The 63,582-nt window shown below is 41.7% G+C and overlaps 1 protein-coding gene across 2 annotated transcripts; it reads right to left on the reverse strand.

The window, feature by feature from the left end:
- Window positions 1–30,286: 30,286 nt before the first annotated feature.
- On the reverse strand, window positions 30,287–38,856 carry Vma21 (vacuolar ATPase assembly factor VMA21). Of its 2 annotated transcripts, none has more exons than XM_050123614.1 (3): window positions 38,611–38,856; window positions 34,692–34,801; window positions 30,287–32,256 (listed from the first exon to the last, which is right to left on the reverse strand). In XM_050123614.1, exons 1-3 carry the CDS (start codon window positions 38,718–38,720, stop codon window positions 32,114–32,116), a joined length of 363 nt encoding a protein of 120 aa, XP_049979571.1. In that variant the 5' UTR covers window positions 38,721–38,856; the 3' UTR covers window positions 30,287–32,113. The 2 variants fall into 2 exon arrangements, with proteins under 2 accessions (XP_049979571.1, XP_049979570.1); XM_050123613.1 differs by lacking the exon at window positions 38,611–38,856 and adding an exon at window positions 38,366–38,540.
- Between the last annotated feature and the right edge of the window lie 24,726 nt (window positions 38,857–63,582).

Raw genomic sequence — 63,582 nt, forward strand, 5'->3', positions numbered from 1 at the left:
GTAGGGTGTACAATTCTTCTTATTTCGGGATCCCTTGATTCTGGTGAAGTCATGTTGCCTTTCAGGTTGTTGGAGGAAGTCTTGCATTGGCGCCTTCCCATCTCCTCCTTCAAATGGAGCCAGGAGAGGCCTGGTGTCTTGGTCCAGTCTTTGCTGTGACTGAGTCTCCGGGTGTATCTCTTCAGTGTAGAAGCAGGGACTGTCCCGTCGAGCTGGAACTCCTCAGCACCCAAACATGGACGACCGTCCAGATGGAACTCCTCAGCACCCCTCTGGGTGGGAAGTGGATGCAAGCCCGATGTGTCTCCTGGTGCCCAGATGGGATCTCCTTGCTGCTTGGGTGGCTCGTAAACAAAGGACCTACCTTGCGTGCTGCAGTCAGGCTATTGGGACAAAGGAGTTACCACCCTCCCATTTGCCCTCCCGAATCGGATTCTGTCCCAGAGCTGAACAGGCTGAGCTGGGAGATGTTATGTGGTCAAAGAGGGGAGGGAGTCAGACGGGGGGGGGGGTGTGGATGTAAGCTGGGTGGGATAGGAAGAGAGAGGAGGTATCCAGCAGAATAGCCCCTGAGGATGACCAGGAAGTGTAGGAGGGATGAGGAACATCTGAGTTCCCTGTCCCGGGCTGCTGCCACGGTCAGAAACTCACTCACCCCAATAATGTCTCTCCTGGTGCCCAGACCGGATCTCCTTGCTGCTTGGGTGGCTCATAAAAAAGGGGACCAATAAGAATTTCTATATAGCACTGCTTGCGACTCTACACTGATCTCATCAAAGCAATAAAATCCAAGGAAGTAATTTTTAATTTGATTTTAGGTTTGTGGATGTTTTGCCTGCACATATGTCTGCGTACAACATACTGAATGGCTGAGGAGTCCAGAAGAGGGCATCAGAAACCCTGAGCTGGCATTTCTGATGCTTGTGAGCTGCTATGTGGTGCTGGAAATGAAACTTGGGTCCTCTGCAAAAGCAATAAATTGATCTCAACCACTGATCTGTCTCTCTGGCCACAAATCCAAGGTAGTAGTAAAGACTCAACCACAGTTATGAAAATGAACATTCTGAATCTTTTAGATGAAAATAGAAAATATCTTTATGTAACCACAGAGAGGGGAGATCTTGCAAAAAATCATTAATAACGCAAATCGTAAAGTTAAATATTAAGATATTTGTGTCGGAGACCAGGTACAAGTAGTCTCTTCTTACATATTTGACTACATTCAAGAAAAATCCTGTGTAAGAAGTGTCATTTCAAAACTTGAAAGGAGCCACTAAATGCTAGAAGACATGCGATGCTCAGGATCATATAGGATTGCCTTACAGAATAGACACCCATGTGCTCCACGATAACTCACTTGTAACTGGGCATAGGACATGGAGACGCAAATCTCAGAGTGTAAATCTGATTGGTATCGATTCTAAGATACCCTAAGAAATGCCCACTAAGTAACATGACCCTGAAGAACACCCACCGAGTCAGCAAAATGGAAATGGTGGAGCTAGATGGAGGCAACAAAGCAGGCCCAGAGCTGGCAGTTTGCATCCAAGTGCAGATACTTCAGTAAGTGATTGACAGCACCACATAAAAGAAGACGTCCATGCATTTTGTGACCTAGGGGTTTGAGTCCTAGTTCCATATCAGATTTTGGCTTATAGTCTTTTCTTGTTTTTGAGTCATTGTATGAAATCCATTTAACATTATATTGCTATATGTATTTTCAAATTGTATGCAGAGCCCTACGATAGTTCCTACTCTCTTTTATTTTACTTTTAAAAGTGTCATTATTATTACGAGTGTGTGTGTGTGTGTGTGTGTGTTTGATACGTGTGTATGTTAGGGTGGGACATCTGGGACACAGTATGTGTGTGAGGTCAGAAGACCATTGTCAGGAGTCAGTTCTTTCCTGTTACTGTAGGATACAGGAATTGAATTCAGGCCCTCAAGCTTGAGTAGTAAGTGCCTTTTACTCACTGAGCCATCTCTCTAGCCCCTTATTGTTTTTAAATATTTGTACACGATCAGGTAAATTGATTTCACAATCTATTAATGCAGCATTTCTCCACTTTGGCTGCATATTACAATCACCCAGAGTGCTTTCAAATTTCCATTACCCATACCACAAGCCAAATTAAATAAGAATATCTAGGGGGTGATACCTTAAGCATCAGTAGTTTTTAAAGTTCCCCAGGTGACTGCAATGTGTAGGCAAAATTGAGAATAACTGCACTAATGTGTCACAGCAAGAAGTTGGGAAACACTGCTCTGTTTAAATTGTTATAGGGTATATAGACTAGTGATATCACTGCATCAATGCTATTTTTTGTTCTGATTATTGTACAATAGTTATGTGATAGGTATCCAGGTATGGTAGTGTACACCTTTAATCCCAACACTCAGGAGGCAGAGGCAAGTCTCTGTGGCTTCAAGGCCATCCTAGTCTACATAGTAAGTTCCAGGAAAACTAGAGCTATATAAAAAAATGCAGTCTCAAAAAACACCAAAACTATTGTTATTATTGTTAAATTTAAACCAAAAGATTCTGAGTCATCAGGCAGAATATAAAGGAGGAAGTCTAGAGAGTTAAATAGCTTCAAGGTGGGACATATCATCCCTGCTCTCTGCTCATTTAGGACGTCTGCAAATGGGCTTAACTGCCAGTGAGGATAGGAAAGGACTATGGCATGCAATGCCAAGCCCTTGGGGATCGTGTTTCATCAGTGACTTCAACAAGAATAAGCTCAAATGACAGCTTATTTTCTGTCATCTTCGTTTCTGACATTCTCCTCTGTGTTGGTATTCTTTCAGCATAGGGTTCAAAAGGGAAAATGAAGCTTAGGAAATGAAGTCTGCTTGCATGGTTGGCATCATCATTAGCCACTATTTCTCCAGTATAACCCAAACTCTGCAAACTAAATCTAGAATAGGAGAAGGGGAAGAACTATATAGAATCTAGACTGGGCAGATGCATTATGGATCCAATGCCATCATGTTCCCCTGTTTGGGTTCTAGAATGTGAGGTTGCAAGTTGTGAGTACACTGGCTCTGTCCATCCTGACCTGCCACGTAACAGAGCCTCCTCCTTTTTCCCTTGTCCTAGACATCTCCTTGGGGAAAAAAATAAAGCCCCATTCCTCATGCCTGTTGCTGAGGAGGCACTATGCAGAGAGAAACATGGAGTGCACACACATACTGGAGCAACTACATGAATCCTCCCAGACGAAGTGATTCCTAAATGGGCATCTCTTTTTCAGGCTATAACTCTGGGTTACAGCAGAGAGAGTGCAGCTGGAGAGGGGTGGAAAACTGAAAATGTATTTCAAGTGTTTCATTTCCAGGGTTTGGCTAATGATGTTTGAATGAAGGAAATGTTGTGGGGGATGGGAGCTGAAGAGAGGCAGATTAGAATCAGAGGAGAAGGATGCTGGTGTTTTTAATGGCCTGTTACAGAAGTCTGCAAATTGAAGTGTCTATGAGGCACGTGGATCTGTGAGGTCTGGCACCCAGTTCTGTGTTTGAGTTATTTTCTCATCTCGCTCTACACTGTATCTAGGTCATATTGGCCATTCCCTAGGTACTATGTTTGCTCTGGTAAAGCCCAAACGCATACCTCTAGCTCAAACCATTCCACCAGATGCCAGACCTGCAGATCTGTGTGCTTTGTGTACACTCCCAGTCAGTCAGTGTTTCCTGAAGCATTTCCCTTTGTTAGGATTATGGTAGTATGTAGGTAATATGAGCACACATCTTCAAAAGCACATGGACAGAGACGGATGTCAATTCAGGTGTCTTCATCTATTCCACTTCATCTTTTTTAAGATTTATTTTCATTTTAAATTGTGTGTGTGTGTGTGTGTGTGTGTGTGTGTGTGTGTGTGTGTGTGTAGGCCAGAAAAGGTAATCAAGTCCCCTGAAGCTGGACTTCCAGACAGTTGTTCATCGTCTGGCACAGTGTGGGAACTGCATAAGTATGTCCTGCAGGAACACGTGTGCTCTTAGCCACAGAGGCATCTCTCTAGCCCCTTCACCTTTGTTGTTGTTGTTTGAGACAGGGTGTCTTACTGAACCTAGAGATCACTGATATGGCAAGACAAGTTGGCCTGTGAACTCCAGGGATCATCCTGTCCTTACCTCCCCAGCACTGGGACCAGAAGCCTGGCTTTTATGTAGGTACTAGGGCTCCATCCAAGTCAAGCTCCCTGCTTGACTGGTAGGACCTTTACCCAAGGAGTCATGTCTCCAACCCCTGTGCTTATCTCTAGTCACCTAAAAAACCAAGAGTCACAAAAAGAAACTGTTGCAGTAGACATACAAGTTTGATTTAGTTAGCAACAATGTGTCATTGTCACCATAACTGCTGTTGACTACAACTGTGCAGGCTTTTGCAGGAATTCGGGAGGTGGAACTTACTGAAGAGAAATTCATCCAAGAATTCATGAGAACGACATGACACTTCGATGGGATAAAATAAAGTTTGTTCCCCAAATCGCTTTTGAACAACTCTTCACTTCATTTGTCGGGATTGATCTTCTTGGGCAAAAGCCGGTTTTGGTGCAGTATGTACATTTTTGATGGAAAAAGGCGCCCTAACTGGTGGGCCTGAAGAGAACAATCAGACAGCAATTTCCTTAGTCCTAGTTGAGAAATCATGATGAGCTAAGGAGAGGTCCTTTGACCAACTCTAAGCACAGAGCCTAATTAAATGTCTAGGCTGCTGATGGCAGTCCGTGTCTCCCATAATTTAATGTCTAGGCTGCTGATGGCAGTCCATGTCTCCCATAAGAGGCCCTCTAGCTGCGCATAATGAGCAGACAGGAGGTGAGAGGCTGTTGATGGACTTACAACTTAGCACTCGTAAGTGAGACTGATTAGGGAGCATGGAGAGTCCCTATGACTCAGCCCTTTAGCATTCGAAGTTCCTCTGTACAGCCCCTCCAGCCCAGCAGTTCATGCTCATTCCCTCTGTGATGGGAATGCATTCCAAAGCCTGTGTGAAGTGGAAGAGTCATCCTCCTCCAGGGAGTCACTGGTGCTGCAGCAATAACTCACTGAGCTGAGGGAGCTCCATGGATCCCTGAACTAAGGAAGCTGCCCAGCATCCTTTGGGAAAGAAACTCTTTGTTTCTTTTAGATCTTAAGAAGGGCAAAAGCATACCACTCCTGGGAATATACCCAAGAGATACCCTATCATACTACAAAAGCATTTGCTTAACTATGTTCATAGCAGCATAATTTGTAATAGCCAGAACCTGGAAACAACCTAGATGCCCTTCCATGGAATAATGGATAAAGAAAGTGTGGAATATATACACATTAGAGTACTACTCAGTGGTAAAAAACAATGACATCTTGAATTTTGCATGCAAATGGATGGAAATAGAAAACACTATCCTGAGTGAGGTAACCCAGACCCAAAAAGATGAATATGGTATGTACTCACTCATTAGTGGATTCTAGCCATAAATAAAGGACATTGAGCCTATAATTCGTGATCCTAGAGAAGCTAAATAGGAAGGTGAACCGTCCCCCCCAAAAATATACATGTAGTTATCCTCCTGGATATTGGAAGTAGACAAGATTTCCAGGAAAAAAATGAGAGCTTGGGGGTGAGGTGGGGGTAAAGGGAGATGTGGAGAGAGAAGGGAGAAGGGTAGGATGGGGAGAGCTTTGGGGGAATGGGATGGTTGGGATGGAGGAGGAGTGGATATGGGAGCAGGGAAGTAGATATCTTAATTAAGGGAGCCATTTGAGGGTTGGCAAGAGACTGGACTTTAGACGGGTTCCCAGGTGTCCATGGAGATGTCCCCAGCTATTCCTTGAGCAGCTGAAGAGAGGGAGCCTGAACTGGCCCTATACTATAGCCATACTGATAAATAGCTTGCATATCACCATAGAACCTTTATCTGGCGATGGATGGAGATAGAGACAGAGACCCACACTGTAGCAATGGTCTGAGATCCCAAGGTCCAAATGAGGAACAGAAGGAGAGAGAACATGAGCAAGGAAGTCAGGGCTGTGAGGGGTACACCCATCCACTGTGACGGTGGGGCTGATCTAATGGGAGCTCACCAAGGCCAGCTGGACTGGGACTGATGGAGCATGTGATCAAACTGGACTCTCTGAATGTGGCTGACATGGAGGGCTGACTGAGAAGCCAAGGACAATGTAACAGGGTTTTTTTCCTACTGCATGTACTGGCTTTGTGGGACCCTAGTCTCAACTTCCTAGCCTGGATGGAGGGGGGAAGACCTTGGACTTCCCACAGGGCAGGGAACCTTGACTGCTCTTTGGACTGGAGAGGGAGGAGGAAGGGGAATAGGGAGGGGGGAATGGGAGGAGGGGAGAAGGTGAAAATTTGTAGTAATAATAATAATAAAGTTTAATACAAAAAAAAAAGAAGTGCAAAAGCCTTAGCCAAAGCTACAAAAAGGACAGGAAGAGGCATCTATTTTTCCAAGGAACAAGGCACATATGAGAAGCCTCCCAAGTCGTTGTTCTGGTAGCCTAGCGGGAAGTATTATTAACTAGAATCCTCAATGGCACTTTTGAATCTTTCCATATACTTTCTTTCCTCACCCCCTTTCTTTTGTGCCCATGAAGCTTGAAAGCAATCTATGGTGGCTTGGATAAGAATGGCCCCAAACACCTAGTCAGCAGCGAGGTCCAAGAAGGCAACCATGTAGTAGGGAGCTGCAGGCCGGATCCCGCCGCCCAGCTCCCAGCCACTGGCTAGCTTAGCCCCAGGATGCCACTCTGTATTAGGAGCAACTCAGCTCCTGCACAGCTAGTTTTATACCGGGAAATAACAACACTCAAATTGTATTCTTTTAAACACTGCTTGGCCCATTAGTTCTAGCCTCTTATTGGCTAATTCTCACATCTTGATTAACCCATTACTAATAATCTGTGTAGCACCACGAGGTGGTGGCTTGCCAGGAAGAATCTTAACCTATGTCCATCTTGGAGAAGAGAGCTATAGCATCTGCCTGAATCTGCTTCTTTCTCCCAGCATTCTGTTCTGTCTGCTCCACCTACCTAATTTTCTGTCCTATCAGGCCAAGCAGTTTCTTTATTAATTAACCAATGAAAGCAACAGATAGACAGATGACCCTCCTCCATCACAACTAAAACTCCTGGTGCCAAGAAGGCAACTGAAATCCATTCAAAATGTAAGTAAAAGTGACATGCTGAGGCAAAAGGATTACCGTGCACTTGAGGCTAGCCTGAGTTACATGGTGAATTCTAGGCTACATAGTGATACCTTGTCTTAGAAAAAGGTAGATGACAGAGGTACAAGATGGAGGTGACTCTGGGGGTTGGGGATTTAGCTAGGTGGTAGAATGCTTGCCTAGCACGTGAAAGCAAGGCCCTGGGTTGGGTCCTCAGCTCCAGAAAGAGAACAAAAAAAAAAAAAGACAGAGGTTACTCAGTTATAAAGTGAGACCCTAACGTGCATTAATTTCCATATATACTAAGCTTTCTTTTATATGATCAAGTGTAGAACCAAATTTGTTGCTTATGCTCCATGCAATGTTCTTTCCTAAGGGTCTTTCAACCAGTCTGACACCCCCTTTTCCTTTTTACCATTTGTGCTAAAATATGGATACCATACAAATCAACCATGCTAACCATGGTTGCTTTTTTTCTGTGCTGGTTAAGAAGTTAATAGCACTGGCTGCTCTTTTGATTTCCAATACCCACATGGTGGCTAACAAGCATCGTTAACTCTAGTTCTATAGTATCTGCTGCCCCCTTCTGGCCACCTCAGGTACTTCACACATGTAGCGCACAGAGGTGCATGTCTAAACACCCTCATCCTAAAATAAAAATGAATAAATCTGGTTAGCGTGGTGGCACACACCTTTAATCCCAGTACTCAGGAGGTGTAGTTAGGAAAATCTCTGTGAGTTCAAGGCCATCTTTTTCTATGCAGCAAGTTTCAGGACTGCTGAGGCTAAGTAGAGAAGTTATCTCAAAAAACAAACAAGCAAATAAATCTAAAAACAAACAAATAAAAACCTAGGCAGGCTGAGGAGGAGTTCTTAGCTTAGGGAACCTCCTGATAGTGCACATTTGCATCCGTGCAGGGTACAGGCCCAAGCATTCAGGGAAAGGTCTTCTGCCAGAAGCCTTATCTAGCCAGTCTAACTCAACACATTTTCCAAGTGCTGCTCTAGAAAACAGTTTCAGTCTTGTTGTGCTCAGTGCTGTAAGGCAGTCAATATGGTGTGTGCACTTGACAGAAGGTGAGGGAAAGAGAGCAGCTGTTATGGGGTAGATGCCTACAGTCTCATGCCAACCCCATCATGGTGGCCACTGTTATTAAGCCCAACTGAGCAGATGAGAAAACAAGGTCTAGATACTCTAAAATGCCTTCTGTGGCTTTAGGACTATGACGGTGCAGAAGTAAGATTTGGAGGCAGTTGTGTTTAACTCCAAAGACTTTGTCTTCTCTACCTCACACTTGACTGTAGACCTGGTAATGTCTTAGTCACTTCCAGCTTGACAGATGATAATTTACAGTTCACTGACCCTCCCACTGTCTGACATAATGCTAGTGCACATAGTAGGTATTTTCTAAGATGCTTCATTAAAAAATAATCCATTTATTTCATGGAGGACATGCAACGGTGTGCTCATGTAGGCCAGAGGACAACTCTCAGCAGTCTATTTTCTCCTCCCATCGTGTGGGTCCTGGGGATTGAATACAGATCTTGAGGCACTGATATCCATCTGCTGAGCCAGCTTTCTGGGCCCTCAAGTGCTGTTTGACTGACCTTGCTATGTCTAGCTACTTCCTTGGATCTGATGTAACAGTATTGTCGCCTGGTGGCACATGGCACTCTTGAAAATTCCAAGCAGACCAGCGGGCTTCTGGCTAATGTGCAGCAACTGACGCAGCTTAGCTCAGGCAACGCTGTCATTTACTCCCTCTTTTTCATATCTCCCCAATGCAAAAGTTTAAAACTAACAGGTGAAAGTTCCATTTGAAAGGTTCAAAGTCAGTACACATAATTACATGTGTCCAGGCAATTTTAGCCCATTTAGACTTATGGATCTATAATTGCTTTTTCAGTTACTATTATCTCCTATTTTCTGGTCCATTTTGTATAAAGTTTTAAATGATTTCTGTTTAACTTACAATCTGTTGTTGTATTAAGGGCTTTTATCCTTCCTTTAACAGTAGAGCATACAGCTACAGCCCTGTGTTCTGCTAGTCCTGGAAATAATTTATTGATTTAAAAATACCACAGTGGCAGAAATGAACTGACAAGCCTTAAATCAAAACCTCTCTAGAATCACACCGTGGATGATTAGAGCACTTAACCTCAAAAGAAAGACTTCAGCTCCATGTGAAATGAGAAACAGAATGTTGGCTTGTTATCAAGATTATTACTATTAAGAAGATCTTAGCTCATAATTATTTCAGCATTCTTCACTGACTCCCAGACAAACTGATGTTGAGAGCTTGTATCACACAGCCTAAAAAGCAAGGCTCAACAGGATACAGAATGAAGTCATAGGACAGGCCTCCTGGAGGGACACAGCATAGTATCACCTCCACTAGTCAGCCCCTCAAGCTACAAAACGTGAATCTCAAACCTGGAAAGGTTCTAACATTGCTACTAGGTTTCTGTTGTGGGGTTTAAGAGTATTAGGAAGAAGTCAAGTTGTCCTCAAAGTTTATGTTCATAGCCTTTTTATTATTATAGTTTTCACTTTTGTGTAACCATACGGAACTATAAGATTCAAAACAATACCAAACAAGCTAGCAAATGTTACAGCACATCAAACTCTGATAGGACCATGGCTCCTTCTAGCTATGGAAGAATTCTTATTCATCTGTAGACATTGGGTTGTCCGTCATCTTTGAGTGACTATGAAGAGAACAGCTGACTGCCCCTTATCAAAGCACATGTAATTTAGAGGCAAACGTTGCACTTGCACGTGAACGACTGTCTTTCTCTGGTTTATACTGGACATTATACTGCACATGCTTTCCTTCTTTTTCAAGGCCAAGTGCTTCCTTCCTTAATGTTTTTCATTCAAGAGAAAGGAAGAAGCTGAAAGAACAATCAGGAGCTGCTGGAGTGATTTGAACGACAGGTGATGATAACTGCACCTGGGATGGCAGCGTGAGCTCGATCTATTTAGAAGAAAATTCGACGAGTTGGCTAATGAATCAGACCTAGATTTAGGGTGTGTGAAAGGTCTGCCTAGCTAAATGCCAAGGTTTGGGCCTAAGGACCACTATTTTCTGAGATGTGCCTTCAGGCGGCACGGGTTCAGTGGAGAAACTCGAGCAATGACTTCATTTGACATGCCTGTTACATGGCCAACTAGCTACACCAGTTTCCTTGTTGGTGCTACAAGCCCAAGGCCCATAAAAAGAAGGCTTAGATAGACATGTGCTTCTAGGAGTAGTGCACGGACGGTTGTAACTCTTGGATATGTTTTGATTATGAGAATGGGGGTAGGTATGTACATGTGAGTACAGGTGCCTGTGGAGGCCAGAAGAGGGTGTCACATTTGCTGGAGCTGGAGTTACAGGTGTTACTGGAGCCACTTCCTGTGGGTACAGAGAACTAAAATCAGGTTCTCTGCAAGAGCAGTGTAAGCTCTTAAACGTTGAGGCATCTTCTTGTCCCTTGTTTGTGTTCTGAGACAATCTTACATAGCCGTCTTGAACTTGTATCTGACTCCTGAGTGCTGGTATTACAGGTGTGTGGTACCACACTCAGCTTAGAGATAGTTTTTGAATCCAGGAGTTTGATATCCAAGTCAATCTATGCAGGGAGAAGAGCAGGGCTGGCTGAGGAATGAGCCTCTTTCCTCTACCCAAAAGATTAGATAAGGAAGAACAGTACAGGCCTCCCACAAACTTTCAGCATCTCCAGGTTTACCATCCTTGCCCTGTAGCCTGGTAGCTACTTTTAGCTTTTTCCCCTCAACGCAGCATGCCTTTCCCTTCGTTTATACACTTTTAGAGCAAGATCAGCTTACTCATTGCTGCCTCTGCCCTGTCAGTCTTCCCTGGAACTACGCAAAGCCTTATCTTATCCATCTCCAGACGCTGTCATAACTTAGAGACCTGGTGAACAAACACACATGCAGGTAGGATTTGCTGAACTCAAAGGAATGACACTGTGTGTCTACAGTGAGCTCGTGGGTGTGTATGTATTGGGTTCCATTACAACTCTGTGGGCATTCTGCTGACACTACAGCATCTTTACTTCGTGTGTGACTGGGTCAGATGTGCTCCTGATGCTGACCCTCGCACTCTTCTTTGGAATGACTCCAAAACTGATGGGATACTATTGCATAATACTTGTTCAGTGGTCCTTTTGGTGAGAAGATTGAATCGATGGTATGATTTCATCTGTGGTTTGGTTTCAAGGCAGTGTATGGTCCCACATGTAACCTGGGGCTTACATGATGTCTCAGAATTCATTAATTAAAGTAAATTATGGCAGGCCAATCATTTGAGTTAAAGCAGAGATTAACTGAATTCAATTAATAATGTCTCAGAAATATACTAAAACTAGTACACTATCCATTATAAAGTTGGCTCTTTTATGATCTTCCATACAAAAAGATCAGATAATGCTTACTATACAGGCTATGAAATATGATTGCTGGCTCTGCCAATGTTTTCAAATTCCAAACTGTAGTGAGCAATTTAATCAAGATGACAAAAGTTTGGGTACAAAAACATGTGGCAAAGTTACATTATAAATGTATTTCCTTGTAGGAAAAATTTTGGACATTTTAGTTGGGTCTTAAATTACATTTATCTCACAAAAATGGAAAACATTATTAATGGGGAAAGAATTTCAAGCTTCCTTTCTGGAATAAAATCACTAAATTAATCAAGACAAAAAGCCACAGATTGTTCGTTCATAAACTAGACACAACTCTGAGTAGATCCACATTCAGGTCAGATAAGGGGACTTTGCAAAACTGGAACTACTCCCCATGTTATATTTTGTTAGGGAAAGAGGTTATGTTGAGAAGGAGGGGAGGTGGGGAGAGAAAGAGAATTCTAGGCTTATCAACTTTAAATTTTTATGTTCTTTATTGGTTTCAGACTGAAAGTAAAAGCCAGTGAAAATACAGCCATCTTAATAAGACTTTGAAAGACAATTGTTTTTGTTTGATTTTAAAATTTGGTCTAATTTGTTTTTACAATTGCCAATTGCCTCCAGGACTCCCTTATATAAAACCAAAACAAATTGTTCTGGTAAATGACAGTTTGACACTTTCATATTTCTGATTTAGTTGGCATTCATCATATTTCCCCATTGCAAAGATCCATGTTTTCATGACAAGTGCTTCATATTAATTTAAAACGTGGGTTCAGGGTGTCATAATTTCTCATTTTATTCAGTTGTGAAGTGAACAGTCATTCCTTATAGGGAAAAAAGATACTTTTCACCAGATAACTACTGTTGTTTATTATGGATGCAAGAAGAACATTATCTTCTCTTTAGCATATGTCTAGTTCATAAAGGAGATGAATAAAAGATTAAGGAATAATGAAGGAATTGTTTATTATACTGAGTCACTCTTTTATTTACTGCTATAGGTATGTGGTAGAAAATAATGTTCAAGTTGGATAGACAGGGTCTTCCTGGGATATGTATAGCTAATCTCTACTATTCAACAACCATTATGAACCCCATCTCAGCCTCCAGTGTCAGGGAGCTTCATTAGGTGAAGAACCATTTCAGAGGCACTGAAATTCTGAATCTATGGAAAATAAATACAGGAAGAATATCACAGATACAAAAAGTCACCAGGCACACTTAGGAAGAAAGTTTACATAGATAAATGGAGTCTGTGACTACAAAGAATGTTGTATCTTTTTTAGTTTGCTTCAGAAGAGGCCACTCGAAATGAGAGCAGAGAGGTTGCTACTTTACTGTGCAAGTGCTGGTCTCGCAAAGTCTCCTTTCTTGGATATATGTTTATTCCTAGCCCTCCAGTTCATTTTTTTCTGATAACCCCAAGTTTTGGATAGGATGTGAGGAACAAGGAGTCTTTATACACTGCTTGTGGGAACGTACCCCACTTCATCGTGTACACCTTGATCCTCGAAACCTGACTGAGACAAGAAAATGAAGAGACAGCAGAAACAAGTACAGAAATGCTGAGGTTTTGTGGATAGAGACATAACACAACAGCAACCTGGAAACTTAGCAAGTTTATTTTATACAGCTCAATAAAGGAAGTGGGTTTATCGCAGTTTATCCTACAGCTGAACAAGGAGGCAAGTTTAGTTAACATGAGTTTCTTCACACACTGCTCACTCATTTGCAAACACTCGTACTTGTATCAGAGGAAGGCTTTGCTTTGGCAATTCCCTGAGCTTGACCCAGGGGAAGTTTTACCAATTCCTGTGAGTCTGAGGCACTGGGTTCTTGACATAACTGTGCTCAACATGTAAACAACATGCATTCATTCAGAACTTTATCAGGTTCTTACACATTTGTTCAGGGCTTCCTCTGCTCCCCACAGTACCCTGGTCAGCAACTATGGAAATCAGTGTGGATGATCTTCAAAATTTAGAAATAGATATACCATATTATTCAGCTCTCCCAGTCCTGGACATACCCAAAGGACTCTAACAAATCACAGAGATACCCGAAAATTCATCTTTATTGCTGCACTATTCGCAGGAGCCAGGATATAGAACCAGCCTAGGTTTCCACCAACAGATGAATGGATAAGTAAAATGGGTACACAGTTGAGTGTTGCTCATCCATAAAGGAGAATAATCCTGACTTTGCAGGAAAATTGGTTAAATTTAGAACTTTAGGTCATGGTTAACTAAAATAAGCCATGCTCAGAAAAATATCATATTTATCTCATATATATATATGCACATATATATGAAGGTGGTATATCTTATCTATCATATGTATGTACATATATGTTGGGAATATGGGTATAAGTCAAGAAATTAAACAGGAGACAGTGCGAGGGGGGCAAGATGTCTTTCTTTTTAATTATTTATTTTTATTATTGTGTTGGTATTTTGACTGCATGTATGCCCATGTAACATATGCATGCCTGGTGCCATGGAGGCTATAAGAGGGTGTCAAGTCCCCTAGAACTGGAGTTGCAGATGGTTGTGAATTGCTATGCGAGTGATGGGAATCAAGCCTGGGAAGAGCCTCTGGAAGAGCAGCCACAGTGAACCGTCTCTCCCAGGCCCCAAGGGAGTATCTTTTAAAAGATTTGTTTTATTTTCAATTATGTATATGTGTGAGGGTCTATGCACCTGTATGCCGGTGTCCTCATAGCCCAGAAGAGGTTTCAGACCCTGGAGATGGCATTACAGACAGTTGTAAGCTGCCAGGTGTGGGAGCTGGGAATGGAACTCAAGTCCTCTGCAAGAACAATATGTGCTCTTAACTACTGAACCATTTCTTCAGCCCCAGGGAAGAAGTCTTAAGGGAGAAAGGAGAACCAGGCAGAGGCAAACATGCAACAAGGCCACTGTGAGGAGGAGGGGGATTGAGGAAGTAGAATATATATAAATAAAACATATCAAGATGGCGTGATGAGTAACTTTATGTTATGTACTAAGTTACAAATATATTTAAATTAAGCATAAATAAATGTTTGTTAACAGCTATTTATCAATTTGGATGTGGATGGACTGGCCATGTAATAATTGGGGATCTACAGGTGATTCTGGTAGAGGCTCACTTAAAAAAGAAAGAAAGAAGTACACTGGCTTCATTCTTGCTGCATATCTGAGGACCACCTTAAATTTCTGACTTCCTGATCTCTGCCCCCAGAGTGATGAAGGCCTACCCATTTATACGGTGCAGGGCTTTGTGCATGGCCAGCATGCATTCCGCTGACCAAGCCACAACCCCAACCCAAGGCATACATTTTTAAATTGCAGTTGCTTTCCATGGAACATAGCCTTTGAGTTAAGTCTATAATTTCACAAAATAGACTGTGTTAGTAATGAGAATAGAACTAAATTTTTTTTCTGGGTAGTTTTCCAGAATCAATTTCCCACAATATACATTAATCAATAAGTAGAAGTTTAAGCTAAAGATGAGAGGCTGAAATTCACCCTTGTATGGTGCAAAGCTGTTCACAGATGCCAACTGAAAAGCAAGAAAGGGAACATATGTAGAAGGAAATTAAGATCATGTTATAAAAGCAACTGAGAAAATTGTGGTTATCCCTATGTGGTGGTTAATCACGAATTACCGTGGATATATACTTCTGGCTTTGTGGAAGAGTGTTTCCAGTGATGTTTATCTGAAGAGGGAAAACGCACCATCTCATGTGCTGGTCCCACACCCAATAAGGAGAAAGCAAGCTGAGAGCACGCATTATCTGCCTTTGCTTCCTGACTGGGGATGCAATGTAAGCTCACAATCCTGCTGCCCTGACTTCCTTCCATGATGCACTGTACCCTTAAATGATAAGACAAAATAAATCTTTTTTTAACTTGCTTTTGTCCTAGCAACAAGCAAAGTAAATCTTACAAGTTGTAAGTTCTCTTTCCTTTTCCATCAGTGCAACTGGTAGGTCCTTTCCAAAGCTGCTAGAGCAGAGCCTGACGCTATAAAAGAGCAATGAACTGGTTGCCCTTTAGTTGTTGGTATCAAAGTTCCATGTTGGTGCAATGGGTGAGGGTCCTTGAGGGTCATATGGCAATTAAGTGAGGAACAGCTACATATTTCAGCAGATTCACTATAATGGCTTTCGGGATAAAAAAAGCAAAAAGGCTATTTAGACACTCTTCTTGACTCTTAGAGCTAGCAAGAGTGCCCAGTGAAATGTTCACCTACAACATATCCAAGTCCAAGTAAACAGTTTTGTAGTAAAGCCACAGTGAACAGGACTTCTACAGGACTACAGACTTGAAGGTTCCAGTATTTCAATGCCAGTTGTTCACGTTCTTTCTACTTCTTCTTCCACTCTACTCTGCCAAACATGTGTCCCTTCCTCAGTCATTCTTCCTCTGCTTGGTCCCAACAGCTGTGCAGCCAACAAATACTCATTCCATGTTTGTTGTGCTTCCAGCTTCACAAAAGTTTCTAATTATAAAGCAAAAGTGAGTGTTAAAAAGACAGTAACTGAGATGGTGTTGTTATGCAGGTGCTCCATCCTCCTGTCACACCTCACTACTTCCTTTGACCTTGACCTAGTCTCTTCTGCTGGCCTCTTTCCTCTTCCTTCATTGCGCTAAGGTCCTAATTGCACTGCCAATTAACTGCCAGATTTGCATCCAGATGCTCAATACCACCTAAACCTTCAGATACCAAACAGAAGGGGCTTGGCAGATCAAGAAGTGTTTATTGAGACTGGAGAGATGACTCAGTGGTTAAGAGCACTGCCTGCTCTTCCAGAGGACCTGAGCTCAATCCCCAGCCCCCACATGGAGTCTGTCTGTAACTCCAGTTCCAGGGGATCCGAGGCCCTCTTCTGGTTTCCACAGGCAATGCACACATGTAGTACAAAGACATACCTGCAGGCAAAATGCCCATACACATAAAAATAATTTCTGAAAATTTTTACAGAAAGTGTTTCTTTAGATTGGCACGAAATCTGCTTCACGTGCACATGGAACACAGGCCATTTACCAATATGACTGTCAAGAACATTTGGAACACAAAGAAACGTGGCAGCTTTCTCTCGTTTAACTGATGTTCAGGATACGTTGTAAGAGGAAAATAAAGGAGAAAGTTTGCCCTTTTTTCTTTTTGTTTCTTTCTTCCTGTTTCTGTATGAATTACATTTAAATTGCTTGCTGGGGAGGAATATAAATGAGACCCAGGATGCCCTCGTAAGTCATTGTTTCGGTGGGAAATAAAGCATCCTTGCTTCAAAAAACATTTGAATTGATTTTGTTAGGTGCTGTGGAAATACGCATCTAAAGATGAATCAGAACAGTTGCGTGCCATTGTCTAAAAATAAGTGAACAACATAAATTATTTTATGGTTTGGAATTATGTAAATAGTAAGATAACATAGAAAGATACTTTTAAATGTACAATAGAAAATTTTGTGTATATTAAAGAGGGAGGAAAACAAAGTAGAATCTTAGCTGGTTACATGTTCAAGATAAAATCTAAGTTGTTAGTTCAGGACAATGTTGCTATATAGGGATCCCTGTTCTGACCTAGCAGGACAGGACACATACATACATACATATTGCATTATAGTCTTTGAACTTCTCCGTTCTCTGAGTTTTCACTTTCTGTATTTAAAAAGACAGTAGGTGAATCCTACTGTAGCTATTTCCCAGAAATGGGGGTCAAATTGAATAAGAGAAACATGTATGGGGACTTACACCTACAATTTCAGCACTTGAGAGGTCGAAGCAGGAAATTTGCTGAATTGTCAGTACCATCTTAGACTAAGTAGTAAGTTCTAGAGCAGTTTGAGATAAAGGTAAGACCCTGTTCCAAAAAAAAAACCTGTTATGAACATGTCACTCAAGAAACATAAGCATAAATGGCTTATTATTGAATAATGAGGTTTAGTCACTTTAATAACAGCAACTTGCCATAAAATTCACGTACCTTGGCATCTGGAAGAGGCGAATGTAGGTTCTCTTATTTCAATTGTTATTGACTTTCATATCACAAAGCACACAGTAAATATATTCATATCTCTGCATGTGTATATATGGGTTACAGAATGATTACAAGTTAAAGAGGTTGCAGCAGAATACAATGGAGTTTGGGAACTGAGATATGAGAGTTGTGCTGAGGAAGCAAAACTAGTGCCTGGAGGGAGTTTCTGTGAAAGCTGTTGGAGTCAAAGATGGCGAAGGACTCTTCCAAGTGCAGTGCAAAAGGCCGAACTGTTCAGAGCAGGAAGTGGGTGAGGAACAGAAAAGAGCAGGTCAGATCCAGGTGCAGACAGGTGAACAGGTGTAAAGGCAGGCATCTAAGTAGCTGTGTCAATAGCGGGTGACCAGCCCAGTCAGGGAGTCCTCAGTCCCTGATGCACGCATCAGGCATCAGAGGATAGGTAAGTGTAGGGTCAAGCCACCACATTATGAGGCGTACATCCCATTATGGGTCTCAGGTGAGGGATTTACACCATTTCCTTGGTCTGGTGTGTCCCATAACTTCTTGGGTCTGCTTTCCCTGATGTTATTTTAATACTCTCTATGTCCCCACAGGCTCAGTTCTCCCTACACTTACAGGGTGGCTCCCTTTCTGCTCCCAGGAAAAAGCCTTTCATTGTGTTGTGCTAGATGGAGCTACCAACAGATGGTGCCATTTCTGTGTCCACCCAGGGGCTCCAGTCATCCTTCTCCCCAAAAATGGTATCAAAAGCTACTTCTCAAATGGAGTCTCCTAAAGCAAGACATAGCCTGAAAAAAATTTTATTTTATTATTAATTTTATTTATTTATTTTTAAAACGTTTTCTCATTTTACATACCAATCCCAGTTCCCACTCCCTTCCCTCCTCCTGCTCCCCCCATCATCCCCTCACCCCACTCCCCATCCACTCCTCAGAGAGCTTAGTGCTTCCCAGGGAGAGTCAACAAAGTCTGGCACATCTCTTGAGGCAGGACTAAGGTTCTCCCCTCTATATGTAGGATAAGAAAGATACCTCTCCAAAGAGAATGTACTCCAAAAAACAAGTTCAAGCACTAGGTATAGATCCTGGCCCCACTACCAGTGGTCACACAACTGTCACCCACATTCAGAGGGCCTAGTTTGGTCCTATATAGGTTCCCCTGCCGTCAGTTCAGAGTCAGTGAGCTCCCACTAGCTTTATACAATATAGTGTAACTTAGAGTATGCCTGAGCTCAAGAGCCACCAAACCCTTTGTAAACTGCCATAAGCCTGTGTCCATGTACGACACTGGCTCACTTAATCAAGAATAACACTAGTTTTCTAGAACAGAAAAGTAACACTCTTAATAATAGGTCCTTTATTCAAAAAATCATCTGCTTTATTTTCTTATGTATTACTTGGAACCATGGTTACATAGTGTAACATGGAGGGCCTGCTTGTTGGGGTTTTTCTGTTCTGCCTGGTATCCCACAACCGGCAAGCCCCAAAGAAAAAAATCACACAGAGAGTCTGCATTAGGTTATAAACTGATTGGCCCATTAGCTCAGGCTTCTTATTAGCTCTTGTAATTTATATTAACCCATTGTTCTTATCTATGTTAGCCACATGGCTCAGTACCTTTCTCAGCGGGGCAGGGAAGTCACATCCTACATCTTTGGTGGTTTGGGAAGGACTGGAGAGTAATGGGCTTCCTGTCTGGTTTACCCACCTACACTTCCTGCCTGGCCAATCAGCATTTATTTAAAACATGATTGACAGAATACAGACAATTCTCCCGCACCAACATAGGAAGGACTTACATCTGTGCTGAAACTGCAACTGCCCTAATTTTCAAAAGCAAAATCCTTGGAGTCCCGTTTGGTTCAGATCCATACCCCAGTGTGCCAAATGTGCAAAACACAGAATCCAACATCTTCCTCTCCACACATTGGCCCTGGTAAAAGCAGACATCATTTTCCTGCTTCTCTTCCAGATGATGGGCTAGGTGGTCCCCTAAGCAGTCTCCCACCTCTCTTCTGGCCTCTTCACTCCCATCAGTTTGTTCCCCTGATCTTTTCCTCCCTACTTAAGCCTTCCTTATACTTAGGAAATCAAACCATCCTTCTGCCAACCCCAGAACCATGTGGCCACTTTGTGGTCAATAAGATTTAAGAAGGATTCTCCTAAAGGCTTGTACATTTGTCTTGGAACTACCACTTCTCTCTGGGCTCTTCTGTTCACTGAAAGAAAGCAGTCAGAAAACTACCCTTCGGGTCCAGAAAATAGATAGTTCAGGTGTTATAGTCCATTTAAAAATGTAAGAAAGAATGAATGAATGATCAACCCTTTCCTTGGCCATGCATGGATCATGTTCTTTTACATACACTAATGGAAATTAAAGACTTTCTCTTTTATCCTTCTACTGAAAAATTGTTGGAAATACTTTAAACACACAAAAAATATAAACAATAAATCAGTTGGCACCTGAGTCCTCAATACTAGCTGCCAAAGGCACACTATTGTACTAAACTTGACCTGTATAGCCCTGGACCCATCGACATCCAGTCATGGAGATAGAGGTGGGGGGGATAGCCTCACAAAGCCCAGCCTTCCCTGCGATTCTATGAACAGTTAACAAACAGTTGCTGAAGGGGGGGGGAGAGATTTTCCTCAATGGTGCAGCCACTGATAAGGTGCCCACATTTCTGTAAATAAGCCCTTATTCAAACTCTAAACAGCCCTAATGAAACTCAATGTGTCACCAGAAAAGAAAGTTGGGAGGGGGACTAGCTGGGAAAAGGAATGGGTTGGCAGGAATGAGAGTTGGAATGGGGACTTAAAGGCAGTGAGCATCATCAAAATACATTGTAGGCACATATAAAAATCCTCATTATATACAGTCAATATATACGAATGAAACTAACTCTTTTTTAGGTTTTTTTCAAAACTTGCATTTGATAGCTAGTCTCCTTCACACTCTGAATTCTTCCAGGCATTCATGTAACTCTAAACAATATAGTCTATTATTTTATGTGTTTTGGATTTACATGAAAGGCACCCACCTACATTACCCATTACTATATGAAGCCCTTCACCCTAAAGAAATTGACTTTAGTGTGCCATACACAGAACTGATACCAGAGTATCCCATCCCACTTACCATCTTCAGTATGGGAGCCTCTGTGTTCCTGTACCTTGCCTTTTATGCTTCTCTGCTTCCCAAGCATAAGGGACCTAAACTTTACTCACTACATATTTGATATATTAATATCCATATAGAAATATAAAGTTTTATCTCCACAGCATCAGCTGTCATGATAATGAGCTCAAGAATTATGCAGTCTGAGGTGACTCTGACAGAATCCAATTGCATAGACTTCACCCCATGGAGATTTGAAACCAGTAAGTGTTGCTATTTATAGTCTCTGAAGCTTTGCTTTCATTAGATGAGTCAATGGATTATTGCATTGCCCTAAGTGCTCATTCAAACTATTCTGAAACATGGTTATTTACCTTTAGTTAAGGCAGCCTTCATCTAAAACTAATGAAACTTTTAGAGGGGAGAAAGTTAATAGTGCTATAAATCAGTGGTTCTCAACCTGTGGGTCATGACCCCTTTAGCAAACCTCTATCTCCAAAACATATTTACATTACAATTCATAATAGGAGCAATATTACAGTTATAAAATAGCAAAAAAAATAATTTTATGGTTTGGGGTCACCACAACATGAGAAACTGCATTAAAAGTTCACAGCACTAGGAAGGTTGAGAATCACTACTACAAATTTCTAAAAGGGGAAGCAGAAGCAGCCTCAAGGTTGTGGTGGGATCCAGGAATCAACTTAACCTGAGTAATTAATTGACTCATTAGTTACCAGAAGTAGCTATTTCAGTAGTCACCCAAAAATGTTTCTAGTCTTTTTCAAAATTAGTTACATAATTACATAATGTGGTATTATAGTCCATAAAATGGATTAAATAAGTTTTAAATCATAATGTCCACATAGATGTTCATAAAGTTAAGCCATGAAATTTCTCCTGTCTATTTTGAAAAAATTCCTACAGGCTCCACATAAATGTTAAAAACCTCTTGTTTACTGAGGATTAGGGGACAGACAATAAAGGGTTGTTTTCAAAGTATCTTCAAATGTCCCCTTTTACGCCAAGGGCTTATCTGTCAGGATCCTTTGTACATTTTTTTTAACAGATGAGGTTAACATTCTCCTGAATTCATCCCATCATCTCTAGACATTCTGGTGTAAAAGGCTAACCTAGCAAGAGAACTGATTTGGGAATTGGAGTGAGTTATTGTCTTGGCATTTTCATGAGCTGGTATGAGACCACCAACAAGCTGTTCCTCCCTTCTCCCCTCTAGCCTTAATACCTGTACAATGAAGATTGATACCAGATGATCTTGAGTTTGTCACTTCCAGATCTGTGTTTTCGTCATGTTTTCAAGAACACATAATATTATGGTTTAAAGCTTATTGAACATAAATTTCCACAAAGTTGTATTGATACACCGATTTATGTCATAGAGGGAGCATAAGCATTGTGGTTTGGTACCTTCTAGAATGTGACAGGATGAATAAATACAGCTTAAATTAAACACAAGTGATGATTATTTTTCTTATTAAATGTTGCCTTGATATATAATTTAATAGGAGCAGGCCAGGTTGAAATAATAACTGCATAATTGATAAGCCTTATTTTTAAGACCGAAACTCCAAGGTTTCTCTTCTTAGTGATGTGCTTATTTAGTAATTGAAAAAACAATAATTTCAACATCCCCATCACTTTAAGTACCCACTTACAGAAATGGAGACCTAATTTTAATATATGCATATATGAGACTCCAGATTCATAAAGAAAATGGAGAACTATTTTACATTGTAAAAAAGCCCCCTAAGCCTCTTTGAATTACAGAGGCAATGATGACTAGCAACTGATTCAGTGGAAAATTACCTTGTGCATTCAATGCCTCAAATACTGCTCAAAATGAGAGCAAATCAACAAAATAACAGGCTAGACTGAATCCACAGCACATATTATAGAAGAGGCACTTAATGAGCTGGGCAAAGGATGCTGCTTGCTCACCAGGTAGGGTGAATAAAAAGACCCTTTTGCCGACGTTCTTTGTGACAGTGCTTTGCTAATTTTCTGAAAAAGAATCTGTTTTTGTGGTGAGTCAGTGCCCTTTTACTGGCATTATTTTAATGATAGAAGATAGAAGAAAAGGTCACAATTTAAATCAATGCCATCTTTGCATGACAGACTGGGTGAGTCATCAAATGAAATTAACAGGGAAGCGTGGGTCCATTTTTGCTGTCTATACTCTTTCCCCTGATACTCTCTGCAAACACAATTCAATGAGGTATTTGAAGAGATCTGGTTGCTAGGTACCGGCCTCTCTTGGAGCTCTTCATTTCAACCTGGACACGAAATATGGAAAATTTTCAAGATAAATGTATCACGAGGCATCCAAAGGTTCAGATGCCTGAATGTTGGCATGACCACTCTAACTCCACTAGCTGATGCAGAATACAAAAGCAAAAGCAACCAAAGTCACAAAAACTTCTCAAATCTTCTTTGCCATTCCTTTTACATTACAGAATACACTTAGATTCTGAAAGGAAAGTGAACTCTTTTGACAACCACTTACTTAAAGGGAAAGTGGGACCAAAACCAAGTTCACCTTCTTGATTCAAACATTTCATTTTACTTTGAGAGTTCACAAAACATTTTATTTGCTTTTAAAAATGAGAAGTGATAAGCAAAGCAAACAAGGTGAAATTTCACATTTTTGAAAATGTGACAACTTTGTCAGGATTATGAAATGATTATGGGTAGGAAAACAGCTCAGTCTGTAAAGTTGCTGTCAAGCATGAGAGGCTGAGCCCTCCCTCCAGCACAGTCGTAAGAAGATGTGTAATGACACCTGTCTATCAGCTAGCACCGGGGACATCAGGCAAGGACAGGAAGATCCCTAGGGCTTGCTGGACAGCCAGACTAGTGTGACCAGCATGCCCCAGGATCAGTGAGAGACCATTGTTGGGACTAATGAGTCCTGGCCTTCAGCTGCTCTTCCCTCCTAGAACCTTCTAATTGAAGTTACTAGAAGCTGTGCCTAGCTTAGAGGATTAGAGGATGGGATTTTCACCTGTTGGCCATTGACTGCAGTGTATTTAAGCCTCCGTGGTGCTATTGAAGAGGGCTTTTGGTATCAGTGTTTAAAGGTCTGCGTGTCGGTCTGTCTCTTCGTGAGTATTTTCAACCTCCAGCCCCTTTCCCTAAGCTCACGAACTGGGGTCTAGCGCATAGAGCACAGACCTGGGCTGCAGTGTGTGGCAGACCATCTCTCAAAAATGGTTCCCAAAGAATACTACCCAAGGCCCATCCCTGGTTTCCACACACACGCACATGTATGCATGCCCACATACATATGTGTACCCACACACAGATACAAATTGCATTAAAGTAATAACAGCAGATACTCATGTGCATTAAAATAAGATGTACAGGTAGAAATAAGTATATGGAAATATGTTCCACTCCATGGTTTATCACGGAATTGTAAATGAAAACAACCATGATATACTAGTACATACCTTTTAGTATAATTCCCATTTTGATCCCTAGAACTCACATGGTTCTTTAAGTTGTATTCTGACCTTCACATGAGCACTGTTGTGTGATGGGGAATATTATTTAAGGTGTGTTACTTTTGTTTATGTTGCATGTGTTAACTCTGTGTTACTGTGCCTGTTTAGAACACCTGATGGTTTAATAAAGAGCTGAATGACCAATACCAAGGCAGGAGAGAGAAATAGGTGGGGCTGACGATAAATATAAGGAGAAATCTGGGAGGAAGGGATCTGGGAACAAGAGAGGAAGGAAGAGGACTTCAGGAAACAGCCACCCAGCCACCCAGCCACCCAGCCACCCAGCCACCCAGCCACCCAGCCACATAGCCACACAGCCACACAGTTACACAGCCAGTCACAGAGTAAGAAGGAAAGAAATGGTATACAGGAATAGAGGAAGATAAAGCCCCAAGGTCAAAGATAGACAGGATAATTTAAGTTAAGGAAAGCTGGCAAGAAACAAGCTAAGCTAAAGGTGGGCATTTATAACTAAAAATAAGCATTGGTGTGCATGCACTGTTGTTTGATGTTTTACTCTTTTGGCTCTTTGGGGGGACCACCACTTGATGGTTTATCTTCATTGTCAACTTGACTAGATCTTCTGACCTCCTGAGATACAACTTTGACTATGTCTGTGAGGGCCTCTTCCACAAGGCGTCTGTGAGGAGGACCTACCAGATGTGGGCTGGGTACACAGCCAACAGGTGAACATGAGCAAAAGGGGGTGTTGAGCACCAGCACTTGTGCCTCTCTACTTTCGGCCTGTGGGCATAATGTAACCAGCTGTAACGCTCCTGCTGCCATGCTTTTCCTCCCCTCCCAAGTCAGAGCTATGAAGAACAGTGCGTTCAGAAGACATCGACTACAAAGAATGAGCACTTTCTAGGAACTCTTGTGTTGTGGGTCAGGATAGAAATCACTACACCATTCATTTCATACAGGTCAGGGATCAGCTCCTTCCGTAGCTCAAGAATCCAGAAAGCACATATTAATGAGAGAGAAAGAATCCACTAAAGGGGCATAGGAAGAATGACATTTGCTTACGTGGTGCATGCACTTGGCATCTGTTCTGTGCCAGTCCCAGAGCTGGGCACTAAGCACACAGAGCGAGGCAAATTTCGACTGACATATTTTCTGCATGTATGGTTGGTTTCTGGACCTCAGAAAGACACCCAAAAAAGTCTGTTGAGAATTTGAAGCTACCTCTCAGCTTGTCTGAAGATACCCATTTGAGAAACTTGTGACCTATGCAGAAAAATGAACCCACAGGTGGTGCGGAAGGCCCTTCTGTTTCTGTGTTAATTTTATTGGTTAGTGAATAAAAAACTGCTTTGAGCCTATGACAAGGGCAGAACAGAACTAGGTGGGAAAAGCTAGAGTGAATGCTGGGAAAAAGAAGGGCGGAGTCAGAGAGAAGCTATGGATGGAGCCACCGCCAGAGTCAGATATGCTGAAACTTTAGCCAGTAAGCCACAGCCATGTGACCATACACAGATTAATAGAAATGGCTTAAACTAATATGTAAGTTAGCCAATAAGAAGCTAGAGCCAATGAACCAAGCGGTGATTTAATTAATCGTTTCTGTGTGATTATTTCCAGTCTAGGCTAGCCAGGTGGCCAGGAACCAACAAGGGGCTCCTACAACAGATGGGATCCCACCTTTTACAGTCTACCCATATTTACAGTCTACCTGTATTTCCTGGCTTGGAGCTTTCTTTATCTGTTGGTTATAAATCAATGCCAAGTGCTTCTCATATTCATCTCAGTGTAGTGTGACAGGCATCCTCACAGGATGAGATGACAGAAATGTCCATGGAGGAGTGACCATTTGAGGACAGGACAAACCACAAACATCCACAAGGCAAGGAGAGGGGCTCCGGGGAGAATCAACCCATCCCACACTTTGATCTCATAGTTCTGACCTCTAGCATTGTAAGGAAATATGGTTGTATGCACCTCCCCTCCCCTGTCTCACATATCTCAGGCTGTCTTTAAACTTGCCATGTAACTCAGGATGAACTTGAACTTCTGGTCCTCCTGACTCTACTTCCTGAGCACCAGGATCATAGAGTGTGCCACGAAACCCCCGCTTTGCAGTTGTTGACCACACTGAGTGGTGCTTTGTGGCAGCAGCCCCAGAAGCCCAAATACATATGGAATGGAGTTACTGTCCCATCCCATTTATAGCTTCTACCAGTGATCAAACAGAGTGGAAAAGAGAGTGGGAATATTGGGCCATATTAGAACCCTGTCATCTACAGGTGGCAGTTCCATCAAACCCCTTGGCCAACTCATTTAAAACTACTGGTTTACCTTTTTTTGGCTTATTTCATTTGTTGAGCTTTCTAATTCCTCCCTATTTACTAATTTACTCAATTTTTAATTTTAATTGGTCCAAAGGGACTAGGAGAAGGGTGGAGGAAGCTAACTAGAAGCTACAGAAACTGCCTTGGCCTGTTGATAGGGCAGAGTAGAATTAGGCAGGGAAAACTACATGAATGCTGGGAGAAAGAAGGCGGAGGAGAAACCATGGAGTTGCCAGAGGGGAAAGATGTGAGCTGCCAGCTGGAACCTTGCCAATAGGCCACAAGTCTTGTGGTAAAATATAAAATACTGGAAATTAGTTAATACTAGAGGTAAGAGCTAGCTAACAATACACTTAAGTGATTGGCCAAGCAGTGATTTAATTCATACAGTTCTGTGTGGTTACTTCAGGTCTGAGCTGCCGGATGGTCGGAAAACAAACTAGCAGCCTCCTACAACACATTAGGCAATAAACAATCTATACTTGACAAAGTGTACAAAAGGATGTATGCACATTGTATGCAAATACTCCGCCATTTTACATAAGGGAGTTGAGATGTGCAAAGATACACAGGTGCAGTGGTGATAGAAATAGGAAGGGATATGAAAATGGGGATGCTGTAGGGCTTCAGAGCTAAGTATACAACAATCCCAGGAACACAGACCCACAGGTATGGAGAGAAGGAACTTGGTGACCCTGCTCCATTTGGTCCTCTTCCTGAACCACAACTGGCAAAATTTGGTACAGAGAGATCGTACTGAGAGATCTTCCTGTTTCCTAGGACAGAGAGTCAGCACACAGATCAACACAAATTCTGTAAAGCAGCCACATTTTAAACAAATGTCTTCAAGTCCAGTCCATTTAGAGACAAAACTGTAAATCTCTCCTAGCAAGTCCCCATCAGGAGGCACAGAGGGCCCACTAACTTGTCCTTGATTTCCAGGCTGCACTCTCAGAGGGATGGAGCTAAAGGTCCGGGTTACATTTGCACAAATGGTAGTTTTTAATTACATTCCACAGTCTGGTTCCAGTCACCATAGAAGCAACACTTTTTGGTTTCTAGTGTTATTACCTGTGTCCTAAGCTTCCTGGACATCTCATTATCTGTATTTTTGGAACTAAGACTTTTCAAATGATAGTTGGAATGGGGTGGTATTTATTACTAAGGATTAGTTGGAGTCCCCAGAAGCACCAAAAGGAGCTGGAACCAATGCAATAAACAAGATACAGGAAATTAGCCATGGGTGTGTATTGTAAAGCTAAAGGTCTCCAGGAATTCTCTTAATTAGTCTCAAATACTTTTCAACCTTATTCCTTTAGTGGAATCGGAAATCCATTTATTCCCCAAAATTTACAATTTGTGTTTTGGAACAGGATCTCATGTAGCAAAGGATGGCTTCACACTTCCTATGTATCTCAGGATGAGCTTGAACATCTGGTCCTCCTTCACCTCCCAAGTGTGTAATTCCACATCTGGCTGAGGCAAGCTTTCTTTAACCTATCTCCACATCAATTCTAACTGATTCCCCCTAGTTAGAATATATCCAATCCATCCACTTCAGAACCCCACCCAACCCAAATATCTCCATTCTTTTTTTTTTTTGCCTACAGGATATTTTCTTGAAATATCTCCATTCTTTCATGTGAAATAATAAACCTTATCCTTGACAGTTCTATTCTTATACGGTATGGTACACACAGAAGCAAACACACATTTAAAAACTGAACTCTGCACATATTCTACATTATGAACAGAAACAAGCAAACACATTTTAAAACCAGAGGTTAATAAAAACAATATCCACTGAATGAGGACACAGCACAGTAATATTACAGATACTATTTTTAATGACAACAGGTGGCAAATAAATACAAATTACAGGCTACAGTATACTGAATACAAAACCCATTCAAGTAAAGACTAGAAAAGCATCACTTAACAAGTCAGTCTGATGCAAATGGCTAAGAAATGCAGGCCCCATTGTGATGACACTAACTTTACAGACAGCGCATTGTCACCCCCACCCCACCCCACCCCCAGTCAGTGGCCATAGCATGGCCAGTGACACTGGTGACTGAAAATTCTAACACTCAGCATTGACATCAAGAGACATATCTGTAACATGTTCACTATGCAAAACTCAGACAAGAATATGTGAACGTTCTTTGCAAACTGTAAGGTGCTGTGCAGATGTTGTTAGCTATTGCTATTATTCCTGTTCGGTGAGACTTCACCAAACGTGGAAGGAAGACTAGATTGTATAACTGACAATATGACTTACAGAACATCTTAAAAAGAACACATACTTCAAGCACACATAGCAATTAACACAAATATAAGTGTGGCCGGCAGCGATATGGAAGGATTCCGGACTTTCATACGGAATAAAGGGTTATGCTATTCACAGGGTTTTGATGGGGAGGTTGCCAACATCTCTGAGAGTAACTCATTTTTTTAGGTAACTCCATCCCCCTGAAAAAAAAAAAAGTTCTGTCAAGCTATTAGAGTGCACTCCAGCACAACCCTGGTGAAAATAAATTTAACAGCTAGTAGAATCTGGATGGTTGTATATTTTACTAGTGAATGACAGAAGACTTGAAAGTAAAGAAACCTGTCATTGACCTAAGTGACAAATACTGTACCATCATTGAACCAATTATCAAATAGGCCTAACAAGTCTACAAATTTACTATACCTAGGCACTAAATATGAAACTGTCTGGAGCTATAGTAGTTAGATGTAAATCAAAATTTCAATCCTTTCTTTCATATACCTTCAGCTTTAGCTTTCCTTAAGTGCACCTTGCTTGTCTAAATACTTTTACTGACTAGTATGACTTTCCTGTATACATAAGATATACGTGAAAATAAAGACAAGCCCATTGGCCGTTTCTTTTGATAAAATGAAATTGGTCCTTTGTTTTTGTAGAATTTTGTTATTGTTGATTCAGGGTGGCCTTGAACTCCTGATCCTCCTGCAACTGCTTCCCAAATACTGGAAATATAGGCATGCTCCTGCCTAAACAGCTGGCTCAGAATGAGTTTTCTGATGTAAACTTTCAAGTTATTATAATTACTGTTAGATTCCCATGAAACACCCAGTTCTGTTGAATAGCAGGTTTAAAATTCTTTACTATCATCACAAACCAGAACGCTACTGTAGCACGTGAAACAGCAGCCATTTGAAGAGTGAATGATATCAATTGCATCCTACAGCAGACCTTCCATTGTTTCAGTACTGCAGGAAAAGATTACTGGAGGCAAATCAGAAGGTGAGGAAGGTGGTGTTACAGTAAAGGTGGTAAAATCAGTAGCTTGCACTGACACTTCAAGTTATACTCCCTAATTGAGATTATACAATCAGGTTTTGAACATTAGTGAACATATTCCTGCCGGTAAACACTTAACAATTATAACTTTTCTTCTAACACATTATGAAATATGTACTTTGTGCAAGAGGAAACTAGTTAGATATCTTTTAAAAATGTCAAATACCACATTCATTGACATAGCTAACAGCAGCAAATTCAAGAATGAGCAGTCAAAAATCCTAGGTAAGAATGAACAGCTTTGAAAATAAATCTATTCTATAATAATTCTAAGTATCAATGTGAATATTTGATTTTAATGTTCCAACACATTGTACTTTATTCCCAAGGGAAAATTACATGTGTTTACATGTACCCCCAGTTAAAATACTTTAAAAGACCTGTACCGTTATTTAGTTAGCAATGTTTGAAATCAAACAAAATAACCCGACAGTGTATTTTACAAACAGTACAAGAAAAAAAAAAAACCTTAGCATTATATAAAAAGAAACTGAGTGGACAGACAATTCTAAATCCAATAGGCCACCTAATAAGGGAACCACCTAGAAATCTAGTACATAATGTCTGAGACTCAACTATCATAATACTAAAAATTGTAGTCTTTACAAAATGAAGACCCTTATATTTAGAATACTCACTTTTAAATACAAACTACATACAACAGTTAAATTTAAGAATTAAGAACAATCCTTTAATAATTACATTAATCTTGCCTTTGTGATAATGTAACACAAACACATTATCTATATGTCTAATCACCTCTATTTCTCTAGTCTAGTCACAGCATAAAAATAACAGCAGACAAATCAACAATGGCAAACATTGAAGCAGAGGCCACTCATTATATTAGGATTACCAGTAACAGGTATTTGAACGCTCTTCATTTTTACAATTACATTTAATTCATATATAAAAACAAAAAGCATACATGCTTATGGGGTACTATGTAATGTTTTGATATATCCACATTATATATTTAAATTGAGTTATCTTAAAATTTTATTTATGATAAAAACATTGAAATGTGAATTTGAGAAGACTAAAGGTAGACAATGGGCAATATCAGGTATATGGAAAACTGCAAACAGCTCTTTGGCGGAGTTGGCAAAATCTAAACTTAAACCAAGGTTGTAGTGTATTTGGAACCAGCATTAAGAAACAGGAGTTGTGAACTAAACTACTGATGGTCTGCAAGTAGTAACATTACGGGCCAATTGTGACATGTATTTTTACCAGTGTTTTACAGAACATATATTATGAACTTTTAAGAAAAAATAAATATTTGGGGAATAGCATTTTAAATTGCATACGCACAGTACCAAGTGGTTTATCTGACCATAGACTGAAGGTACCAAAGCAAGGTAACAGGGCTTTTTATCTGGGGCAAGAGTGTTCTCGTCAAAAAAGACTTGAAGGATTATCTATAAATACAGGATGTAACTTAGCACTGATTGAAAAAAAAAGGATCAACAAAAACTCCAAGAAATATGATGTTTTCAAGACTGTATCCACTCTCCATGTGTGAAAGCTGGCCATTTTGGCATTCTAATACTTATTATATACTATCTATTTTAAAGTAGGACAACATATTAAATGGGATTTTGATAAACTCTGCAACTGAAGCCTAATTTCAAAGAAAAATGAGGGCACAATGTTAGCATAATAATCACAATGCTGACAGTCAGCTCAATTCTTTGCCTCTGTAACCCTAAATTCTTCGTATGAATGGGTGTGATTTCAGCAACTTTCCCCATTAAATAATGGAATGTGAGAGTTTTCCTAACTCAGTGACATTCAGATTAACTATACTGCCTACAATTTAGGGAACTTTCCACAGGAAATTAAAATCTCAAATCCAAGGACCGAGTATTTTTCAGGAAGTCCTCCAGTGAAAAAGGAAATTTAGATTTGCTTCACTAAGCATTTCTTAATCTACCCAAAGAAATAAAACTGAAAAGCAAGTATAAGGCAAATCGCTATACATTTTTGTTGTTATAAGGTAATCAAATTCTTCCTAGGATAAAATATAACTCTCTTAACATATACATTTGTACCTATTTAACTTTTCCAAATTTTCGTTTGCAAATGGAGATTCAAAGTTCAAAGTGACCATATCATATTATTGGGTGGGTCAAAATTTAGCCAAATGCGACTGACTCCTTAAGACTGATTTTAACATGTTCTTTCAACTTTATTCAAAGAAAATGTATTTATTATCAATATCCCAGAAGTACTTAACATATTCAAAAATAAATTTCATGCTATCAAAAGGTGATGTTCACTTTAATCCTGTTTGCCTTCACGCCACTGCCGTGAGCCTTCATTCCAGGCCACATAGACAAACAGGGCCAGAACCACATGAACAGCAACAACAGCAACAATTGCAGCATAAAAGTAGCTGTCTCTATTGGACATTCCAAGGGCACCTATTGAAAAAAGAAAAAATTCATTTTATTCCTCACCAAACCACAAAATTCAAAGCCTAACAATTCTGGTTGGAATGGAGACCATGATAGAAAACAACAACCAACCAAAATGCAGAGTTATGTAACCTAGTCCCAAGGACTACATCTCCAAAACAAGTCCTGTAGTTAGTTAGGGCTCAGGCAACACTGCAATGCAGAAGGCACAGAAAGACTGTAAGAGACAGAAAATCAGGGCGTTTGCTATGAGATTATGCCTCCTAGTAATGTCAGAAGACATACCCCTGAAATCTCCCCAACATGACTCCCTAAACTTGAGCTGAGCAAGAACAGTAGACGCGCTAATAAGGAGGAAGAAAAGCCCAGGAGGCCTCAGCTCTACACAAAGAACTACAGGCAACTAAGGAATACTAAGAGTGAGAGAAAGAAATCTTCCACATATACACGACTGAGCATGTTGTACTTAATATTTAGGAAAACACATAAACACACAAAACAAACAATGAAAAAGAGAGGTATAGCACAATTAATAAAAACTGAGAGACAGATATTTGAAGGTCAGAAAAGCACAACAGCCAGCAGCGACTGGCTCTTACCTCTCCCTCAGTCTGAAATGGCGATTCTGCTCCAGGACTCTCAGAATGAGACTGTGACTGAGAGCTGCCTATTCCCGTTTTATAATCCTCTCTAGTGCTGGGATTAAGGGCGTGCACCACTTCCACCTGGTTTCTATGGCAAATTAGTGTGGCTATAGGTATAAAAGGTGTGTGCCACCACTGCCTGGTCTATAAGGCTGACCAGTGGGGCTGTTTTACTCTCTGAACCTCAGGCAAGCTTTATTTATTAAAATACAAATGAAATATCACTATAAAGTGGTCATGAATTTGAAAGGGAGTGAGAAAGGGAAGATGGGAGAAGGGAAGGAAGAAATGATATAATGTATATTACCTCAAAAAGTAAAATAATATAAAATAAAAGCTATAAAAATAAAAAGTCTTAAAAAGAAAAAAGACATAAAAGAAATGTATATAATCACACACGAGAGACAGAATGGTTAGAATGAGCAGAGACACACATGGTTCTTTCCTCTTCCTCCTCTTCTTCCTCCTGTTTCTCAATATTCACAAGATCTCATTCTGTAGACCATGGTGGCTAGGAAGTTGAGATTCTCCTGTCACTTTCTTAAGTACCAGCATTACAGGTGTCTCCTGTCGTGCCCAGTTCTACCTTTTAAAATTCACACCAACTATAAGGAAATGCTCTTGACATTATACCACTGGCTTCCATAACTAAGTCCATCATTTTGTACAAAAAAATATGAATTAAAATATGATTCCACATAAAATACAATGATAAAAACTTATAAAAACAATTATAGGTTAAAAATAGTTCAGCATAGGTGGATGCAGAGATACATAGCCAAGCACTGGGCCAAACTCCTGGAGTCCCGTTAGAGGGAGAAGGGATTATATGAGCAACGGAGGTCAAGATCATGATGGGAGGCCCACAGAAACAGCTGGCCTGAGCTAGTGGGAGCATAGCTGTGGAGCCTACATAGGACTGAGTTGGGCCCTCTGAATGTGGGTAGCAGTTATGTGGTTTGTTCTATTTGTGGGACCCCTGGCAGCAGGACCAGGATTTATGCCTGGTGCGTGAACTGGCTTTTTGGTGCACGTTCCCTATGATGGGATACCTTGCTCAGTCTTCATACAGGGGGGAGGGACTTGGTCCTGCCTCAACTCAATATGCCAGGCTTGGCTGACTCCCCATGGAAGAGCTTGCCTCATCTGTAGATGAGGGGTGAGGGAGAAGTGGGGGGGAATAAGAGGAGGGGAGGAAAAGGGAATTGTGGTTGGTACGTAAAATAAATAAAAATAAAATAAATAGTTCAGCATGAAAAGGCACTAACACAGCCTACTCTATAAAATCAGAAAATGCCAAGGTTTGTTTATTTTTAATATCAATATGATTTCTTATACACATTTGTAGCACAAATCTCTGATTTTATAGACGTAGACAGACATTTAAGAGCAATGAGAAAATGAAAGAACATTATAAATAGAATTGGTACCCAGTTACCAAATTACGTTGCTTTAGTTTATAATTCTACCCCTACAATAACATAGGAAAGACATCTCATAGTTCCCTGAATGTCCCTAAGGGAAGAGCAGTGCCCACACCAGGCTCGAATTCTCCCTCCACCTCCCAAGAATTATACTCATGCAGCACCACACCTAGCCAACCAAAGCATATGAATTCTTACTGGATATATGTGTGTGTGTGTGCGTGCGTGCGTGTGTAGTTAAGCGAGATATATAATATACATATTATATATTAGTTAAACAAAGGAATAAGAAAACAACTTTAACAACAGAAAGATTTATAAAACCACCGAACAAATTAGAAAAGATAAATGTCCTCAAGCATGTAAAAATTACCTTCGAATACATAGGATTTAGTTGTAAAATACAACCCGATAGGAACTGTGATCATTAAAGCTGTGAAGAACAGGAGTGTCTTGAGGGTTGAAGCTAAAGTGTTTTCATTTCTGGAAAAAAGTAAACAAACAGAATTTTCACAAGCCATATCCAAATATAATAATCACCCTCCTGAAGATGAAAGAATTCTGAGACAAATAGCTTCCTCCTTCCCGAACAAGGCAAAGGAGCAAGCATGCGCATGCGTGTACCTGAACAGGCCCCTCACCTTGGCATACAATGTGCTGGTGTGTGCCCCTGGAATTTACTTCAGAAAAACCCAAACCCTCTGGTAAACAGCTCCTCCCCAAGGATTGGACACACTTCTGTCCCAACTAGAAGGCTAGACCAGAAATAGATAACACCAGAAAAGGCAGATGTATTCTAGACTCAACCTGAGCCATGACCCAGTCAGGGTCTCTTAGAACATACAGCTGGGTGGGAGTAAATGGAAAAGACAAATGTATTAATGGCTATGCCATGGAACTCCAAATAAAAGCCTAAAATGGACAGCTCAACAGCGGTATTGGGACTGAATATACCAATGATGAAGGAAATTTTGAGTAAATTTAGTGTAGCATTGTGTCCTATGTCCATCCTGAGGTACACTCAGTCTACAAACTCCATTCATGGCTAAGTACTCTACACAGATACAGCCATTTCTTCATATTGTGTGTGTGTGTGTGTGTGTGTGCGCGCGCGCACGCGCGCACAGACAATGTGAGTAAACATATTCTACAATCTCACAAAAATATAAATTCTTCAATAAAAAATGACAAATCCATAGAAAGAATAAAACAATGGCAACCATGGATAGGGGAAAATTCAGAACTGTGGCCAAAGTCCAATAAAGTAGCAAAGACCCAAGGCCATTGAGTCTAAATAGCTAATCCGCAAGATGAAAATTATATCTCATAAAACTGTACTGTAGTAAACTTTCTGACTTGATTACAGTCCTTGTACAAATATGGTTCTACGATTATCTTTTGCTACCTAAATTTATTATCTTTTACTATACTCTGTCATTACTGAGCTACATAATCCTCACCATATATATGTGTATATAATCATACATATAATCAAATATATCATACATATCCAAAATAGGAAAATACTCACTATTCAACCACTTCTTTTCTGGGTCTTAGAAAAGCATTGAAATTTAGATTTTCCTTGGTGATAAATTCATATTTTGTGATACGTTAAGCATGCAATAATCAGATTATTTATCTAACTTGATAAGGAACAAAAATTCAAAGAAAGGATTGATTGGTTATTCTTCCTTATTTAGTTTTCAATCCCAGGGATTGAACTCAGGGCTCATATACATACATACATACATACATACATACATACATACATACATACACACACACACACACACACACACACATATGCTAGGCAAATGCTCTACCATTCAGCTACCTCTCTACCCCTTTTGATTTCTTATCTTTTGAAACTGGATCTAAGTTTTCCATGGTAGCCTAGAACTCACTTTGTAGCCCAATTAGGCCTTGAACTTGTGATTCTTCTGTTTCCCAGTAGCCAGTATTAAGAGGCCTATGCTACTACATCTAGAGTGTTCTTTAGATAATCTCTTTTAAATATCTACTACCTGGAAAAATTTGTACAAGCATGAGCCAGAGAGATGGCTCAATAGTATTGCTCTTCCAGAGAACCCAGTTCCAGTCCCAGCTCACAACTGCCTTAACTTCAGGTCCAGAAGATCCAATGCCTCTGATCTCCACAGGCACCTGAACTCATGTGCACATACCCACACACAAGAGTGAACAGGCAAACACACATGCACAATTTAAAACAATAAAAATTTAAAATAATTGTTTATAAACACTTATTAAAAAGATGATACAATGCAATAAAAGATAATAGGGTAAACAAATCACAGTCACACCAAGCAAATATAACCTTTACTGTAAATTATGTCCAGTCTCCCACAGCCGATATGTATATGTTAATAATTTATGGCCTATTATTATTATTGTTTTGTTTCAAGACAGGGTTTCTCTGTATAGCCCTGGCTCTCCTAGAATTCACTCTGTAGACCAGGCTGGCCTCGAACTCATCACCAGAGATCCACCAGCCTCTGCCTCCTTGAGTGCTGGAATTAAAGGAACAATCCACCACCGCCCAGCCTATTATTTTCAATACATACATACTACTCTCTACCTTAAACTTCAAAAATTTGCCTCTTCTCTGCTATACGCACAGTAATTTTAAGATTAAGTAGAGTTATCCACTATTTAAAAACAGAAATTTTTTTTTGAGAAATGTCTTTTCAGATGATTTTGTCATTCCACAAATATCACAGAGCATACTTATACAAACTAAAAACTAAGATGGCTTAAATCACTCTAGGTAATCCAATCCCATGGAACACACTTGCAGTCTGTCATTCTCCAAAATGTCCAAAGCACACAGCTGGACAGTCAAAGATAAGTGTATACAGTTTAAAAAAATAGCTGACCAACTTTCCCGGGCATTTATACCACTTTTATATTTTTGCTTCTAGCCATAGCACTCAACACCTGTTGCTTCTGCTGGCACAAACCAAGTCAGGTAGAATCAGTGACAGTATTTTTTTTAAAAGCAATGGATACCATTTTATTGATTTATTTTATACCTCTGACTAGGAGTTGCTGAGACCTGTCAGAAATGAGGAATGGAAGGAGAAACCAGAATTAATGTTAGTCACACAAAAAGAATGTTCCCAATGAATCTTATCAAGCTTCTACTCTAACACTTTTGAGTTTTCCTTCTTTACACAATTTCTCCAGCAAACATTGAACAGATAGAGATTACCACAACCCTCTTTGTGGCAGTCAAGATTTGCAAGAGAATGATTTGAAGATTTTTTTTAATTCCATTAGAAAACACTAGTAAGTGTCTAGATGGTATACTGTATTATTAGTGTTCTTAGTAAGAATGTCTTTTGGTATTCTTATAAAAAGTCACTTTTCCAAAAAAAAAAATGCCCATTAACATTACTGGAGAGTTAAAAGGATTACAGGGTTTTGGAATTAGCAGGTGTGGCCAGATGTCCATTTTCAAGCCATAGTAACGGTGTGGCCTAATTTTGTGATCTTGGAAGAAAATCATTTATCTGAATTCAACTTCCTGTTTTTCCAAAGCTGAAAACTAAGCAGTTAGCCAAACTACGAATTAAGAAATCCGACGATGTAAATTAACGGTTGCTTCTGTTCCACCCTACTGACTGTTTCCCCCAGAGAAGCGGCCTCACACCAGGGCCAGACTCTTCTGCATTCACAAGTCAGGTATTTACAAGGCCATGTGATGTAGGCCCTGGCAGGTCTCAAGAGGAAGGAGGCCGAGTGCCTGTCCTCAACAGAGCACACCTGGCAAATCAGCAAGCTTGCCTAACAACATGGAGAGGAAATGCAAGGAAGCAAGAACTGGGGACCTGCTCGCTTAAATGAAAGGTGGGGCCACCCATCGTGCAGCTGCAGCCTCCAAGCTGCCCGCCCTCTTCCGGAGCCTGCAGCAGCCCACAGAGGGGCCTGATCCCAAGGCCGCCCGGTTCGTCGCCTCCGTTCCCTGCGGCGGCACGCCAGGCCAGAGCCGACCCCCCACGGCTATCCAGCCGAACTCAGAAATACCTGAACTCTGGCGGCTGCAGCGCGTTCAGCGCCGCTTTATCAAGGCGCTCCATGGCGTGGCCGCGAGGGTAGCAGCAGGCGCGAGATAATTGGCGGGGTCAGGCGGCTGCCGGTACCGGACAGTACTAGGCCAGTCGCTCCGGAAGTAGCTGGCCGAAGCACGCAGGCGCGGCGCGGCGCGGCGCGGTGACGCAAGGAGGCAGCGCGCGCAGGCGCGGGTGGGGCGCGGCACTCACGTGACTTACCCGCGAGGGTTCCGTGGGGTTCGTGCCGGCGCGAGGAGCTCTTTCTCCAGGAGCAGGCCGGGCGAGTAGCCTAGCCACTCGACGTTGAGCCGGGACTTTCCGCGCAGCATCGTCCTCCTAGGCCCGGGACTCTCCTCCGCGTCTCGGTCCCGCCTGCGGTGCCAAGGGAGCCTGCTCACCCGAGGTGGAGGAGCCGCGGAAAGGACAGGCCGGCAGTCGGCTGTGGTGCTAGGCAACAGCAGTTTCCAACAACACAAAAAAGCAATGCACATTATTCCACCAGCCCATGAGCAAAGACCTCATTCATTTCTGGCTGCCTTGGCTGTGCAGCAGGAAGTTCAGAGGAATTTAACACTCACCCGAGTCAGTAAAACTAGAGAACTGTCCGCTGGAAGAGCCCTTGCTGAGAGTGACTGTTCCACGTTGGTAGCAGGTGACCCAAACTTCCACGTAGGGTTAAAAGTATGTTTTGCAGCTGTTCAGAAATCCGCCAATGAGACAACAGGGACTCAAAAATAGTAAGGACAGATGGAACTGTGCTCCCAGGCGACCCGTGAGGCACCAACAGAAAAGGGTGTGTACGCCTGAGGACAGGCTTAGCAAAATTACGTGCCCCTGGCTGCTAAGAGAAGGACAGCCCTTACATGGTCAAGGCTGGACAGGGCTGCTGACCACGTACCTATTTTCTGCACCACGGAATACTAAGCATACTTGAAATCACAAGTAAACCAGCCGTGGATGGATCTTGGATTGAGCAGTAGGAAGCCCGAGTTTCAATTTAAATGTAGTAACACCTCTGTAGGCCTCAAGCAGAATCCTTAGGTGAACCTACTGCATGAACTCAGGAAGTGGAGAGCTGGGTGCCACAAGTGACATACTGGGCAGCCACTCAAGTGCCTGGAGCCTGGAGCCCGTTTTTCTCCACTTTGTGTGGTGGGAAAATGTCAAAGAATATCTCAGAAACAACTCATGAGAATCATTTGAATCTTAACGTTCATAAGTAGAATTTTTTGGAACTGAGTCATGCGCATTCCTCTGAATTGTCTACTGCAGTGCTGGTTAGATGGGACATAAGTGGTATGTTGCACAAATCCTTTCATTTTTTTTCTATGTGCTATCCCACTGAACAACTACTCCCAGAACTCCACATCCCCTTTTAAACTTTGACACAGGTTCTTACTCCTGGCAAGTCAGCCTTGAGCTCATTCCGTAGCCGAGGCAGGCCGTGGACTCAGTCTTTCTGTTATAGCCTCTCCAGTGACTGAAATTACAGATCTATACCACCAGATATGGTGATATAGAGTTCTTTGCAGAAACACTTTGCGGATTGCTGATCTTGCTAATCACCTCTTGGTCCTTAAAGCCCTGGGGATCCACAAACTTGATAATGAGTATTCTGAGAACAAGTTTTGGTATTTCTAAAAACCTAATGGAACTTCAACAGCTAAATGTCACATTATTTGACTTGAGGTATAAATGATGTCACACTAAGGTAATCCTGTTCATCTAATGAGTAAATGGAAAGACTGGTAGTAAAAGCTAAAATATGCTATAGTGTACTTGATAGAACAAATCTTTAGAAATATGAGCCTAAAAAGAATAGTTGTGTGCACCCAAGAGTATATAGTACACAATATGTGTTAAGCAACTGGGTTTTGTCTGCAGAAAAGGTTCCTGATAGTGAGAAAACTGGGAACTACAATGTAGATGGAGTAATGTTTTTTGGGACCACTGTAACAAAGAACTACAAACTAAGTTGTTTAAACAACAGAAGCTAATCCTTTTCCACTTCTAGAAGCTATATGTCTGAGATGGAGGTATTCTTTTTTTAAAATTTATTTACTTTTTTAAAATTTCATTTTACATTCCAACCACAGTTCTCCCTCCCACTCCTCCTCCTGCCCCCTCTCACCTCCCCCCCCAGCCCACCTCCCATCCATTCCTCCCAACAGGAAGGGCTCCCATGGGACTCAACAAAGTCTGGCACATTAAGTTTGGGCAGGACCAAGTCACTACCTCCCAGCGTTAAGGGTGAGCATGGCATCTCACCATAGGGAATGTGCTCCAACAAGCTAGCTTCATGCACCAGGGGTAGATCCTGGTCCAACTGCCAGGGTCCCCTCAGATAGTTCAATCTTCACCCCTGTCCCCTACATACAGAGGGCCAAGTTCAGTCCAATGGAGGCTCCACAGCTGTCTCTAGAGTTCATGAATTTCCATGAGCTTGGTTCAGCTGTCTCTGTAGGTGTCTGAGATAGAGGTGTTCTTAAGGTTAGTTCTGAGGTCTGCTGGAGAAAGGTATAGCCATCTGTGCCTCTCCCTTAGCATCTGTTCATTGGCTGACACTTGGACATTTGCGGGGGGGGGGGGGGTAATCTTTTCATGGTGTTCTCCCAACGTGTGTGTCAGTGTTCAAATGTTTTCTCTTCATAAGGAACCAGCCCTATTGCTTTGGGGGACTTCCCTACTTTCATACGGCAGTATCATAACTAATTACATTTGCACCAACAATATTTCCAAATAAGCTTACACTCTGAGGTGTAACATGGTCACAAGGGAGGAGAGTATTTCCCCTAGAATCAGAAAATGGTTCTCAAATATTTGTCTGGAATATTCATTGTTGAGAAAACAGAACTATTAAGAGAAGTGACTTGTCCCAGATTTCTAGGCTCCATGATACGATTAGGGAACCTATAGCCCCTAACTTTTGGTCTAGTACTTTCTCCACAATATTGTTGTAAGTGCCAGTGTCATCAACCAGGCGTCACAGCAGGTATATAAGCAAAGTCAGGTCTTTAGCTACCCCAAGATCTGCAGTACTGTCTCACAAGCCATACATCTCCATTTGGAGCTCCCACTGTGGCTTTGGATAGAACAGCAACACTTGAAAGACCTGCTGGTACTTTCTCAAGTCTATGTCTACACAATATGGCCTTTCAAAAACTGAGATACAAGGAAAACAAAAATAAGCCCCACCATACAGTCACCATGTGAGGAGTGGGATTCATCTGTTTTCATTTTAGCAAAGGGAGTTAGTCCAACAAGGACTCAGGCTTACTGAAACTTCTTCTTCCCCTTTGTGCCAACTAGCCAATTGTGTCAGGTTGTGAAGTTGGGCTGCCAGCAACAGGGAAAAGCGCTCTCACCACCTACAGCAATAAAAGATGAGAGCCATCTTGGGCTCCAGTGTTTGTAATAGAGACTGGGTATTTTTTTTTCTGAAAATAAAAACTCATGACACACACCCTTTGGTGAAAAATCATGGTTCCACTTCTAGACCAAAATTTAAAGGAGGAAAGGCTAATATAGAAAATTGTGTTTTCAGGATCCCCTAAGCAATGAACTCCACATTTTACTTACCACCGTTTCCTCGAAGTGAATGTCTACCTGCTTCATTTTACAGTCAGCTCAGAGTCTCTACAAGCGGTATACCACTCTCATTTTATGTGTTGGAAATCTCAAGCTAAGAAAAATTCCAGGTCTTACCTCCCCTTGCCTCCGAAGTCTTAATCCTCTGTGTACTCTGAAATTCCATAAAGCTACCTTGTTTGGCTCTATATTCCGCATAGTTAAACTAGGATCTTAGAGTTAGGGGGAAGGCTCTTGATAAAGGAACCAGAGGATACCTGGAGTCCACGGATCAGAGCTGTTCTTGCCCACCAGACATGGACCGTGTTAGTAGAGCCCTAGTAAAGAAAGTACAGTGCGCACCCAATAGAAGTATGACTTCGATCTCAGTCCCACATTATTTGGTTTGAAGTTTAATAAACCTGGCAGAAATAAAGGTAGGTACTCTAAGGAGAGATTTATGTTTCTCAATCTGACTATAAGATTATCAAAGCAATGAACACCAAAAAAAAAAAAAAAAATGGGAATTTCCCCGGGAGTCTCATGCTGGGAAAAGGAAAAGGCCCCTGCCAGAGGGGGGAGTTTATCTCTCTGAAAGAGACTTCACAGTTCTAACACTTGTCAGACTACCCTACAGGTAGAGATTGAGAAGCCCAGACAAGGATGGCTAGTGGAGGAGAGGATACAATTGCACCCTGTCCAAGATTGCTTAAATGTGCTTGTACTCGGCCTTCTCTTTGAACTTTAATTTCATTCCAGGACCCCAAAAGCAGACTTGGGGGTTCCCTGATTGCTTCATCTGTTTCCTCAATGTGGCCATGTTTAATAACTTTCCCTTTTCTGCTTTTCATTATTAAATGCTTAGTAAGGATTGGTGGCACGAAGGACCTGGCTTGGAGCACAAGTTTTTATCTATAAATTCTATAACATCGTCATAAGAAGAAGCCTATCCATATGTCATGGCAAGTCCAAAGCTCACAAATTCTGGCCCAAGTGCTTTGAGATGGTCCTGTCGCATTACTTGCGCGTTGTGACAAATCCACAATCCAATAGCCACGCTCTGCCCAGCGGGCTGAGTGCTGAGTTGTTGGCGGCCCGTGGGCAGAACAAAAACTGAAGGGGTTGTTCCCCGGGAGAGCTAAGCCCGGGCTTGCCAAGACCAGATAGAGCCAGTAGGTTCCAGAGATCCCCCCAGGCAGTTCAGGCACCAGAAAGCTAGGGTCAGATTTCCCTGAGGCCTTCCCAAACAGCTGGAGGGAGGGGCCGGCAGGGCTGCTCTCTGATTGGGCCGCAATAGCGCTTCCTTCAGGCAAAAGCCTAAAGGTTAAGCAGAAACTCCTCTCAGGCAGTCTGTGTGCCCCGCCCCTGTGACCAGTGGACCCCAGTGTGAGAAATTGGAAACCAGACCCCATCCACGTGGGAGCTGCACTCCCAACATTAATTGAATAACTTAAGTACATTGATGAATAAATGAGAGAAATCTAAGGGTTTTTCCCTTTTCCTTTTCCATCACTAGATTGAAAAAAAAAAAAAGAAAAGAAACACTAAAGGGAATGGAAAAATGCAGATGCAATAGGAAAAAGAAACACAGAAGCAGGTCGGTATTTTGGATACTAATAATAAAGGACAGGGTCGGGAGGGTTGCTTGGTAGTAGAGTGGTGCTTAGCATGAGCAAAGCCCTGGATACCAGCAGAAGGTCAGGAAGGGGAGAGGGAGGATAAGAGAGTAAATAGCCAGCTGCCTGCCTGTGGCCTTTCTCTTCCAGCTGCTCCTCAGGATCCAGTCCTGAGAAGAAAAATCCCTCCAAGAGATAAGGTTAAGGGAGTGCACAAGTGTGTGCGCATGCAAATGTGGGAGTGTACCTCTTCAAGAAAACGAGGGCAGGGACTACTGTGTACCAATATGTGTCTGTGTGCTTATGAATTCATACATGCTGTTTGGGAAAATGTGATAAAAAGCAAAATCATCTCCCAGCCTAGAAAACCACACACAAAGAACCACAGGTAACTAAGGAATGCAGAGAGTGGGAGGAACAGTCTTCCCTAAGGAGGAGCACACCAATTGCTTATCCAATACCAAATGGTCAGGCCTGAAACATAAATGTACAAGTAACACTATACAGATTGAGCAGGTTATATTTAGGAGTGTGTGTGTGTGTGTGTGTGTGTGTGTGTGTGTGTCCTGTCTCACAAGAGCACATACATGAAAAAGAGCCTTCTGCAGGTCAGTGTAACTATTCCCCTGGCACAGTCGGGCTATTGACTTATGCTAACCTTGTCCAATACCACTTCATACTATGTTGACTGGCCTTTCAGAAAGTTCTCAAGTGTTCATGTGAACACTTCTGTGTCTTATTTGACCAGCTTCCAGTGGATATTGTGGAAAGAGATCTGTGTCTTCGCACTGTGCATTTTGACATCTCACATACATTTTCCCAAGACAGACGCAAATGAGGAAGTAAGTTCTACTGCAGAGAGCTCAACTTGGATCCAAAGGTCCGGAAATGAATTGGTTCCTCCATATTTTCAATCCATACGACAACAGAGAGGTTATTGCCTGTTCTGTTCTAGGCAATTGCTCACCTCCCCTGGCAATCGTTTGCTGTGAAGATGTGGTGATGTGATGACTGCAGCCATCACTTCCTGTTATGCAAAGTACTGCTGAAAAGGCAGCAGGGCTTAATGGAAGGAAAACCACACCAGTAAAAAGTCTAAGTACATGTGACTTCATCCAAGGCCCCTGTGGTACCTCTTCACCTTCTTTCCCTTCAGATGTGGCAACAGACATGTTTGGACCCAAGGAGCTATGCCAGTGCTCGAAGCCTTGCATTTTAACGACTGGTTTATACCTGTTAGACTTTTACAAGTGTAGGAGAATAAAATCTGGTCCCCTGGCAGTCAATGCACGAAGCAGTGGGCTCCTTTTCTAACACCTAGCGCAAACAGGTTATTGTCTGTCCCTTTCACCATTTGTGTGGACAGATGGGCTCTACTGAACAAGTAAATGAATCTTGTTTCATGTAACAGGGGAAGGCTGGAAATACAGCATTACCTTTGGACTGTGACACCAGTACAATGATGGTACCCATAGCAAAATATTTTTGTGTGTAAATTTCACTTAAGCTCACCTTTTTTCCCCAATTGAAGCCAAGGCATTATCTGCAGGAGTGAGGATGAGGAGGGTGCTGTCATCCCTAGATGGGGACCTGGTCTGTGGCAGAAACCTACTAGAGCAGTGGTTCTCAACCTTCCTACTGCTGCGACCCTGTAATACAGTTCCTTATGCTATGCTGATCACCAACCAACAAGTTATTTTTATTGCTACTTCATAACTGTAATTTTGATACTGTTATGAATCATAATGTAAATGTCTGTGTTTTCCGATGGTCTTAGGTGACCCCTGTGAAAGGGTTGTTTGACCCCAAGGTTGAGAGCTGCTGCACTAAAAGCTACTGCTGCCTGCTTGACAGTGTGCCAAGGAAGGTCATGAGAGAGTGGAGTGGGAAAGTAGCCACTCAGGAGGCCAGTAGGACCCAAGTTAGAATCCTGGAAGGCTGAAGATTTAAAAAAAAAAAAGTTATATAGACAGGAGTTGGAAACAGGCCTTGTAAACAGAAAAGGGGGAGCCAAGAAAGAGTGTGTATGTGTGTGTCAAAGAAAAATGAAAAGGGACTAGGTGGACAAGATTCCTTATGGTTTCCTGCAATATAACCCAAGCTGAAGCAGCAATGAAAAGGCCCCATATGCTAGGACTCTTTCAGGTGGGAAGAGAAAGGTTAGGAAAGGCATCTTCCCTGTGGAGAAGATGCCAGGGAATGGGGAACAGCCTCCACAGATCTTCAGCTTGGAGCAGAACCCTAGGTACCACTTTTCAGACTGACAAGTATATGAGTTACCTTTCTCATCACAGCAACCCAATAGCTCACAAAGAAATGACTTAAGGGAGGAAGAGGCCTTATTTGGCTGGCTCATAGTCTAAGGAGATACAGCCCATCATGGAGAGGAGGGCAGGGTGGCACACAGTTCCGTGTGACAGGGACTTGCAATAGTTTTCTTCTATGACACACTTTTAGTGGCCAAATCTTAGTTCAACAGCCCTCAGTTCCGGTTGTCCAATTCCTTATACATTTTACTCTGCTCTGTTTTTAAAGGTTTATTTTTAATTGTTTGTATATGTGTGTTTTGTGAGTTCCTAAGCGTGTATTCAGTACCCAAGAAAGACAGAATATGGTGTTGGATCCCCTGGAGCTAGAGTTGCAGGAAGTTGGGACATAAACTCAGGTTCTCTATCAAAGTAGGACCCGCTTCTTTTTTTTTTTTTTTTTTTTAAGATTTATTCATTTATTATATATTTAGTGTTCTGCCTGCATGTATGCCTGCAGGCCAGAAGAGGGCACCATATCTCATTACAGATGGTTATGAGCCACCACGTGGTTGCTTGGAATTGAACTCAGGATCTTTGGTAGAGTAGCCAGTGCTCTTAACTCCTTAGCCATCTCTCCAGCCGGTACCTGATCTTGATACCGGAGTCATCTCTCCAACCCCATAGTGCTGGAAGGTATTTCTCCTTGACCAGTCCTCTTTTCAAATGGTCAGATAGCTAAGTTCAGACTGTTCCATGCACATATTTGGTGTTTCTAGTCCCTAATATTATTCTAGTGACTCCGGGAGCATCTCTGTGACCCTGTCAAAGCCCTGAGGAAAGAGTGACTAAGAGCAGTGTAGACGTCTTTCCTTGCACAGTACTTCCTCCTGTACAGCACCCAGGGAAAGCGACGAGAGGGGACTAGAGGAAAAGGAGACTGCAGTCCTGAATAAAGAAAAAGCATGGGAGGGCAGAGAAACTGTTGGGACGACCCAGGGCCTCCTGGCAGCCAGGTGGGGGTTGATTAGCAGACCACATCCCCCACACAAGCAGAAGGGGCACACTTCATGGTTCTGCTCATCGGTGTAGATTGTTATTGAATGCTTACTATGTATAGAGCCCCTTTATTTTGCTTTTTGATTGGAAACTCTAGTGGCCTGGCTTCAAATGCCCATCGTGTCGAGTGCTAGCTGGGAGACCTTGAACACAGCATGTGTGTGCTTCAGTATTTTTCCACTGAAGCATTTTTAGAGGCTGCCCCCCCCCACACCGCCATCTCCAGCTTTTCATCTGCATTTGTCTTTGTGTGCTGTTTCTCTACAAACTGGCTTTATATCTTACTTTTTTTATTGCTATAAGAAAATACCTAACAGAAAGCAAATTCAAGAAGGAAGTCTCCATTGTGACTCAGAGTTGGGGGGTGCAGTCCATGAAGGCGGGAAAGGCATGGCAACGGGGGGCTACTTGCGCTCATCTCCATGGGTCAGATACAGACACAGATGGCTGAGGATGCTCAGCCATCTTTCTCCTTTCCCTCTTTATTTAGCCCTGCACTCCAGCGAATGGGATGGTTCCACTACACCCAGTTGGGCCTTCCTTCCCTAGATAATCAAGCTCTTTCTCACATATCCTGAGTTGTATCTCTCAGGTGAGTCTAAATCTGGTCAAGTGGACCATAAAGACTAACCATGACAATGGGCATCAGGTAGATTCATGTGAGTATTACACACCAATAAAATATTTGTCCATAATGGGTTTTAATTCTACAAGGAGATGGACAATAATATTACTAACAAAGAAAACCTTTCTTACTTTCTCTTTAGTTTTTTAGTTTTTCAAGACAGAGTTTCTCTGTGTAGCTTTGAAGCCTGTCCTGGAGCTCACTCTGTAGACCAGGCTGGCCACAAACTCAAGAGAGATCCACCTGCCTCTGCCTCCCGAGTGATGGGATTAAAGGCCTGCGCCGCTACTGCCAGCCAAAGAAAATCTTAAGAAGTGAATATGATTTGGGGAAAGGCAGAGCAGGCAAGGAGAGCAGGAATAGGAAGGTGTTCTAAATAGGACTGTTGACTGTACGAGCTTCAGTTTGCGGCTTAGAGCTGGCCTGTCTTCCATCTTTGTGAAGTTTGTCTTCAAAGAACCCAGGCTTGGGAGTGTGGTGGAACAGGGATCTTTTGAGAGAAAACTCTTGGATATCAAATGCCTTGAGGCTGAAAGCTGTTTGCTGTGAAGAAGAGAAGGCAGAAAAGCTGGCAAGGAACTGGGGCCTTGGTCAGTACAGCACAGGAAACACATGCAACCAAGGCTGGAAGCTTCCAGGCTCTGTGGAGCAAACATGTCCCTAGCAGCTAGGACAGGTGCAGTAACAGGGAACCAAAACCCCTGGGGGATCTTAGATAATGAGCGCCTGCAGTGAGAGGCTTGGCTCCCACCTGTCCCTCAATGGGATCACGTCAGTCTTTAAGTAGAGTTTGTTCTTATCTGGGCAGACTGAGCGAACAGCCAGGAATGGGAAGAATTTGAAAATGGGTAGGTACATCCGGAGGTAAGGGGAGATGGGGAGAGAAAAGTGAGAAGGGGAGGTTGGGGGGAACTTGGGAAACGGGAAGTTTGGATAGGGGAGCAGGGAAGCACATATCTTAATTAAGGGAGCCATCTTAGGGTTGGCAAGAGATTTGGTCCTAGAGGGGCTCCCAGGTGCCCAGGGCGATGTCCCCAGTTAGTTCCTGGGGCAGCTGAGGACAGAGAACCTGAAATGACCCTATCCTATAGCCATACTGATGAATATCTTGCATATCACCATAGAACCTTCATCTGGCGATGGATGGAGATAGAGACAGAGACCCACACTGGAGCACCGGACTGAGCTCCCAAGGTCCCAAGGAGGAGCAGAAGGAGGGAAAATATGAGCAAAGAAGTCAGGACCACGAGGGGTGCACCCACCCACGGAGACAGTGGGGCTGATCTATTGGGAGCTCACCAAGGCCAGCTGGACTGTGACTGAAAAAGCATGGGATAAACCTGGACTCTCTGAACATGGCGGACAATGAGGGCTGCTGAGAAGCCAAGGACAATGGCACTGGGTTTTGATCCTACTTCATGTTCTGGCTTTGTGGGAGCCTAGCCAGTTTGGATGTTCACCTTCCTAGACATGGACGGAGGGGGGAGGACCTTGGACTTTCCACAGGGCAGGGAACCCTGTCTGCCCTTCAGACTGGAGAGGGAGGGGGAGAGGAGTGGGGGGAGGGGGAGAGGAGAGGGAGGAGGGGGAAGAAAGGGAGACGGGGAGGGAAATGGGAGGCGGGGAGGAGGCGGAAATTTTTTTTCAATAAAAAATTATATTAAAAAAAAGAAAATGGGTAGGTACAAACGATTTTGCTGCGAGGCTTTCAGAGAGTCTTTTCTGAGTTTTAAGGACCACTGTTTTAATGACTCTAGAAAGAGCCATGAGATGTCTTTTCAAGACACACGATCTAAAGTTAAGGTGTAGTCTAACCCTTATAGCTCCACTTACTGAAAAGCCATATGCCAGTTCCAACCCCCATCTTCAGCTTTTTTCCTGACACCATTGTGATGTTCTTTCATTCTGTGATTGTGTCCCTCCCCAATCTTAAATTGGAAGTTCCTTAAGATCAGGGGCATTCTTGACAGTATGAGAAATGCTAAAAGCATATTATGAAATGAAGAGTCAAGTAGTTATTCCATAAATATTTATTGAACATCTACTTAGTGGCATATTTTGTTCTCAGTGCTTGGGAACAAAACACGTTCTTTGTTCCTAGAGTTCATATGTCTAGTAGAACCGATACTAATCATAGTACAATGTTGACCAGGAACTCTCAATCTGTACTGTTATTCCTACTAAGTATTTATATCAAACTTTTCTATGTCTTGAGACATAATGTATTAAAAGAAAAATATACCCTTTTGGTGCACAGTTCTATGCATTTCTGTGCAAAATGTACTCAGTCATGCACTATCATCACAAGAATAGCTTCTTTAGCAGAGGGACATTTGGACTGCTCCTAGAGTGGCGAGATTGTGGATAAACTACTATAAATGTTTACATATAGATTTTTAAAGGAACTTAACTTTACTTCCCCTGGATAAATATCCAGGGGTTTGAGATTGCTAGGTACAATGATAAACTATAAAAATTTAGTTGGAAGACTTTTGATGACTGTTTCTATTTCTTTAGCAGTTATAGGTCTATTTAATGTGCTTATCTGGTCTTGATTTAATTTTGGTAAGTGATATTTATCCAGAAAGTTGTCCATTTCTTTTAAGTTTTCCAATTTTATGGAGTACAGTTTTTCAAAACATGACCTGATGACTCTCTGTATTTCCTACGTGTCTGTTGTTATGTCCCCCTTTTCATTTCTGATTTTGTTCATTTGGATATTCTCTCTCTGCCTTTTGGTTAGTTTGGATAAAGGTTTGTCTATTTTATTTATTTTCTCAAAGAACCAACTCTTTGTCTCACTCACTGATTCTTTGTATTGTTTTCTTTGTTTCTATTTTGTTGATTTCAGCTCTCAATTTGATTATTTCCTGCTGTCTAGTTCTCTTGGGTGAGTTTGCTTCTTTTTGTTCTGAAGTTTTCAAATGTTCCGTTAATTCACTAGTGTGAGATTTTTCCAGCTTCTTTATGTAGGCATTTAGTGCCATGAACGTTCCTCTTAACATTGATTTCAGTGGGTCTCATAAACTTGGGTATGTTGTGTGGTCATTTTCACTGAATTTTAGGAAGTCTTTAATTTCTTCCATTATTTCTTCCTTGACCCATTGATGATTCAGGTGAGCATTGTTTAGTTTCCATGTGTTTGTGGGATTTCTGGAATTACTGTTACTGTTGAATTCTAATTTTGAGCCATGGTGATCCAATAAGATACATGGGGTTATTCCATTTTTTTGTATCTGTTGAGGTTTGTTTTGTTACTGAGTATGTGGTCAATTTTTGAGAAGGTTCCATGAGGTTCTGAGAAGAAGGTGTAATCTTTTCTGTTTGGATGGAATATTCTGTAGATGTCTGTCAAGCCCATTTGAGTCATAACATCTGTTAGCTCCCTTATTTCTCTGTTAAGTTTCTGTCTGGCAGACCTGTCCTGTGTTATGAGTTGGGTGTTGAAGTCTCTCACTATTAGTGTATGGGGTTTAATGTGTGATTTAAGCTTTAGAAGTGTTTCTTTTAGATATGAGGGTGCCCTTGTGTTTGGAGCATAGATGTTCAGTATTGAGATTTCCTCTTGATGGATTTTTCTTGTGAATAATATGAAATGTCCTTCTTTGCCTCTTTTGATTGAATTTAGTTTGAAGTCTATTTTGATAGATATTAGGATAGCTACACCAGCTTGTTTCTTAGGTCCATTTGATTGGAAAAATTTTTCCAACCCTTTACTCTGAGGCAATGTTTGTCTTTGAGGTTGGGCAGTGTTTTTTGTATGCAGCAGAAGGATGGATTCTGTTTTCATATCCAATCTGTTAGCCTGTGTCTTTTTATAGATGAGCTGAGTCCATTTATATTAAGGGATATTAATGACCAGTGATAAATGGGACCTCCTGAAACCGAAAAGCTTCTGTAAAGCAAAGGACATAGTCAACAAGACAAAACAACAGCCTACAGAATGGGAAAAGATCTTTGCCAAGCCCACATCATACAGAGGTCTGATCTCTAAAATATACAAAGAACTCAAGAAATTGCTCATCAAAAGAACAAATAATCCAATAAAAATGGAGTACAGACCTAAATAGAGAACTCTCAACAGAGGAATCTAAAATGGCTGAAAGACACTTAAGAAAATGCTCAACATCCTTAGTCATCCGAGAAATGCAAATCAAAACAACTCTGAGATTCCATCTTACACCTGTAAGAATGGCCAAGATAAAAAACACTGATGACAACTTATGCTGGAGAGGTTGTGGGGTAAAGGAAACACTCATGCATTGGTGGTGGGAGTGCAAGCTGGCATAGCCTTTCTGGATATCAGAACGTTAGGAAACAACCTTCCTCAAGACCTAGCAATATCACTTTTGGCTGTATACCAAAGGATGCTCAAACATGACACAAGGACATGTGCTCAACAATGTTCATAATGGCATTGTTTGTCATAGCCAGAACCTGGAAACAACCTAAATGCCCCTCAACCAAAGAATGGATAAGGAAAATGTGGTACATTTACACAATGGAGTACTACACAGCAGAAAAAAATGATAGCTTGAAATTTGCAGGCAAATGAATGGATCTAGAAAACATCATATTGAGTGAGGTAACCCAGACTCAGAAAGACAAATATCATATGTACTCACTCATAAGTGGTTTTTAAACATAAAGCAAAGAAAACCAGCCTACAAATCACAATCCTAGAGAACTTAGACAACAATGAGGAACCTAAGGGAGACATACATGGATATAATCTACATGGGAAGTAGAAAGAAAGATCTTTTATTTGTTTCGATTTTGAGACAGGATGTTACTATATATCTCAGGCTAGTTTCAAAATCATTATCCACCTGACTTAGTTTCCCAACTTCTGAAATTATAAACATGTGCCACCAGAGTTGGCTTTGAACACAATTCCTTTTTATTGTTGCTGTTATTGGTGGTGGTAGTTTTTTGAATACAGGGTTTCACCTGTGTAGAATGGAACTTAATATGTAGCTCAGGCTAGCCTGAAATTTTAATCAATCCCCCTGCCTCCTGAATGCTAGGATTATCTATGTACCATGATGACTAACCTTAACTACATTACTTGGTGATTAGTTTTCCATTATTTTGATGAGGTCCAATTTTTACATTTTATAAACTTTTCTACCGTGGTTTATGCTTTGTTCTATCTGAGAAAGCTTTTCATAAGCTAAGGTCACCATCTGTTTGTTGTAGGAGCTGCGGGCTGCTTTCCGCCTCCCAGCTCCCAGCCACCACTAGCTTTACCAGAAATAATTACACGGAAACTGTATTCTTTTAAACACTACCTGGCCCATTAGTTCTAGCCTCTTATTGGCTAATTCTCACATCTTGATTTAACCCATTTCTAATAATCTGTGTAGCACCACGACATGTGGCTTAGCAGGAAAGATCTTAACCTGCATCTGTGTCAGGTGGGAAAATCATGGCGACTGCCTGACTTGGCTTCTTTCTCCCAGCATTCTGTTCAGTCTACTCTGCCTACCTAATTTTCTGTCCTATTAAAGGGCCAAGGCAGTCTCTTTATTTAACCAATGAAATTAACACAAAACAGAAGACTCTTCCCCATCATCTGTTCAAGATCTTTATTTTTATTTTCAATTTTTCCTCTGCATCCTGTCAAAATGAGCTTAATATGCTTGTTTCTTTCTGGCCTTCATTCTGTTCAGTCAATTCATGTGTCAGTCATGTCACCTTCCACCTGGTTTACAGTAGCATTGTAGGAACTAGGGAAATTTGGTTGTCTGAGTCATCCAGTCCTGTTCTTTTAAAATATGGGTGCTTCTTCAAAATTCCCATTGCAATTGTTTTTCCTAATCTATGGAAGCATAATTGATCATATATTTTATTTTTGTCTTGTACTGTTTACTTGATGAAAATACCTTGGAAGTTTTACATAAACAATCGTGATGCCTGTGAACACTGGATGCTTTCTTTTTGCATCCCAACATAAAGGCATTGGGTCTTTTCCTTCCCTCGTTGCACTTCCTAAGCTCCCCCATTCACTCCACGGGATGGTGGTGAAGCAGCGTTGAATGTGGGCATCCTTGCTTCGTTCCCAGTCTTGGGGAGGGGAAGCATTCATTCTGGGTCTGGAATAGTGGGTGTGGCTTGACTGAGTCCTTGGGCTCACACCTCTCCCAAGGCTGTAATCTACATTCTGGCTGGAGGTGCTGCATACAGTCAGGCATAGCACACCTTTACTGAAGAAGGCTCTGAATTTTGTGCTTTTCTGCTTCCTTGCTGATGGGATTCTGTTCTCCAGGCCTCTGCACTGAGGGCTTCAGTTTCTTGCTGCCCAGTGTTAAGCATATGCCACTCTCTATTCCTTACCATGTGAACCTCCTTATGGGAGTCTCCCAACATGTCAGCTGGCTTCCATCAGAACAAACTAAGGAGAAAGACAGGTCGGGGATTTGATGACAAAGTTAGAATTAAGCCCATCAATCTTCTCATAACAATCTTGCTATCATGCTCATTTTAATTATGATACTGTGTTGCATGTTGTTTGTATATTTGTACTTAAATATTTTTGATCATGTTTATTTACTTATTTATGCATAAGTAAAATAATCTTTAGTTGTACTTGTTCTGTTAACTTTATTAAAAAGGAGGCATGCTATATGCTGTCCCAAGAGACAACGGATGGATTTTTAAAAAGATTTCTTTTTAAGTACGTGTGTGTGTGTGTGTATGCACGTGTGTGACATGTATATGGTCATGTGAGTGCAGGTGCCCCCAGAGGCCAGAAGCATCTGGGCCCCCTGGAGATGGAATTACAGATGATTTTTGAGTCCCCTGCTACAAATGCTTGGAGCCAAGCTGGGGTCCTCCACAAGAGCAGTGTGCAGTTTTAACCACTGAGTCACCTCTCCTACCTCATATGTGGACTTCTTATGATTCTGTATTGAAGGAGCTGTGGGCCGCTTCCTGCCTCCCAGCTCCCGGCCACCGGCTAGCTTTATACCAGAAATAACAACACACAAATTGTATTCTTTTAAACACTGCCCGGCCCATTATATCTATCCTCTTCTTTGCTAACTCTCATATCTTGCCTACCCCATATTTAGTAATCTGTGTAGCACCAGTCTTACCAGGAAAGATTCAGCATGTCTGACCTGGCGGCTTGCTCCATCGCATCTGACCAGAGAGGAGAGGAGGCATCTGAGCTCACTTCCTCTTCCTCACAGCATTCTGTTCTGTCTACTCCACCCACCTATGTTCTAACCTATCAGGCCAAGCAGTTTCTTTATTAATTAACCAATCACCTTCCTCCATCAATTCTGTTTTTGTTTCATGATGATGAAGATGACAGCTAGGACACTGTGCACGCCAAGCAATCACTCTAATGCTGGCCTGCCCCTTATGTAGGCTCCGGAGGAGTTATTTTGATCAAAGATACTATTACTATTAGCAGGCTTCTAATTATCAGTCCTTTCCTTTGCAGTTTGTACTTTTTTATGCCCTGTTTAGAAACGCATTTATTCTGATTCACTTTGTAATTTTGATGTTAGAATTTTCACTGAACATTCATAATTATTATAATTGCACTAATGTAAGAGTTAAGTAAAATTCACAAATACCCAAAACTGCTGATAATATCACTTGTCAATATTTACAATCACAATATAAAATATATGCAACAGAAGTCATAGAGCAACAGATCTTTTGGTTAGTAGAAAACGGTAACAAGAGCAACATGGGAAGATATTAGACTACTCACATGAGAAGAAGCAATAAAGCCAGGCGTGGTGGTTTGCACCAGTAATCCCAGCACCTGATCAGAACTTCAAGGTCATCTTCAGCTGCACACCTAATCTGAGGTAATTCTGGACTACGGGAACTATTATCTCAAAATAAAACAAATGAAAACAGTAAGAAGTAAAAAACACTCATAAACAATAAAAGGTCAACATTACTAGCAAACGCAAACATTTCGGTAAGATGGTTCTCACATGTAAGTCTGGCAAATATTTATGAGGGGGAAACATCTGCCTCAGAAGAGAGGGGTGTGAATGAACATGCTCATAAGATATCTGACCAAGCGTTCTGGTCTGCTTCTGGACCTTCGTTCTAAGGAAGCCATTAGCCTAGCAAGCCTCACTTTCCTTGGCTGCAAAATGAGGGGAACAGTGAGTGCCTCCTGTTGTAGCTGTCAGCGCCAATAAGGCCATTCCCTGTGATGAGGCTTTGGGGAAATTGAAAAACAAAACAAAAAACCACGGCACCTGTGCTTGGTGAGGCATTGCCTCTTGTCCAGGCTGACGTCCAGGCCTTGGCAAGTACAGGCCTCCTGAACCAATATGCCACCTGGCTAACATCTCTACTGAGTACCCTGTATGGCGGTCCTGAGACCATGTAAAGGCCTGAGCAAATCTGTCTACGGTGAATATTGTCTATCACTATCCTCCAGAAATGACCTAAATGTGCAATAGCATGTTTATTGTCTGCCATTTTTTTTTTAAACAAAGTCTTCTGTATCCCAGGCTGGCCTCAAACTTGCTAGTGATCATCCCGCCTCAGTCTCACAAATTCTGGGATTACAGGCATGAGCCACCATGTATGATTTTCAATTCTCATTTAAAAAAAATTATTAAATGATATTGGGAAATTCTCAGCATCAAGATTTTAAAAATCAAAATCCAAACTGGATAATTTTGTAAAAGCACAGTACATTTGCAGACATATAGGCCTATGTGTGTGTGTCTGTGTGTATGTATTATGTATGTAAAGGTTGGCAATGGTTTACATTGCTTTTTTTTTAAAGGAATTAGTCCCCTGGATGCAAGAAAATAGGAGAAATGTTTCTTAGTATATAACGTATTGGTTGAAATTCAACAGTACAAAGCAGGTCTAGCCAACAAGTAACAGAATAGACATTTGTAGAGAGCTTTCTGACATCAAAACAGCTGGATTGAAATCTCATCAATTTGCTGTGTGACCTTGGCAAGATACCTAACTTCTTTGTGCTTCTGGATTCTACTTTGTGAAATGAGCAGAATACAGATCTCCCCCATCTCTGGAGTTGCTCTGCATAGAATGCTACAGCAGAGTAAGCCTGTGGTGAGGTCTGTTGGCTCTAGGAAGCATTGTCCTATCTACCACCCGTGGCAAATTCTCTATTGTCTGCATGTGGGGGCTCAGATGTGGACTCTTGGGGCTGGAGAGGCTAAGTTAGCAGGCGAGGCGGTCTGCAGACCTCATTCCTGAGTTCAAGGTCCATTCGGACTGCAGTCTTTTGTCTCATTGGCAGTAACAACTGCAATTTTCCCATCTCTCCATCTCAGACATGAGGATAATGGGCCCACCGCCCTCCCTCCTAGGGCCCACAGTCTCTGCGAGGCTCAAATGAGATAATGGCAGGGACCTAATTGTGTGAAGCCCGGGTGATTAGTCTCTGAAAGGCCCACTGAATATGTTTGCATAAAATCTCCTGCAATTTTGTACTCAAAGGACGTTCTTTTCCTTATCATCTTTCCCCTCTCCCCCCGCCCCAGTTTTGTGGCTCCAAAGCCTTTAATACCCAGTCACAAGGCTTCACAATTTTCCCCAGCAAGCAGGTGCGGGTTCTGTCTAGCTCTCTTTCCTGCAGTCTCATCTTTTAAGACCAAGTGTGTGCCTTGTTCATCTCGTTTTTCCACTCTAACCCCCACATCCTGGCAGTAATCCGTGGTAGTACCCCTCCAAGTGATGTATCTTTTGCCCCTTCCCTAGACACATGCCACTGTCCCTAGGCTGCCTTGAGGAGTAACAGAAGGAAGAGTTATGGCAGTGCCTAGCATGGAGTGCCAACCCAAGACAATGAGTACCCACACTGACAGAAACAGCAGACCAGAAACCCACCAGCACAACTCCTTGCCTTTTCTCTGGTTTCACTGATTTATTTGATCCCTTGCATGACACCGTTGAATCTCTTTGCAGAAATTCTCTATAAATAGATCCTTTGGAGGACTGCTTTTGTATTAAAATCATGGGACAGACAGTAGATGCTTCTTTGCTCAGGGGAATCTGGTGTTTACACTGGGCCTCATGTCTGGCCTAGTCGCTAGGTAAGGAGAGGAGTTTGAGTATCATAAAATAGAAAGGCAGCCCATCCCCACATCCCCAGGAGCTAAGGGAGAGATAAGAATCAAGAACTATGGGGCACCTGGGAGGGACACAAACTGTTTATGGGCTATCCATGTTCTCTTTTAAATTAAATTACATTTCATGTGTGTGTGTGTGTGTGTGTGTATGTGGTGTGTTATGTATGTCATACACATGTGGAAGTCAAGAGACAACTTCCATTCCCCCTCCACCAAGTGAGTTCAGAGGCTTGAACTCAGGTAGTGTGGCTTTACCCCTAAGTCATCTCTCCAGCTCCAGACTTTCATTTTGTGAGTAATAGGAAGAGAGCCTGCCCCCAAACTATTACCAGGCTATTATAGACTCACCTATACTGACCTCAGCAATTTCCTAAGGTCTTTAACAGTGCTGTGGGATTCCAACTTGGCAGAAATTAAACTCATAAAAGCCTGCTCCTTTTATGGAACTTGGGTCTCCACATTGGAAACACTGAGCACCTGTTAATAGACCAAGCACCACACTTTTTATTAAGCAAACACTTTGAATGCTTTCCATAAGCAAGGACTCTTCTAGATACCTTACAGCCCTGAGCTCCCTCATTGAATGCAAGTAATCCTGATATGCATAATGTAAGATCCTGCCTTTTCCTGGCAAAAAAAAAAAAAAAAAAAAAAAAAAAAAAAAGTAGTACGGTGCCATGTTTGAAGCCTGGGCAGGACTTAAGGATCTGAGTGACAACTATAAAGTGGCCAATGTGCCAGTGTTACCCTTAGAAGTCCAGTGAGCCAGGACCCTCTTAGCAACAATGTGTGAAGTCCCCAAGGTATAATTGAGGGATGTAGCATTAAAAACACCGACACAACACTGGCTTTAAGATGCTTAGCTACACACAAGGCGGTGTGCTTCTGTCTGTTCAAGAAGCCCAAACAAAACAACGGCCCCTCTGACAATGTCTCCTCTGACTTAAATCTGCTGAGGCTTTGCTTTTATGTTTATTGTCTAAATTTTGAAAAACATATGCATAGATTTTATGATGGGGAAATAAGGTTTATTGTCTTGGTAAGGAAAGGCAAAAGAAAAGGGGAGTCAAGAGGGGAGGACAGGAAAGGAGAAGAGAGGAAAATCAAGATTAAGAGTCACTGGCTTCACTGGGTCTGAGGTCACTAACTCCCTGCATTTCTCTTCCCTGAGTTTCCTTGTCCCTGTCTGAAAAAGCAGGAAGGCTGACTGGACCATCTTAGGCAAGCTTCAGGTGGCTGTCATTAGAGAACAGGTCATATGAGTGGAGAAAAGGCAAGTTACCCTAAAGCTATGTCCAGGGGCTGGGTAAGAGTTCACAAAGTTGAGCATGATGGGACATACTTTTAATCACAGTAGAGGAAGGAGAATTTCTGAGTCTGAGGCCAGGCTGTTCTTACAAAGTAAGTTCCAGAATAACCAGGGCTACACAGAAAAACCCTGACTCAAAGAAAACCAAACCAAACTGAGAACCCAGTAGTAGCTCAGTAGTCACTGTAGTCTCAGAGTGGCTTTCTTAGACTAGAGAGGCCCTGTAGTTGCTCAGTCCATGAGACTGGGCTCCTCAGCAAACCCAGATCTTACACCAACAAGCTGGCGGGTCCTGTAGAGCCCTTGGTCCTTAGTTCTGGATGGAAACCTGAAAACACTGGTTCTCTTATCAGCAAGGAATCACCACCACCAGCAGCAGCAGAGTAAATTAACTTGGTAGCAAAGGGGAAGGCCAAGCAAGCAAAGGGAGATAATCATCCTTCAGGAATGCTCTTTTGAAAATCTGGGCTAATGTCAGACAGTATTGCCCACATCAGGTTGTTCTTCCTATATTATTTAAGGCAACCAGAATAGTTCTTCAGTTGAGGCACTCAACTCAAGTGATTCTAACTTATGACAAATTGACATTAAAAAACCAACTACCATAATTCACCTGTTGTCAACCTGACACACAAACACATCACTTTAAGCAACATAACTTTGTGCAGGCACAGACACTTACATATAAACAATACATAAATCTTAAAAATTATAACCTTTCCCTTAAGTCTCATGTTTATTCCATAATATAAAATATAGTCCACTTTAACAGATCTCCTGAATCCTTAAGAACCCTGTCTGTAGACCAGATGAATTAGCATGTTACTAGAGTTAGAGCCATAGGGTCCTAACAAGTCAGGGTCAGTTAGTGGGCTCCAACAATCGAATTAAAAACCCAGTAGTGAGAAGTGGAGAAGGGGAATGGTTTAGTTGTTCAGTGTGGTGATGTGATGTTGGGAATAGGAACAAGCACAACACCACGAGTTTGTCTTAGGGTCCAGACTCAAGGTTTAGGCTTAAACAGAAAAAGAAGAACGCAAAATTAAGCAATCCTGGTCAAGGGGTAGTCCCTTCGTCATCCACCCATCATTGCCTCAGCTCCAGACTCTTCTGCAAAGTGGTCAGACAAGTTAAAAGTGTGCGAAATGTCTTTCTGAGAGACAAGCTCCTCCTCTGGCTGTCATCTCACTTCTGATCTTTTTCTTCTCCCAGTCTGAGATTCCTGGGGCAAACTCCAATTCCTTGGGGGACTATTGTCTCAATAGTCTGATAGCCAAAGAGAGGGGTACAAGTGCCTCTCTGTAGAATATCCTCAGCCCCTTCCAGGTGTTTGCAAATGTGACTGAAATAGCCATATGGCTCAGTACATATTGACTTTAGCAACTCAGTTCAGTCTCTATGAAAATCTCCATGGCATTGTCTACAGAAACTGCTGGAAAGCATACTTTTAAAAAACAGGCAGATCTATATGAAATGACATGAAAACATCCATGACATATTGTTTAGTGAGAAAAGCAAGACATGGCACAGTGTATATAGTGTGATCCTGTTTATATGAAACCATACATAAATGTGTTTATATATGCACAAGAGAGTCTGGAAATATACATGCAACCTGCTTGCAGCTGAACTCTCTGGGGAGGGAAAGCCTTTAGACACACACTTCTGTCTGGTTTGAATTTTTGTAATAAGCCTATATTATTCTTGTAATTTAAAAACTCCAAGGAACTAAATGAATAGAGGCAAAAGAAGGGCAGGACAGATAATTTTATGTTGAAATGAAAATAAAATATAAGCTAAGGAGGAAAAAAGAAATGTCACGCAGCTACGGATAATGCAGGCTCCTCCGAGATAAGCACTGTTGGTGTTTGTTGTAAAGCCTAATTTGCTTCTGCTGTGTAATAGCCACATAATTTTATCCACAAAAGATGAATTCTATTGTACATACAATTTTTTATAATGTGCTTTTCCTACCTAATAATATGGCATGAATATCTTCCCTAGTCTTATGCCTCCCATAATTTTAAAATGATTACAGACTTATTTAGGTTGTTCCTTTTCATGCACGTATTACAAAGCAAGGCTACTATGAGGTGTAAAACAGTTACATTTTTGCAGGCATTATGTCCTTAGGCTGAATTCATAAAAGTGACATTACCATGTTGTGACTAAGGTGACATTAATCACCTTCCCAAAATGGCCTTGATGCTTTTTCCCTCTCCAGCAGTATTGGAGGGGGCCTGCTCAACACACCATGGAGTTAATTCTACTCTGAAATTTTGTTCTTTTGGTAACTGAGAAAAATACATGTCTATGTGGTTTTATTTATCATAACCTTGATTGTTTCTAAGGCTGTACATTTTGTGGTGTTTCTCAGTAATCTGTCTTTTGATGAGTTACTTATTCATGTATTTTTCCAATCCCACCACTGAGGTGTTTGTCTTTTCCTATTGATTTTTAAAAGTACCTTATATATTAAGGACATTAATCACTGTCTCTCTGGTATGTGGAGATTTTCTAGGTTGCTTGTTATGCTACTCTGGCTTTTAACTTTACTTATGACTTTTTTAATGCACACATTTTAAAAGCAGATTTTTTTCTGTGTTTGGTGCAGCATTTATACTGTCCCTTCTAGTGTAACTCTGTCCTCTTCGATCCATGTGAATGTCATTAGTGTGCACGGTGCCTTTTTTGAAAATATCTAGCTAACTACCCCAGCACTCACACTGATGGTCCATCCACTTGGATTCACTTGGGAATGTTGTTATGTTTATCTCGTCTAATGAACAACTCTGCTTTGCAGGGACTTACTCTCCTCCTTCTACCACTTGGGTAAGACTAGAAGGTTGGAGGTAACTTTTCAAGTCACAGTCTTCCTATGTTTGTGTGACTGGAGGCAGGAATGCACTCCCAGACATCCGTGATAAAATTTTAAGCCCCTGTTCAGAGGCTAAAACTCTGTCGAGTGGCTGGCAGCCTCTGGGTGGCACTGCGGAGTTGCTCAGTCCTGCCCAGAAGGTGAAGATCTATCTCGAAGTTCGGGGTCTCAAGGAGACCCAGGCCTTTAGACAGCTACAGGGAAACAGAGCGATAGGATAGAATGCTGAAAGAGGCGATTGCTCCCCAAGGCTACCTGTTTGATACCGCCATAGTCCTTGGCACCGAACCACACTCTGAGGCTCCAGGGGCAAAACCATCAAGACTTAGCCTAGGCGCTTCTTAAATAATCCTAGCAGCAGTTGGAACATTGTTGTAGGATTTTCCATAGGGGAAGGGAACTGAGGCAGAAACCATGGCTATAGTCTCCATGTCTGAGAACAAACCTTGATACACAGCTTGAGAAACACTCGTGCAAAACTAGCCAGTTTCAAAACCTCTATGCTGTGTTTTACAGATGTAGCAAATGTGAGAATTTAACCCATTATTGTGCTACAAATTCACCCAGGGGACACTCAGGGAAGAGCATTTCCTATGAGAACATCAGGGACCCTCCCAGGAACAGCTTTACTGTGACTGGCAATATAGGGTACTTGCTAAAAAGGAGTAGGGAATGAGCAAGAGTAGGCACTTCTTACTGCAGATCCTAAGAGGGACTGGCCAAAGGGAAGAGTGCATTAGTGTTCTGCGCAGAGCATTTTGAGAATTTGCCCTGACTGCAAGGAGAATGCAAAGGGGAGAAATAAGAAAGACCAGACCTAAACGCAGAAAGACAGAAACCACATGTTTTTACTACATGTATGTATATAAACAGATATAAGTGTGGGGAAAGCCTGAAGTTGAAAAGGATGACTGAGAGTGGGTAAAAACAGATGATGAGGAAGGATGGGGTAGGTGAAAGAACACATGATGCTCAAAGGAAGAAAACAGAGTGTGGAGACGGAGCTACAAGGACCAGGAGTGACAACGACTGAGGGAAGTGAGAGATAGTAAAAGGAAATAGAATCCCTAAAATACACTTTGTTTAAAATGCCAGAATAATGTCTGTCTTATTATATGCTAATTTAATATATATTTAAAGATGAATGGTCTGCAGTCTGTTGCCACTGCACAAGCAGAAGACTATAGCAACTCAGGTGGATTCCAGATATCTTTTGAAGGTAGCCCTGTGATTTACTAATGGATATAATCTGTAGAGTGCAGAAAATAGACACCATCAAAGGTGGAATTTAAGTCTCAAATATGGCCAAGAAACGTCAGGGAAGGTGTGGGTTTGGCTCCTGCAATTAGCTGCAATTGGGTCTCGGTGAGTCTCTAGGGCACAGAAGTGGCATAAATGTATCAATTACTATCATCACTGGGCTGGTCCACAGGCCATACACTTAACTCATCTAAAAGGACCTCACAATCTGATTCTCCTAACAAATGGGCCTTTTCTCGCTTCTTTCAGTTGACCAAACATGGAGACAAACTCAGCTGCCCCATGCCTCTCAGCTGCCATACCGAGGCAGCACTAAGACCTTCATGCCTGAACCTTAAATGAATCCTATGGGACTTTTCATCTCTGCTTCGTCCCCTCTGCTTCGTCCCCTCTGCCAGGTTCCCTAATACACAGGAATGTTTGTGCTTTGTTTTCTAATAGCAAACAATTGTTCTTTAAAAAGAACAATTTATTTTATGTATTTATGTTTCTATTAAATCTTAGTCACTGAACAAACATTATTTGTGTGTGTGTGTGTATATA

The sequence above is a fragment of the Alexandromys fortis genome, unplaced genomic scaffold, assembly GCF_014885135.2.
Source record: "Alexandromys fortis isolate MF-2015 unplaced genomic scaffold, M_Fortis_MF-2015_v1.1 scaffold_206, whole genome shotgun sequence".
Taxonomy (NCBI): Eukaryota; Metazoa; Chordata; class Mammalia; order Rodentia; family Cricetidae; genus Alexandromys; species Alexandromys fortis.

Coding starts and splice junctions, on each gene's coding strand:
- Vma21 (XM_050123614.1), bottom strand. CDS start 38,720: ATGCTGCGCGGAAAGTCCCGGCTCAACGTCGAGTGGCTAGGCTACTCG. Junction 34,802..38,610: donor ACCCCACGGAACCCTCGCGG/GTAAGTCACGTG, acceptor ACTTTTTTCCAG/AAATGAAAACACTTTAGCTT. Junction 32,257..34,691: donor TAAATCCTATGTATTCGAAG/GTAATTTTTACA, acceptor TTTTTTCAATAG/GTGCCCTTGGAATGTCCAAT.